General features: G+C 42.6%; 4 protein-coding genes and 1 non-coding gene across 5 annotated transcripts; all 5 read right to left on the bottom strand.

The window, feature by feature from the left end:
- Positions 1-3,363: 3,363 nt before the first annotated feature.
- On the bottom strand, positions 3,364-4,414 carry LOC120638000 (G-protein coupled receptor 35-like). The gene has a single exon (XM_039912700.1). The coding sequence runs from the start codon at positions 4,268-4,270 to the stop codon at positions 3,485-3,487; it is 786 nt and encodes a 261-aa protein (XP_039768634.1). The 5' UTR covers positions 4,271-4,414; the 3' UTR covers positions 3,364-3,484.
- Positions 4,415-10,102: 5,688 nt separating this feature from the next.
- On the bottom strand, positions 10,103-11,071 carry LOC100087707 (G-protein coupled receptor 35-like). Its single transcript, XM_029069466.2, has one exon. It carries the CDS (start codon positions 11,069-11,071, stop codon positions 10,103-10,105), a length of 969 nt encoding a protein of 322 aa, XP_028925299.2.
- A 15,993-nt stretch (positions 11,072-27,064) lies between these two features.
- Positions 27,065-27,202, bottom strand: LOC114817039. Its single transcript, XR_003764880.1, has one exon. It is a non-coding gene; the product is annotated as a small nucleolar RNA SNORA7 (small nucleolar RNA).
- An 18,626-nt stretch (positions 27,203-45,828) lies between these two features.
- LOC100074166 (G-protein coupled receptor 35-like) lies at positions 45,829-49,323 on the bottom strand. Its single transcript, XM_001505766.4, has 2 exons — positions 49,214-49,323; positions 45,829-47,641 (listed from the first exon to the last, which is right to left on the bottom strand). Exons 1-2 carry the CDS (start codon positions 49,226-49,228, stop codon positions 46,679-46,681), a joined length of 978 nt encoding a protein of 325 aa, XP_001505816.2. The 5' UTR covers positions 49,229-49,323; the 3' UTR covers positions 45,829-46,678.
- Positions 49,324-56,949: 7,626 nt separating this feature from the next.
- On the bottom strand, positions 56,950-58,672 carry LOC100074199 (G-protein coupled receptor 35-like). The gene has a single exon (XM_001505794.3). It carries the CDS (start codon positions 58,649-58,651, stop codon positions 57,689-57,691), a length of 963 nt encoding a protein of 320 aa, XP_001505844.1. The 5' UTR covers positions 58,652-58,672; the 3' UTR covers positions 56,950-57,688.
- Positions 58,673-69,706: the final 11,034 nt, after the last annotated feature.

A 69,706-nucleotide genomic window follows, 5' to 3' on the forward strand; every position in this document is an offset into this window, starting at 1 on the left:
ATTTCTGTCTCCAAAGGTGGAAGAATCTGGTCTTCCAATCCAGAGAAATGCAGCAGCAGTAGTGCCTGGGTTCCAGGCATCCTCCTTTAATCATTTTCACTCCCTGACATCCTCCACTATAAGCTTTCTCAGTCCAAGGCAATGCCAAGACTTCCAGTAGTTTTGGATCTTCTCCCTCCTGCTCTTCCCTACTCTAAATCAAGGTGCTAGTGGCTCCTGTTTTAGGCCCTTTCAGCAAACCAGAAGGGAATAATCATAATAATACTTGTGGTTATAATTGTATTAAGCAGTTATTTTGTGCCAAGCAATGGACTAAGCACTGGGGTAGATATAAGGTAATCAAGCTGGTTACAATCCCAGTCCCATATGGAACTCACAGTCTTAATTTCAATTTTACAGATGAGATAACTGAGGCACAGAGAAGTTAAGTGTTTTGCCCAAGGTCACACAGCAGACATGTGGTGAAGCCGGGATTAGAAGGGAAAGAGCATGCTCACTTAAAACACCCACACTCACACATATCTCGGCCCAACCTAAGCCATCACATCCACACTTTACAAATACCCATCTCTCACATATACATACTCATACATCCCAGACACAAGAACATCCATTTTCTTACACATAGGTTTTTAAGTATGAAGTCTCTCTAAGTATAGTTATCTAGCCTATAGTGAGTGTATAAATCAGTAAAAGATACATAATATAAAAATATGGTGATCAATGAAAATACATAGGGGGCAGTGATTGAGACACTGAATATGGTTAGATGAGAGCATTAATGAGCAGTTGACCAAGTAACCACAAGACACTAGTAAATTGAAAAAATATATATAAACCTCAAAGCAGAGTTCATGACAGTAGAGAAGTAGCATGGCTTAGAAAATAGAGCATGGCCCTGAGAGTCAGAAGAAATTAGGTTTTAATCCCAGCTCCACCACTTGTCTGCTGTGTGACCTTGGGCAAGTCACTTCACTTCTCTGTGCCCAGTTACCTCATCTGTAAAATGATCATAGAGATTATAAGTCCCACATGGGCCAGGTACTGTGTCCAACCCAATTTGTTTATATCCACCCCCAGAGCTTAGAAAAGTGCCTGTGACATAGTAAACACTTCACAAATACTGCAATTATTTATTTATTCATTTATTATGTTAGTTAATTGTAGCATTATCATAGAGTAAGCTTGCTGTGGAAGAAGGCTTAGGAGTCAATGAACAATTTGCGTAGTAATTTTATTCATATTAATGTCTACCTCCCCCTTCTAGACTGTAAACTTGTTCTGGGCAGGGAATGTATATTCTAATCCTGTTGGACTGTACTCTCCCAAGTGCTTAGTACAGTGCTCTGCACAAAATAAGTGCTCAATAAATATGATTAATTGATGGATTGATTGACCTAATGAAGCCCTCTTTCTCCTGCCATTCCCCTCTTTTGCTCCTCCATTTTGGGACTACATGATCTGAATTATGCCTAGTCCCTGGACCCAGCTCTCCACCCTGCATTCTGGCAAAGGAGTCTCTGCCGATGTGAAGGTTCCCCAAGCTACCAGATGTCTCTGTGCAACTCCAACAGTCTTCCACTACATTGTAAACTCCAACTAGATTGTAAAGGTCAATACCGTTTCTGCTACCTCTCTTGTACTCTCCCAAGCACTTAAAGTATAGCACAGAGCTCTGCACCTAGTAAGTGCTCAATGAATACCACTGATTGATTGATTGACTGAGTGGAGATTTAAGCTCCTATATTTTTTTTTATTCAGCCCCTTAGACCAAAGTAGGAAAGCTAGATAAAGGAAGAGAGAATGTTCAGAATCTGATGGTCACAATCTGAACTGTGGCAGCACAGTGAAAGACCCATTGTACTCTCCACCTTCCCCTCTTCCAAATCCCCTCTGCTAACCCACTACTAGACCCCTATGTGTATGACATCTATGAGAAGAGAGACTCTCAAGAGACACTCTACTCCTGTTCTACCTCACTCTCACTCACTTATGCCTAATGTACACTGTCTTACTACTTGTCCACCCATTTCCATCTCTTCTTCCTAGTTCATTCATTTAATCATATTTATTGAGCACTTATTGTGTTCAGAACACTTTACTAAGTGCTTAGGAGAGTACAATATAGCAGTAAACAGACACATTCCCTGCCCACAGTGAGTTTACATCTGTGAGGCAGTGACCCCAGCCCCACACCAGTATTTCATTCATTCATTCAGTCATATTTTTTGAGCACTTACTGTGTGCAGAGCACTGTATTAAGTACTTGGAAAGCAAAATTCAGCAACAGATAGAGACTATCCCTACCCAACAGTGGGCTCATAGTCTAGAAAGGGGAGACAGACAATAAAACAAAACAAGTAGACAGGCATCAATACCATCAAAATGGATAAATAGAATCATAGATATATACACATGTTTAATAAAATAGAGTAATGAATATGTACAAATATACACAAGTCCTGTGGGAAGGGGAAGGGGGGAGAGCAGAGGGAGGGAGTAGGGGCGATGGGGAGGGGTGAAGGAGCAGAGGGAAAGGGAGGGCTCAGTCTGGGAAGGCCTCCTGGAGGAGGTGAGCTCTCAGTAGGGCTTTGAAGAGGGAAAGAGAGTTAGTTTGGTGGATGTGAGGAGGGAGGGCATTCCAGGCCAGAGGTAGGACATGGGCCATGGGTTGACAGCTGGACAGGTGAGAACGAGACAATTGAGGAAGTTAGTGGCAGAGGGGTGGAGTGTGTGGGCTGGGCTAGGAGGAGAGAAGAGAGGTGAGGTAGGAGGGGGCAAGGTGATGGAAAGCTTTGAAGCCAAGAATGAGGAGTTTTTGATTCATGCGAAGGCTGATAAGCAATGAACCAATGGAGATTTTTGAGGAAGGGAGTGACATGCCCAGAGCATTTCTGTAGAAAGATAATACGGGCAGCAGAATGAAGTATAGACTGAAGCGGGGAGAGACAGGAGTATGGGATATCAGAGAGGAGGCTGATGCAATAATCCAGACGGGATATGATGAGAGACTGTACCAGCCAGGTAGCAGTTTGAATGGAGAGGAAAGGGCAGATCTTGGTGATGATATAACAAGCATATCACTCTCACTAGAACTCTGATTCTGGTATGGTCATTTTCAATATACAATAATTTTGAGATTTTTGCAATAGCAAGAAGCAGCAGGGTCTAGTGGGTGGAGCTCAGGCCTGGGAATCAGAAGAACTGAGGTTCTAATTCTGGCTCTGCCACTAGTCAGCTGTGTGAATGGGCAAGTCACTTCACTTCTCTGTGCCTCAGTTACCTTAGCTTTAAAATGGGGACTGAGAGCCCCATGTGGGACATGGACTGTGTCCAACCTGATTAGCTTGTATGTACCCCAATGCTTAGTTCAGTGCTCGACACACAGTTTGCGCTTAACGAATACAATTTTTAAAAATAAAAAAAATAGCTGTCTCTTCTCTTTCTGGTTTGGATTGAAAGTGGATTCTGAAGTTTCATAATTTCATACTTCTGAGTCTTGGATTTTATTTTTCTCCAAAAACTGAGGCTTGGTTAAGAAAGAAGGAATTGTCTGAAATTCCTTTGCCACAAAGTAATAACTAATGACATCCAGGCAGCAGTTAGCATTGGCTACGCAGACAGACAGTTGTAGAAACTTTCTAGGCATTAGTATTTCAATGTGACACAGGGCAGCCACACACTTAACTAGCAATATGGTATTGAAAGGAAGGAAACAGATAATAAAAATGCTCCAATTTACAGACACGATACAGATAGCTTTCTGGATTAATTTTTCTCCGTGGGCATCTGTTTTCCTTTTCTTCCTGAGACTTGTGATGATTTGAATAGAACAAAAGGTCAGAATAATTAGAGGTACCAAGAATCCAAGACAGACTCCAAATAGCAAAGTGTATGGATTCTCTCTTGGCTTGTCTTCAAAACAAATCTCTCCACTTTGAGAGTTGAGGACTGTATTCGAAGAAATGGAACTGATTATGGTGATCCAAAGAACTCCACAAATTCCCATTGCCTTCTGTGGTGACTTCCAGCCTCGGGCTTTCAGGGGATATTTGACCGAGATGTATCGATCAACAGCTATGCACGTGATTATCCATACACTCATAAGCATATTGATTAAATAAATGCTTTCAGAGATGAGGCAAATAGGATGCGTTTGTGCTATCTTCTGATTGCTTGAATATATCACAAAAGGCAAGATTAAGAGGAGACAGAAATCTGCCAGAGCAAGGTTGGTCATGTACACTCTCGTCTCAGTCCATTTCTCCATTTTGCAGCAGAAAATCCACAAGGCGAGAAAGTTGAAGGAGACGCCAAGAATGAAAATGGGGATATAGAAACCCAGGTACACGGGCTCAGTCGGTTCATTTGAAAGGTCAGGGGGAATACTGTAGTTTGTCTGGTTTGCCACGGGAGGCTGTAAAATAAAGGTGAAGAGATTCAGTTAAAAGGTAGGTATGCTTTAACAGATTCTTTTTATTTACAAGTATTGGTGCCATTCTGATGAGGAAAAGGAGACTTCCCAAGGGGAGTTGAGGGTCTGAAATCAGAGCCAGATTGGCTCTGAAATCATGACTGACTGGGAAAATCATAGGAGGAATGATTTATTTGTTGATCCATCAATAACATTACTGATGTGATGACAATATTTGACATACTAATTTTTATAATATAATGATTATAACATATAATTGCGGTATTATTGTTAAATAATAATAATTATTATTATGGGATTTATTAAGCTCTTACTATATGCCAAGCACTGTTCTGAGCACTGGGATAGATACAAGTTAATCAGGTTGTCCCACGTGGGGCTCACAATCTTAAACCCCAAGTTTTCAGATGAGGGAACTGAGGCCCAGAAAAGTTAAGTGACTTGCCTAAAGTCACCCAGCAGACAAGTAGTGATAGAGCCGGAATTAAAACCCAAGTCCTTCTGGCTCCCAGGCCTGTGCTCTATCCACTAGGCAATAATTTATTTACCATAATGTCTGTCTCCCCCTCTAGACAGTAAATTCATTGTGAACAGGGAATGTGCCTAACAACTATTTTATTTCTGCACTCCCTAGTACTGAGTACAGTGCTCTGCACACAGCAAGCTCAATCAATACCATTGATTGACTGATGAATGCTTAAGCCTGGTTGGTAGAGGAGGAGGTGGGGTGGGGGGAGGGTGGTTCCTGGACCAAAAGCCCTCGTTCTCCGACGGAGCTGCAAGCACCCCCTTGCTTTTTCCAAGTACAGTAAGTCCCATTTTATCCATTTTTTCTGGGGCGGGGGAAGGGGGTGGATTGTAGCAGGGGGACTGCTCAGGATTGTTACCAGGTAAGTCAGAAAGGAAGGCAACCCCTCCCCCCGGCTTATCCTCCTGTGGGCATAGCCCGATCTGATAGTTCTTTTCCTGCCCAGCAGAGCAATTTAGCCCCTCCTTAAGCCCTCAGCAAGACAATTCAGTTCCTCGCCTCAAAACTCTCAGAGAGATAATACAGCATCTCCTCTAAATCATTCTTTGGCACTGTTGGTTCCATAGTCAAATAATACAAGATGGAGTTGTCCTTTGGACTTGTTGCTCCCGAGATCAAATAATACAAGATGGAATCACTCTTGCTCACCCCAGAGTTGCTTGGGGCCACCCAGAATAAGCACAGAGTGGTCCACGTGGGCATCGGTCGACTGGTGTTTTCCTAGTATCTGACGGGCCAGTCTGGCTCTATGCATGGCCTAGTGGAAGGAGCAATTAACTTCTCTGTGCCTCAGTTAGCTCATCTGTAAAATAGGATTTAAGACTGTGAGCCCCATGCAGGAGGGACTGTATCCAACCTGATTAGCTTGTATCTACCCTGCTGCTTAAAGCAGAGCTTTGCACAGAGTAAATACTTAACAAATACCACTTTTATTTTTACTTCTAATAATAATTAATTATTACTACTAATAATATAATAATAATACAATGGGGAATGTGGATCTTTGGGGTTGGCTTTTTAGCCTGGCCCACAGCTTCTGTTGCTGGTGCAATTTGCTCCAGAAGGTGGTGCTTCCAACCGCAACTATTCCGAGTACGTAGACTTATTTGGAGCCAGGTCTCGGGCACACTGTTTGAATGATCAAATCCACAAAGCTCAAACTGATATACATCCCAAATCCTCAGTCCAATACCCTGCTTGACATATTTTCCTTGTTACTCTTTCCCCTATTATCCTTCCAAATAAGTACTTATACAGTAATTACAGTTAATGCCCATATCTACAAACACACATCATATTTGCATGCAGCACAGAGAAATGAATATTTAGAACCTCCCCAGCCCTGATCTCTCTTCCCCTCTGTAGTCTCGTGTTGTCTTCTGCCTTCAGGACACCTCTACTTGGATATCCTCCCGTCAACTCAAACTTGATATGGCTAAAACTTATCTCCTCACCCAAACTCTATCCCCCTGCTAATTTTCCTAACACTGTTGACAGTACCACCATTCTTCCTGTCTCACAAGCCTTGACATAATCTTGGCGTTATCCTTGATTCCTCTCTGTCATTCAACCTACCTATTCAACCCATCACTAAATCCTGGCAGTTATACCTTTACAGTATTGCTAAAATCTGCCCCTTCCTCTTCATCCAAACTGCTACCACATTAATACAACCACTTATCCTATCCTGCCTTGATTATTGTATCAGCCTCCTTGCTGACTTCCCTGCCTCCTGTCTCTCCCCATTCTTCCACTCTGCTGCCTGGATCATTTTCCTTCATAAATATTCAGACCATGTTTCCCCACTCCTCAAGAAACTCTAGTGATTGACCATCCACCTCTGCATCAAACAAAAACTCCTCACCATTGGCCTTTAAGCACTCAATCACCTTGCCCACTCCTACCTCACCTTGCTACTCTTCTACCACAACCCATATCACACACTTTGTTCCTCTAATGCTAACCTACTCACTGTACCATGATCTCATCTACCTCATCACTGACCTCTCCCCCACATCCTGCCTCTAGCCTGGAATGCCCTCCCTCCTCAAATCAGACAGATAATTGCTCTCCCCCACTTCAAAGCCTTATTGACTGCATATCACCTCCAAGAGGACTTTCCTGACTAAGCCCTCCTCTCCTCTTCTCCTACTCCCTTCTGCATCGTCCTGACTTGCTCCCTTCATTCATCTTCCCTCCAGCCCTACGACACATACATATATGTCTGTGATTCATTTATTTAATTATTTATATTAACGTCAGTCTCCACCTCTGGACTGTGAGCTTATTGTAGGCAGGTACTGTGTCTGTTTGTTGTTGTACTGTACTCTCCCTAGTCCTTAATACAGTGCTTTGCACATAATAAGTGCTCAATAAATACGATTGAATGAACAAATGAATGGCACATAATAAATGCTCAATAATAATGTTGGTATTTGTTAAGCGCTTACTATGTGCCAAGCACGGTTCTAAGTGCTGGGGTAGATATAGGGTAATCAGGCTGTCCCATGTGAGGCTCACAGTCTTAATCCCCATTTTATAGATGAGGTAACTGAGGCACAAGAAGTTAAGTGACTCATTCATGAGTGTGGAGCTGGGATTAGAACCCCTGACCTCTGACTCCTAAACCTTGCTCTTTCTAATGGGCCTCGCTGCTTAATGAATACCATAATAATCATTATTACATCCCCTGTGCACAACAAGCTTAGCCTAGAACCCTTATTTTTCCTACCCACCCTTCCATCCCTATCATCTATGTCTTCACATCTGTACCTCTTAAAACGCTTGATAGACATCCCACCCTCAGCCCAGCAGCATTTCTATACACATCTGTACACTCTTCTATTTCCCCTATATATATTTGTTTCTTCATACTTAATAATAATAATGTTGGTATTTGTTAAGCGCTTACTATGTGCCGAGCACTGTTCTAAGCGCTGGGGTAGACACAGGGGAATCAGGTTGTCCCACGTGGTTGTCCCACGTGGGGCTTAAAGTCTTAATCCCCATTTTACAGATGAGGTAACTGAGGCACAGAGAAGTTAAGTGACTTGCCCACAGTCACACAGCTGCCAAGTGGCAGAGCCAGGATTCAAACCCATGACCTCTGACTCCCAAGCCCGGGCTCTTTCCGCTGAGCCATACTTGTCTCTCCCCCTCTAGCTTGTAAGTTCCTTGTGGACACAGATCATATTTACCAACTTTATAGCATTATACTCTCCCAAACGCTTAATACAATGCTCTGCACACAGCAAGAGCTCAGTGAATGCCATTGATTGAGTCATTGATTTCACTCTCCCAAATACTTAGACATTACTCTGTACATGATAGGCTCTCAATTGATTGATTAAATGATTATTTCTAAATTCAGTTGATCTTTCTCCTTAACAGTCCATTTGTTGAGTCTCATGTATCAGGTGACATATTCTAAAACCACTAAAATCCACCCTTTCCTCTCCAACTAAGCTGCTCTCATGTTAATATAATCACTCATCGTATCCCAGCTGGATTTCTGCATCAACCTCCTTGCTGACCCTCTCAGCCTCCTGTCCCTACTCCAGTCCATACTTCACTCTGCTCCCTGGATCATTTTTCTACAAAATCACTCCTCAAAAAACTCCAGTGGTTGGCCATTCACCTCCTCATCAAACAAAAACTCCTCACCATTGGCTTTAAAGCACTCGATCACCTTATCCCATCCTACATCACCTCGCTACTCTTGTACTAATAATAATAATGTTGGTATTTGTTAAGCACTTACTATGTGCCAAGCACTGCTCTAAGCGCTGGGGTAGACATAGGGGAGTCAGGTTGTCCCACGTGGGGCTCACAGTCTCAATCCCCATTTTACAGACGAGGGAACTGAGGCACAGAGAAGCTAAGTGACTTGCCCACAGTCACACAGCCGACAAGTGGCAGAGCTGGGATTCGAACTCATGAGTCCTGATTCCAGGGCCCGTGCTCTTTCCACTGAGCCACGCTGCTTCTCAACAGCTTCTCATTTTACTACATCCCAGCCCATACACTTCACTCTTCTATACTAACCTTCTTACTGTGCCTCATTCTCGTCTATTTTGCTGCAGACCCCTCCCACATCCTGCCTCTGGCCTGGAACACCCTCCCTCCTCAAATCTGACAGTTACTCTCCCCTCCTTCAAAGCCTCATTGAAGGCAAATCTTCACGAGGCCTTCCCTGACTAAGCCCTTCTTTCATCTTCTTCCACTCCCCTCTGTGTTGCCCTTACTTGTTGCTTATTTTCTTCCCTCCTCCTGGTCCCACAGCACTTATGTACATATCTGTAACATTTCTTTATATTAATGTCTGGCTCCCCTCCTCTAGACTGTAAGCTCATCACGAGCAAGGAATTTGTCCATTTATTATATTCTACTCTAATAATAATAATAATAATAATGTTGGTATTTGTTAAGCGCTTACTGCGTGCCGAGCACTGTTCTAAGCGCTGGGGGAGATACAGGGTAATCAGGTTGTTCCACGTGAGGCTCACAGTTAATCCCCATTTTACAGATGAGGGAACTGAGGCACAGAGAAGTGAAGTGACTCGCCCACAGTCACACAGCTGACAAGTGGCAGAGCCGGGAATCGAACTCATGACCTCTGACTCCGAAGCCCAGAGTCTTTTCCACAAGCCACGACTCTGCACACAGTTAGTACTCAAAAAATACAACTGAATGAACATTCCTTTCAGCCCACTCATAATTAGTGCACAATATACCCTCCCCACAGAAGCAGTAACACACATATCTTCATCTTTGATCTCTTTGATCATTAAGAAATGATTGCACTCTTCATATATTACCAAAACATCCTACCAGATATTTAATTTTATTTCCTATTTACAAAATCTTCTGGTTCAAGGACTTCCAAGTCCTTTACAAACATTTGTGTTTGAGTCTTCACATTAGTCGTGGGAAATAACTATGACTTGGGGAAGAGAAAAGAATACAGGCAAAAATACCAAAGGAGATCTAAGTGGTTTCTTGCCCCAGAAAGGGCATTTCAGGATTCTTTCAGGATCAGCCTTCAAAATGGATGGTCAAACACAGGTTGAATGGTGGTAGGTGAGTGTCCACAGAAGCACAGCCCAAGTGTGTTTTCACAGTTACAGTCCTTCTTGGTTTTAATCAGTTAAAGTTAAATGAACAGTTCTGTGTACAGTACAGGATGACTTAATATCTGTCTCCAGCCTTCTTTGAGTAAACCTGATCAAGCCAGAAGCTTCCTGGAATTCCTTAGCTACAAAGTAATAACCGACAGCATCCAGGCAGCAATTGATATATGCCAACTGGTAAGATGTAGTTAATAAGATCCCAAGATTGCTTCTTTCAAGGAATACATTTTGTTTGTCCCAAAGCTGAACAAGCAATAGTATATGCTGTGGTAGAAAACAGATTAAAAATATGATCAGATTTGCAGAAACTATATAGACAGCTTTCTGGATTAAAGTTTCTTCACGTGCCTCCATTTTCTTTTTCTTGATTAGGCTGCTAATGACTTGTATTGAACAGAAGGTCAGAATTAAAAGTGGGATAAAAAATATTAGCAAGCTAAATACTCTTAGTCTTATATCTCTCATTCTCCGTTTTCCAAAACAAAAATTGCTCTTGTAAAGTTTTGAGGAGATGAGTAGAAGAATCACAGAAACAATCACTAGGATCCAAAAGACTCCACAGGTGATAGCAGCCTTGAGAGGCGACCTAAATATTTTGGCTTTTAGGGGATATTTGATGGCAAAGTAGCGGTCCACAGCGATCAAGGTGACGATATATATACTCATTTGCTTGTTGATGAGATATATGCTCTGAGAGGTTCTGCACCAGGCATTATCTTCTTGCTGATTACTTTCCTTCATGGAATATAGTAAAATAGGCCCGGAGAAGATGAGGCAGAGATCCGCGGCAGCCAGGTTAATCACAAATATTCTTGTTTCTGTCCATTTTTTCATTTTGTAGCAGAACACCCACAAAGCAAAAACATTGAATACTAGTCCAACAGAAAAGACTATGGTTATGCAAACGTATGTGGTTATGGAGGAAGATGTTTCATTCTCTCTACTCGGGGTGTTGCTCCAGTTGTTTGAGCCATTCATTCTGACAAGTTGATACTATATAAAAGAATAGTTTTAAGATGATGAATGGGTAACAATAACAAATGAAGCAAAATTCAACTTATTTATCCATTATATTTATGTGCATTTGGTTTCCCTAATTATTCATGCCAGACACCATATTTCCCACCTGGTTTAAGAACTGAATAGGACACAGAAGTTTGAGTATTTGAAGTATGAGAAGCAGCTTGACCTAGTAGATAAAGGGCCTGGGAGTCAGAAGGACCCAGGTTCTAATCCCAGCTCTGCCAGTTGTCTGCTGCATGATTCTGGGCAAGTTACTTAACTTCTGTGTGCCTCAGTTACCTCATCTGTAAAATGGAGATGAAAACTGTGAGTCCCATGTGGGACATGGACTACGTCCAACCTGATTACTTTGTAATTATCCCATCATTTAGAACAGTGCCTGGCACATAGTAAGCGCTTAACAAACACCAAAAAAAAAATGGCTCACCCAGAAAGGCCTAAATTAAGTATTTAAATGCAGTACTCTAATTAGGCTCCCATAATAATAATAATGATAATAATAATTCTGGTATTTGTTAAGAGCTTACTATATGCCAAGCACATAGTTCTAAGGGCTGGGGTGGATATAAGATAATCAGGTTGTCCCACATAGAGCTCACAGTCTTAATCCTCATTTTACAGATGAAGTAACTGAGGCACAGAGAAGTGAAGCGACTTGCCCAAGGTCACACTTGCCCAAGATCACACAATAGACAGTGGTGAGCAAGATCAGAACCCATGACCTCTGACTCCCAAGCCCATGCTCTTGCCACTAGGCCATGATGCTTCTATGTCCATTATAGCACTGAAAGTAACTAATAAAAATCTTTCATTTGCAGTTGGTTTAATTCCCTCAATTTTAAGGTGGGTTTGGGAGAAATTGTCACCTATGTTACAGAGCAATTAGTAGAATGTAGGTTTGGGGAGATTTTTCCTCAGAGTTTTCAGCTGTGAGGTAAAGTCTTTTTCTTCAGCTTTTTGGGCTCAACACTCAGTTTTGCTCATGGGAGGTCTCTGTCAAGACCTCAGAGTTCTCAAGGAGTACTGGAAAGGCCACAGATCAGGTCTTGCTAAAGCCTGAAAACCAGCCTGCTGGCAAATCCCAAATCTCATGATGATTGTCTCCACCTAAAAAAAGTCGTATTCCTTCTTCTCCTCAACAGTGATGGGTAAGTGATATCTTTGTCATCCGCTCTACTAACAAGAATCTCCATAGATTTTGGCAAAATGGCCCAGCTATTGCTCAATCAACTGTATTTATTGAGTGCTTACTGTGTGCAGAGCACTTGGAAGAATACAATACAACAGAGTTGGTAGACATTCTCTGCCCACGAGGAGCTTACAGTCTTGAGCAGGAGAATGGAGGATGGTCTTCATAGAGTCTACATTCTCTGTCAAGTTGCCTGAAATTCTTAGATTATTCCCTGTGCTTGGACCAACCCAGTCCACATGGAGAACCAAGCGACCCTGGCTGGGGTTGGACAGATACGCCAGGGAAGGGGTACTGTTCTCCACTAGATTTAGCACACTCAATGATTCAACATTTAAATGCTGCAAGTAACTGCTCCCATGTGAAACCTGTGATGCACTGCCTCTGGTATCTGGGGGGGGGAACAGAAATTAGAAGCAAACATGGTGATGAAAATAAAACTATCAAAAGCATGAAAAATCATTAATAATTTGATGAGTGATATTAAGTTCCTTTTGTGTGGATTAGGACATACTGATGAACACTTGGGAAAAGAAAATTAAAAGCTGAAGCCTTGCCATAGCAACAATTAAAATGAATTCAATCAATTAATCATATTTATTAAGCACTTAATATGTGCAGAGTGTCCAGGAACTTAGGAAGGTATGATATAAGAGAATAAGCAGACACAATCCCTGCCCATAATGAGCTTACAGTCTAGAGGAGGAGACAGACAGCCATTAATAGAATGTTTAGTAGAATGAATTCCTCAAAACCACACAGAAAGTAATGTCAGATAAAGTTCCAGATAGAGCAATTAAAAATTGGAAATCCAAACACCTTGTGAATTCTGGATCACAGAGGTTAGACAATTTCGAGGCAAAGACTCATATATTTGCAGACATTATTCTTTCCCCGTGAAGAGAAGAACATTGTAACAACTTACAACTGCTATTAGAAGAAATTTAAGGAAATGATTTAGGACAGATCTCAAGCATTTAGTTGAGTGCCATCTACTCTGGAGCATAACAGGATTCCATTGCTATCTGAAACAGAACTGGATTGCAGTGCATTCTAACCTTTGCCCAGAAAGCACTTCCTCTCCAAAGTTTAGTTTCCTGCCACTCTGATAAACGCAACCCCCTTTGGTTAACTAGCAAAAGGAAAGAAAGACTAAATATGAACATTCAGATAGATTAATTAATTACCTGCTGGATTGCCACGTACCAAACACTGAATGAGAAAACCTTCAATGACTCAGTTTGAAGTATCAAACGACAGAAACTTCTTTGGCTTCCTTTATCTTCCCCACAAGATGCTGTGGTTTGTAAAACTTCAGAACTACCCCAAAACTTCATGTTAACAAGTTAGCTACAGGCTGAAACCTTCACCAGTTATTTCTCTGGTGCCCTCACCTGATCACGTCCTGCTATTTCACCTTGCCTTTCCTCCCCAGTGACAGTTGCAGTTACTTTCCAATTTGCTGCAGTAGAAAAAGAGGAACCAGGAGAAGCAAATGAGATCGAGAGACGAGAAAAAGCAGGTGACCAGGTCTACATAGTGTATAAAATTTCTATAGGATGACTATTTGAGTGTGGGAGTCTTCCATTGCTTCCTGCATTGAGGCAGTTCCAAGTGCAACTTTGATTGAGGCAGAAATCTGGTTAAGAGCCAAAAGCGGTTGGAGGTGGGCATCAGTCACAGGAAAACGTAATTTATTTATTAATTAATTCATTCGTATTTATTGAGTGCTTAGAGTGTGCAGACAATCTCAGGATCACACCTGGAGAGTTGCCAGTACTCTACCAGTCTTGACTATGGGAGGGAGAGTCAAACAGAGGCCTTCCCACTCTATTCCTAGCTTGACCAGTGGCTAGCAAGTGGAAGGCAACCTGCTACAAGTCAACACCCCTTGTGCTGGGCAGCAGTGACATGAGAAAGAGTCGAGGGCAGAGACTCAATTTTACTGCACAGAAGGAGGCAATGGTAAATTACTTCCATATTTTTACCAAGAGAACTCTATGGATACACTATCAGAACAATGACAGATGGAGGTGGGGCGTTCTGGGAGAGATGTGTCCATGGAATTGCTATGGGTTGGAGATGACTCGACAGCATAAGACAAGACTGTGTGCAGATCACTGTACTAAGCACTTGGAAAGTACAATACAGCAGTAAAGAGAGACAATCCCTGCCCACAGTGGGCTTACATTCTTTTATGGAAGCAGACTAACAAGGCAGCCACAACTCATTGCTCCTTATAGTTCCTGTATTTCCTGTGTCCACCAACCTCAGACACTTACCACCTCCACACAAAATTGTCATGGCCAGGAATTATGGGCAATCTTCTGTTTTCTTCTGTTCTCTCATTACATTTATGTGAGCTCCTTGCTGAGGTCAACTGTGACTGGATGTGTGAGTGTGGGTTTTGTGGGACTCTGAAAGTGTGGGACTCTGGAAGCATTTGTCTGGGGGGATATTTATCTGTGAGAGTTATCAGTCTATGTAAGAACCTCTGTGGTTGCCATGGGTGTATGTTCCATGTCAGTTTGTCTTTTATATTTTGTTGTCTCTCTCTGTGAGGAATTCATCTATGGGTGTGAGAACCTTTGAGGTTGTCTGTATATGTCTTCATATGTACATTTGTCTATAACACCTACTTATCTCTCTCTGCCTTTATGTCAGTGTGAGAACCTCAGAGGCTGTCTGTGTGTGTGCCTTCATATGTCTTTCCCCATTCAGTCAGTCAATCGTACTTATTGAGTGCTTACTGTGTGCAGAGCACTGTATTTAGCACTTGGGACAGTACAATATAACAGACATTTTCTTTGTCCGCAATGAACTTACAGTCTAGAGGGGGAGACAGACATTAATATTAAATAAATTACAGATATATATATATATATATAGATATATATATATATCTATATATATATATATATATATAAGTGCTATGGGACTGGGACGATGTGAATAAAGGGAGCAAGTCAACATGACACAGAAAGGAGTTGAAGAAAAGGAAAAGAAGGCTTAGTCAGGGAAGGCCTCTTGGAGAAGATGTGCCTTCAGTAAGACTTTAAAAGAGGAGAGAGTAGTTGTCTGTCAGTTATGAGGAAGGAGGGTGTTTCAGGCCAGAGGCAGGACGTGGGCGACAGGTAGGTGGAGAGATAGACGAGATAGAGGAATATTGAGAAGGTTAGCATTAAAGGAGTGAAATGTGTAGGCTGGGTGCGGTAGGAGAGTAGCAAGGTTATTGAGTGCTTTAAATGTCAATGGTGAGGAGTTTTTGTTTGATGTGGAGGTGGATGGACAACCACTACAAGTTATCCAGTCCATACTTCACTCTTCTGCCTCGTTTTTAAAAAAAAAAAAAAATGTTTGGTCCATATTTCCCTACTCCTCAAGATCCTCCAGTGGTTGCCCATCCACCTCCACATCAAACAGAAACTCCTTACTCTCGACTTTAAATCACTCAATCACCTTGCTCCCTCCTAACTTAACTCACTGATTTCCTACTACAACCCAGCACAATCAGTTCACTCCTCTAATTCCAACCTACTCATCTTGATCTCATCCATTTCATCTCTGCCTGCTAGCCTACATCCTACTTCTGACCTGGAACTCCCTTACCTTTCATATCCTAGAGATAATCATCTCCCCACCTTTAAAGCTTATTATAAGTACATTGCTCCTCTAAAAGGCCTTCCCCAAATAACTGCTCATTTCCTCTTCTCCTTCTTCCTCTGCATTGCCCTTGCACTTGGATTTGTACCCTTTATTAACCCCACTCTCAAACCCACAGCACTTATGTACATATCTGTAAATTAGTGATATTAATGTCTGTTTCCCCCTCTAGATTGTAAACTCATAGTGTGCAGGGAAGGTGTCTACCAACTATGTTATATTGTACTCTCCCAAGCACATAGTACACAGTAAGTCCTCAATCAATGCAATTGATTGATTGATCTGTATATTTCTCTTACACCTACTTATGTCTCCATCTTTCTCTTTCTCTCTCTCTTTATTCTACCTCTTTCTCTCCTACTATTTCCATTCCTGCCTGTATCTCTGTACCTTCTTGACTCCTTCCTTCTCACTCTCACTTCCAGAAGCAGGATCCATTTTTTCTCTTTTTATGGTATTGGTTAAGCCCTTTGTGCCAGGCACTGTTCTAAGCAACGGGATAGATACAAAGTAATCAGGCTGGACACAGTCCATATCCCACATGGGGCAATTGTTACAATGTATTCTCCCAAATGCTTAGTACAGTGCTTTGCACACAGTAAGCCCTCAATAAATACGATTAAATGGATGAATGAATGAATGAATGAATATAGCAATACATAGATACATTCCCTGGCAACAGTGAGCTTCTTCTAAGGGGAAGAGAATTATGACCCAAGATAATGCTACATCCCCTATGATTGACATCTGCCAGTCATATGAAACAGCCTAAAAATGATCTGGTGACTCCGCCCCCCCACCCATCTGCTCCCTTGTCCACAGCAGAGAAACCATGCATGCGTCCTCCTCCCACCATACAGCTCTTTCCAGAGTGCACCTCTGACTCCTCTCTGTCCCCAGAGGGATGGCTACCCCACTGTTGGGGGATAATGATAATAATAACCGTGATATTTGTTAAGCTCTTACTCTGTTCCAGGTACTGTACTAAACACGGGGGTGGAAACAAGCAAATCAGCTTGGACACAGTCCCTGTCCACAATGGGCTAACAGTCTCAATCCCCATTTTACAGATGATGTAACTGAGGCCCGTAGAAGTGAATTGTCTTACCTAAAGTCACACATCAGACAAGTAGCGGAGCTGGGATTAGAACCCATGACCTTCTGACTTCCAAACCTATGCTCTCTAGCCCAGATGGGCACTATTCCTCCTGAGGAGCTGGTACAGAGCCATTTTGAGAGTTTTCCACATCCCACTCCTCCCACAGAAGCCCCTCCAACCTCTTCTGCTGGTCCATACCTCGAGGATCGAAGGCAGCTAGTGATTTGGTTTTTCATCCTGCTTCCATGTTCAGGCCATGTTTCCCCAGTCCTTAAGAACTCTATCCAAAACAGAGCTCTTTATATTCCCACCCAGCTCTTTCGTCCCCGTGATTTTCCTATCACTGTAGATGGCACCGCCATCTTTCCTGTCTCATAAGCCCGTAACCTTAGCATTGTCCTTGATTCCTCTTGGTCATTCAACCCACGTATTCAATCCGTCACTAAATCCTGTCAGTCCCACCTTCAAATCAGAGCTAAGATCCGCCCTTTCCTCTCTTTCCAAACTGCTTCCACGTTAATACAGTCACTCATCCTATTCCACCTAGATTACTGCATCAGCCTCCTTGTTGACCGCGCAGCTGCCTGTCACTCCCCACTCCAATCCATACTGCACTCTTCTGCCCGAATCATTTTTCTACAAAAACATTCATGACGCCACCCCACTTCTCAAAAAATTTCAGTGGCTGCCTACCCACATCCACTTCAAACAAAAACTTCTCACATTGGCTTTAAAGCATTCAATCACCTTGCCCCCTCCTACCTCATCTTGCTTCTCTATTACAACCCACCCCACACACTTCACTCCTGCACTATTACCTTTCTCACTGTTCCTCAGACTCGCCTATTTTACCACTGACCCCCTAGCCTGCATCCTGCCTCCAGCCTGGACTACCCTCCCTCCTCAAATCAACAGAAAATTACTCTGCCCCACTTCAAAGCCTTATTGAAGGCACATCTCCTCCAAGAGATCTTCCCAGACCTTTCCTCATCTCACATTCTCTTCTGCATTGTCCTAACTTGTTCCCTTTGCTCTTAGCCCGTCCCAGCCCCACTGCACTTGTATGCATATCTGTAATTTCATTTATTTGTATTAATGTCTGTCTCCCCAACTCTAGACCTAAGCTTGTTGTGGGAAGAGAATGTATCTGTTTATTGTTGTATTGTACTCTCTCACACGCTTAGTATAATACTTTGCACACAATAAGTACTCAATAAATTCTGTTGAAAGAATGAATGAACGAACCTCCAGTGGCTGCCCATCCAACTCAGCATCCAGCCAAAACCCCTACCATTGGCTTTAAAGCACTCAATCACCTTGCCCCATCTTACCTCACCTCACTGCTCTCCCACACAACCCAGCCCACACACTTCACTCCTTTAATGCTAACCTTCTCACTGTACCTCGATCTCATCTATCTTGTTGCCGACCTCTTCCCACATCCTGCCTCTGGCCTGAAGTGCCCTCCCTTCTTAAATCCTACAGGCATTGACTCTACCCCTCCTTCAAAGCCTTCTTGAAGACACATCTCCTCCAAGAGGCCTTTTCTGACTAAGCCCCCCTTTCCCTTCTCCCACTCTTCTTTGTGTTGCCCTGACTTACTCATCCCGCCTTCAAACTTCACAGCACTTATATACATATCTGTAATTTATTTATATTAATGTCTGTCTCCCCCTCTAGACTGTGAACTCATTGTGGGCAGGGAATGTGTTGGTTTATTGTTATGCTGTACTCTTCTAAGCTCACAGTGCAGTGCTCTGCAAACAATAAGTACTCAATAAGTACGGCTGAATGAATGGATGAATGAATGTCGGTGAGACATCCACAGTGTTGTCCATCACTCACAACTGGTCTGGCAACCAGGTAAGACCCTGCCCCCAACCCAGTGCCATCCTCCCCAGCCCTGGTCGTGACCCCGTTCTTTGAAAGCTTAACCTGTATGGCTGCCCTGCACAACTTCTACAGTGGTTGACACTATACTCCTATGCCCCACCTCTCAGGGAATCATTTTAGGAGGGAAGGGGAAAAAAAAGACCAGGGGATAATTTAATTGTCACATCTGTTAAGCGCTTACAATGTGCCAGGTGCTGTTCTAAGTGCTGGGGTGGATATAAGCAAATTGGATTGGACAGATTCTGTATCCTATATGGGGCTCACAGTCTTATTCCCCATTATATGGATAAGGTAACTAAGGCAGAGAGAAGTGAAGTGACTTGCCCAAGGTCACAGAGCAGATAAATGGAGGAGCCAATATTAGAACCCAGGTCTTCCTGACTCCCAGGCCACTGAGAGCTTTGGGCTTTTGGCTGTGGACATGATGAATCTCTGGAATGTTAGTTTAATGCAGGGGGAAAGTGGGAGAGAGCGAAGAAAATAAGAAGCCACATAGCCTAGAGGATAGAACATGGGTCTGGGTGTCAGAAGGACCTGGGCTCTAATCACAGTTCCAACACTTGTCCATTGCTATGTGACCTTGAATTCACTTAACTTCTCTGTGCCTCAGTCATCTCATCTATAAAATAGGGATAGACTGTGAGTCCTATGTGGGACACAGACTGTGTCCAACCTGATTAGCTTACATGTACTCCAGAGATTAGTACAGTACCAGGCTCTTAGTAAACACTTAACAAATACCACTCAAATAAAGAAAGGAAGGAAGAACTATCAAGGAGGATAGAAAGAGAGAAAGGCACAGGATATTGGAGAAGCCATCACTAATGGAAATCAAATTTTCCCTGAATATTTCAAGTTAACTCCCTAAAGCGAATCAGTCATTCTTCCTGTCCTCTCACCCTCACCAAGCTGCTTATTGACAGTCTGTGGTTTTAAGAATGCAGTAATAAAGGTAAGCTGTGCAGAGTTATAGAGTGCCATCTATAGTCACAGTACCTTACTATGTGAGCTCGTCCTCTAGACTGTGAGCTCATCGCGGACAGGGAATGTATCCGTTTGTTGTGGTACTCTTCCAAGTGCATAGCACAGTGTTTTGCACACAGTAAGTGCTCAATAAATACTAATGAATGAATGAATGACTTACATCACATTTTCCTTGCCCCTTTCTTTTTTTTCCTTCTATGATATTAGTTAAGCACTTACTATGTGCCAGACACAGTACTAAGCATTGGAGTAGGTACAAGCTAATCAGTTTGGATGCAGTCCCCATTCCACATAGGCTCAAAGTCTTTAATCCCCACTTTACAGATGAGGTAACTGACTTACAGAGAAGTTAAGTGACTTGTCCAAGGTCACATAGAAATGTAGCAGTGTCAGAATTAGAACCCAGGTCCTCTAGCTCTCAGGTCTGTGCTCTTGCCACTAGGCAAATCTGCTGCTCTACTGCTGCTTTTCTTTTTCTTCTTCTCACACAGAAGATGATTAGCAATCAGAAAACATGATGAAACACAACGAATAACTCAGGGTATTTTCTTGATATGGCCACTCTCAAGGAATCTGAAAGGAGGGAATAATAATGGTGATATTAGTTAAGCACTTATTATGTGCCAAGAATTGTAATAAATGTTAGGACATTGTACTGTTAGGATAGAGATAAAATAATCCAGTCAGACCCAGTACCCATCTTTAGTAGAGCTCAGAGGCTAAGAAGGAGGGAGAACTTTTTCATCAGTTTTTTCATCTGTAAATTAGGGATTTAATACTTGTTCTCCTTCTTTACTTAGACTGTGAGCTCTCTGTGGGACAAGGATCATGTCTAATCTGATTGTCTTGTATCTACCCCAGTGCTTTGTACAGTGCTTGGAACATAGTAAGTCCTTAATAAGTACCACTGTTATTAACTATTTTAGAGTTGAGGAAACTGAGGCACAGAGAAGATAAGCGTCTTGTCTAAGATCACCCAAATGGCCTAGTGGATAGAGCCCAGGCCTGCGAATCAGAAGGATATGGGTTTTAATCCCAGCTCTGCCACATGTCTGTTGTGTGACCTTGGGCAAGTCACTTAACTTCTCTGGACCTCAGCTTCCTCATCTGTAAAATGGGGAATAAGACGGTGAGGCCCATGTGGGACAAGGACTGTGTCCAATCTGACTACTGTATATATACTCGAGCGCTTATAACAGTGTTTGGAACATAGTAAGTGCTTAACAAGCACCATAATTATTATTTTTATACAAGCAAATAGGGTTGGACACAGTCCCCATCTGATATAGAGCTCACAATCTCAATCCCCATTTTACAGATGAGTTAACTGAGATCCAGAGAAGTGAAGTGACTTTTCCAAGGTCACACAGCCGACAAATGGTGGAACTGGGATTTGAACCCATGACCTTCTGATTCCCAAGCATGTGCTTTATTCTCTACACCATACTGCTTCCCATATATTTAAATAACTGCTGTGAAAGGTGGAAAAACAAGGTGGGGAGATGAGAGATCAGTCAGGGAACGCTTTCTGAATAAGTCCAGTCCATTTAAAGCTAACTGGGTGGGAGCTGCTGTCTCCTGTGACTAGTTAGAACATCTCCACTGCAGCCCGGTAACTGTTCCATCCTTAAAACCGATATCATTCATGACGACTTAGAGAACTTTCAACATATTTGACCAAAATAGCTTTCTGGATGCAACAATACGGTTTGGTGAGCAGTAGTGAAATTCTCCATGTGTGGCCTCTGGAGTAAATTTCCAAGTCAATAAAATACTTTCCCTTTCACATTTGCTGATGTTGGCATATATGTCAGGATTGAGTGTAATTCTCCATGTGTGGCCTCTGGAGTAAATTTCCAAGTCAAGAAAATACTTTCCCTTTCACATTTGCTGATGTTGGCATATATGTCAGGATTGAGGAGGGAGTATTTAGGTTCTGGGTATTTGAGGGGGACTCGTAGTCATGGGTAGAGTGTGAACACTGGGAACGGATTCAAGTCCCAAAGCGCCTTCTCCACTACCTGAACCAGTGGGGTGCCCCTAGAACCAACTTGTTTTTATTCTTCATGATAGGGGTTCATCCACAGTAATAATGTTAATAATAATAATGTTGGTATTTGTTAAGCGCTTACTATGTGCCGAGCACTGTTCTAAGTGCTGGGATAGACACAGGGGGAATCAGGTTGTCCCACGTGGGGCTCACAGTCTTAATCCCCATTTTACAGATGAGGGAACTGAGGCACAAAGAAGTTAAGTGACTTGCCCAAAGTCACACAGCTGACAAGTGGCCGAGCCGGATTTGAACCCATGACCTCTGACTCCAAAGCCCATGCTTTTTCCACTGAGCCACGCTACTTCTCAGTGATACTGTGTCCAGTGTCACATGGACCCTCAATTAATCAGTCAATCCATATTTATTGAGGACTCATTATGTGCAGAGCATTGTACTAAGATTTTGGGAGAATATACTACAACAGAATTAGCAAGCTCCTTCCCTGGCTAAACAAGTGGGTTTCTAAGATGAAGAATTGGGCTTCAAATCTCCAGGATTCTGAAATGGTCTCTTCTATTGCCCTGATGGAGGTTCTTACCGTCACTCGCAAGACAGAGCCACATGCACTAACTGCTCAGAAAGATACAGTCTGAGTGTGATCATGATCACCTTCCTGTTTTCTTCCCCTTCTCCTATTACCTCCCCCAAGGCTTTCAGATTTTATATATGGATTAAGAATCCTACCTAATGCAGGCATTCTCCACAATTCAGTAAGTTGAGGTTCCTTTACAAATGAGATGGTATCATAAATGGCTATATTTTGAGTTGTACTCCATAGACTGACAAGCTCTAAATTACGATCCATTCCAACATCTCTGGAAAAATAATTTGAAATTCATTTCTGGGCTACATATCACGATTTTGTAGAATTGCCTGTAATCTGAAGATGATTCTGATTACGATGAAATGCCACCCATAAATGGATCATGTCTCTGAGAGCTAATCTCTTTAATATGCACATGCCAAGTCCTTAAGAAACACAGTAGGACTCTTTTTCTCCCTCTCAGGATCACACCTGAAGAGTTTCCAGTGCTCTACTAGTCTTGGCTACAGGAGGGAGAGTCCATTCCATTCATAGCTTGGGCATTGGCTAGAAAGTGGAAGGCAATCTGCTCTAAGTCAAAACTCAACTGTGCTGGGCCACAGTGGCATGGGAGAGAGTTGAGGGTAGAGACTCAGGTTTACTGCATGGAAGGAGGCAGTGGTAAACCACTTCCCTACTGGACAAAGAAAACTATATGGATATACTACCAGAACAATTGCGGATGGAGGTGGGGTGTTCTGGGAGAGATGTGCCCATTGAATGGCTATGGATCGGAGACAACTCAACAGCATAAGACAAGCAAAGGGCTCCTTTTCCAACTTCTTGCTATCCAGACTTGTATTGCCCAGACAGTAATGGTTGTGAGGGAGTAGGGATGTCTTACTGGCAACTGGACATGCACATAAGTAATAATAATAATAATTGGGCTATTTGTTAAGTGCTTATTATCTGTCAGGCCCTGTTCTAATAGCTGAGGCAGATGCAAGATAACTGGGTTACACAGTCCCTGTCCACATGGGGCTCACAGTCTTAATCCCCATTTCATAGATGAGATGAGGTAATTGAAGCACAGATAAGTTAAGTGACTTGCCCAGGGTCACACAGCAGACAAGCGACAGAGTCAGGATTAGAACCCATGGCCTTCAGACTCCCAGGTCCCTGCTCTGTCCAATAGGCCGCGCTGCTTCTTGCTAACTGTGGTAGTGATGGCTATTTGCCCTGAGTACAGCACAGGTAGCAAGGAGCAGCTAGCTACAGGAGGGAATGGGTATGGTGTGTGGTCAAATAGCAGACAAGACAAATGTCCCATTTGGTAAGTTGTTGTTTGGTGTGAGTTTCTAAAGAGCTTAGTAAGGGTTGAGAGGGAGGTTCTTTTCCTTATTTTCCACTTTCTTGCAAAAACTAGGAGAGAAAGCAAAAAAAAAAAAATAACAACAAAAAAGCAAGTCTTCCTGACTTCCTCACTGCCTGGACCCTCACCCTAGCCAGAAAATTTAAAAAACTAAACCAAAAAAAAAAAATAGAACAAGAAAGAAAAAACCCACACAATATTACCTGCACAGAAATACCTTTAATATTGTTAAAACACTTCAAAGCAAGGATGGCCTAGTGGATAAAGCACAGACCTGGGAATCAGAGGGACCTGGGTTCTAATTCCGTCTCTGCCACTTGTTTGCTGTGTGACCTTTGGCAGGTCACTTGGCTTCTCGGTGCCTCAGTTACCTCAATTATAAAATGGGAATTAAGATTGTGAAAGACATGGGGACATGGACTGTGTCCAAACTGATTAGCTTGTATCTATCCCAGTGCTTAGCACAGGGCCTGGAACATAGGAAGTGCTGAACAAATACAATTAAAAAAAATTCACAATATCTCAGGGAAAGCTTTAAAATATTTATGAATCTTTATAGGAGGCTGAAGAAGAAGATGCTTTTTCTGGCAACTGGGTTCCTTATACCAGGCTAATTTCTTCTGATACCCGCTTTGAAATCTTTGCAAACATGTTGTTCAGAACCTTATAGCTTAGTTCACCCAAGCCTGGATGCCAGGAGTTCTAGATTTTATTTCCAGTGCCACCAATGCATCTGAACCTTCATTTAGCATTTTTCACTCTGCCCCTGAATTGTTTTCTAAAAAAAAATTCAGTTAAGGTTTTCCCACTCCTCAACAACCTCCAGTGGTTGCCCAACCACCTCTGCATCAAACAGAAACTCTGCACCATTGTCTTTAAAACACTCAATCAGCTCGACCCCTCCTGCCTAACCCTCACCCCAAATTTTCTTCTCCAGCCCAGCCTGCACAATTTGCTCTTTTAATGCCAACCCACTCACTTGATCTCATCCATCTTGTTGCCAATCCCTCACCCACATCCTGCCTCTGGCGTGGAACCCCATCTCTCTTCATAACCAACAGATGTTCACACTCCCCTCCTTCAAAGCCTTATTGTTTGAAGCAGTCATTCAGTCAGTCAGTCGTATTTATTGAGAGCTTACTGGGTGCAGAGCACTGTACTAAGCACTTGGAAGAGTACAGTCTAACAATGTATCAGACACATTTCTTGTTCACAATGAGCTTACAGTATAGAGGGGAAGATAGCTCTTATTATAAACAAATAAAATTATAGATAAGTATATAAGTGCTGTGGGGCTGGTGTAAGGGTGTGTGAATAAAGAAAGTCAGGGCTATGCAGAAGGGAGTGGAAGAAAAAGAAATGATAGCTTGGTCAGGGAAGCCTCTTGGTGGAGATATGCCTTCAATAACACTTTGAAGGAGGGTAGAGTAATTGTCAGATACGAAGAGGGAGGGTGGTCCAGGCCTGAGGCAGGACGTGGGTGAGAGATAGGTGGTGAGATTGACAAGATTGAGGTACAGTGAGAAAATAAGCATTAGAGAGCCAAGTGTGTAGGCTGCGTTGTGCAGGAGAGTAGCAAAGTGAGGTAGAAGGGGGCAAGGTGATTGAGTGCTTTAAAGCCAATGGTAAGGAGTTTCTGTTTGATAAGGAGGTGAATGGGCAACCACTGGAGATTCTTGAAGAGTGGGAAACCATGGCCTGAACGTTTCTGTAGAAACGTGATCTAGGTTGAGGAGTGAAGTGTGGACTGGAGTGGGGAGAGACAGGAGGTTGGGAGGTCACCAGGGAACCTGATATGGTAATCAAGGCAGAATAAGATAAGTAAAAGCACATTGCCTGCCCTAACTAACCCTCATTTCCCCTACTCCCTCTCACTTCTGTGTTGTCCATATGTATGAATCTGAACCCTCTATTTACTCTATTCTCAACCCTACTGAACGTATGTACACATATTTTAATGATTGTCTCCCCCTCTAGATTGCAAGCTCCTTGTGGGCAGAGAACATCTGACAACTATGATAATTATACTCTCCCAAATGCTTAGTGTAATGATCTACACACAGTAAAGCACTCAATAAATATGACTTACTGAAACCTCTAACCTTCCTTGATTTATAATCAACTAATCAATTAATGGTATTTATTGAATGCCTATTGAATGCTAGAGATTTACTGAACACATGAGAGAGGACAACAGTAGCAAGCCCGTCAAATGGCAGGGACTGTCTCTATCTGTTGCCTACTTGTTCATTCCAAGCACTTAGTACAGTGCTCTGCACATAGTAAGCGCTCAATAAATACTATTGAAGCTGGTCCCTCTCTGCCTTCAAGATCCTCACAGTATGTTGTGAGGGAAAGACAAAAATCATATACAGGTGGTGAAATCCAAAGGAGAAAAAAATATTAAGCAGAAGGCAGTACACACATACCAGTGGGAAATGGATTAACAAATACAACTGGATGTTCAGATAAATATGGCAATTAAATAAGTAAATATTATTTATTTGTTATGCATTTATTTTGCTAATATGTTTATCAATACATTAAATGTAATCTTTCGCTCCACTGAGACCTCACTTTCCAAAATCACTAATGACCTGATCTCACGGATTCCACCCTAATCCTCCTCCATCGCTTTCCTGCCTATGACACTGTGGATCACACCCTTCTCCTGGACACATATGCCAACCCTCATTTGTCTGACATAGACTTCCCCTAATTTTCCACCTAACCCTCTAGCCAAATATTCTCAATCTCACCAGCTGTTCCTATGTCTCCCACTCCCTGATTGAGGATATTCTTTAAGGCTCAATTATGGGGCTCCTTCTCTTCTCATATTATGCTGACTCTCTGAGAAAGCTCATTCACAGCCTTGTGTTAAATTACAACCTCTCTGCAGACCACTTCCAAATTCACCTCCCTAGTTCCAATCTCTCGGCTTCTCTTATCTTGTCTTATGCTGTCCAGTCGTCTCTGACCCATAGCGACACCATGGACACATCTCTTCCAGAACACCCCACCACCATCTGCAATTGTTCTGGTAGTATATTCACGGAGGTTTCTTGGTAAAAATATGGAAATGGTTTAACTTTGCCTCCTTCCATGCAGTAAACTTGAGTCTCCACCCACGAATCTCTCCTATGTTACTGCTGCCTGGCACAGGTGAGTTTTGACTTGTAGCAGATTGCCTTCCACTTGCTAGCCACTGGCCAAACTAGGAACGGAATGGGTATGCCTCTGCTTGTCTCTCCCTCCCATAGTCGAGACTGGTAGAGTACTGGAAACTCTCCAGGCGCAACCCTGAAAGGGGCTCTGCTTCTCTGCCATTTGGTATTTTCTACTTCCCCAACGTCATCTCTACGTAGATATGCTGCAGGCACCTCAAGTTCAACATGTCCTTAACTGGATTCCTTATTTTCCCTACCAACTCATCTCATCCATTAATTTTCCCATCCCAGTCAACAGCTCCACCACCTTCTCATTTCTCAGGCCCTTAACCTTGGTTTATTCTATTTTCCCTCTCTTTCAACAAATATAGTCAATCATTTGCCAAATCCTGTCACTTCTTTTTCCCAAGTATTTACAGAATCTGCTCTTTCCTCTCCATCCAAACTATCACCTCAGTGGTCCCAGCATTTACCTTAATTGGCTCTCCTCATCCTACCTCACCTTGCTAATCACCTACTACACCTGAACCCACACACTTCATTCCTCCAAATCCAACCTATTCACTGTATTTCAATCTCACCTGACCAACCAAGAACCATCTGATCACATCCTCTCTCTGGCCTGGAACATCATGCCCCATGATATCCACTCTTCCCACATTCAAAGCCCATACAAAATCTTGTCTCCTCCATGACACCTCCTCTGAAGAGCCCCTCATTTCCCCTCTGGGCTCTCCCTTCTGTTTCACTTATGTACTTTAGTATGTGGTCCTAAAGCACTTGATATAGACTCCATCTCCAGCCCCTAAACACTTATGTACCTATTTCTATACTCTGCCATTTCTCCTATTCTATAATTCATTTTAGTGTCTGCCTCCTCCTCTTGTTGTAAGCTCCTTGTGGGGAGGGATCATGTCTCTCAATGCTATTGAAGTGTACTCTCCCAACTGCTTACAGAGCTTACAAAGAATGAATTAACAGGTCCTTTTTGTTCTCCATGGTCATAAGGGAAGGGAGGCCTATGAAAACTTCTCCCTTGCACCTCACCACTCCCACCCGCCTCCTTCCTCCTCTGCACCTTTCTTATCCTGCTCAGTAGTTTTGTAAGAGGAGATTTCCTTCCTCCTATTAAAATCTACATTCTGCTTTTTCTTTTTCACCTCCATCCCCATCTTCTGGCACCTTATTAAAAACCATCCCCTCACTTCTTCCCTTCTTGACTGTCATCTTTACCCTGTCACTTTCCAATGACTTCTTCCCCACTGCCTTCAAATATGCCCAGTGTATTCCCTATCCTTAAAAAAAGCCTCCTTGATTCCTCAGCACCCTTCAGGTGTAGTGGCATTTCCCTCCTATTATTATATTTTAAACTACGTGTGTAAGTTCTTTAAAATTCAGCCTTCACTTCCTCTCCTTTAATACTCTCCTGGATCTCCTCCAACCTGGCTTCCATTCTCACACTCCATGGAGGCTGCCCTCTCTAAAGGCACCAATGACCTTGCCAAATTTTGTTACCCCTACTCCAACTTAATCCTCCTCAAGTCAGCTGCCTTGGACACTGTGGATCATCATCTTCTTCTGGAAACATTATCCAGTCTTGGCTTCATTGACACTGTGCTCTCCTGGTTCTCTTTCTATCTTTCTGGCTGCTCATTCTCAGTGTCTTTCACGGGCCTCGCATCCCTTAACTGTGGGAGTCCCTCAAGGCTCAATTCTGGGTCCCTTTTCCCCATTTCCTTGGAGAACTCATTTCATTCATTCATTTAATAGTGTTTATGGAGAGCTTACTCTGTACTAAGCACTTGGAATGTACAATTCAGCGACAGATTTGCTGAATTGCTCCTGTGTCTTCAATTTCCATCTCTGTGTGGATGATTCACATATCAAAAATCATATAAGAACTTATCAATCAATCAACGGTATTTATTAAGCACTTACTATGTGCAGACCCCTGTTCTAAGTGCTTAGGAAATACAATACAAAAGAATTATCAGACAACATTCCATGCACATAATGAAGTTACGGTCTAGAAGGAGAGATAGACATTAACATGATTACTACATCATTCTTCTTGTTGTCCTTCCTCCCTCCCGTCTCTCCCCATTCAAGTCCATACTTCACTCTCCTGTCCAAATCATTTCTCTAAAAAAATGTTCAGTGCACCTTTCCTCTCTCCTGAAAAACCTCCAGTTGTTGTCCATCCACCTACACATCAAACAGAAACTCCTTATCATTTCCTTTAATCTTTCAATCAGCTCACCGCCCTGCCCCCCTAAATCAATCAATCACTGATACTTATTTATTGAGAGCTTACTATGATCAGAGGACTGTACTAAGCGACCTTGCCTGGCTGAACTCCTACTACAACCTAACCTTCACACTCCATTTCTCTACTACCAACCTGCTCTCTCTACCCCTGTCTCATCTATCACACCAACAACTCCTAGCCCACTTCGAGCCTGGAACTCCCTCCCTTTTCATATTTGACAGACCACCAATCCCCCTATTTTCAGAACCCTATCACAATTACTTCTCCAAGCAGCCTACCCTGACTAAGCCTTCACTTCCTCTCTTTGCCTTCCTTTCGCCATCACCTGTGTGCTTGGGTCTGTAGGCCTTAAGCTTTTTGATTTTCACCTTGTCCCCACAGCACTTATGAACATATCCATCTGTAATTTATTGTACTGTCTGTCTCCTCCTCTGTTCTGTAAATTCCTTGTGTGCAGGGATCAGGTCTACCTACTCTATTGTACTGTACTCTCTCAAGTGCTTTTAGCAGCCTTCCTGCCACAGTAAGGGCTCAGTAAGTAACTCTGATTGACTGACTGACAGGACTAGACAGGGCTGGGATTCCAAAGCTGCAATGACTTACAAATTTTCTATCTTCTAAGGGCTTTTCATTCATTCATTCATTCAATAGTATTTATTGAGCGCTTACTATGTGCAGAGCACTGTACTAAGCGCTTGGGATGAACAAGTCGGCAACAGATAGAGACGGTCCCTGCCGTTTGACGGGCTTACAGTCTAATCGGGGGAGACGGACAGACAAGAACAATGTCACTAAACAGCGTCAAGGGGAAGAACATCTCGTAAAAACAATGGCAACTAAATAGAATCCAGGCGATGTACAATTCATTAACAAAATAAATAGGGTAACGAAAATATATACAGTTGAGCGGACAAGTACAGTGCTGTGGGGATGGGAAGGGAGAGGTGGAGGAGCAGAGGGAAAAGGGGAAAATGAGGCTTTTACCCATCACTAAAGAAACCTTCTGGCCCCTCACCCTCTCTCTATAACATTATCCTCTCAGAAAGGCACTCAAATGATCAGGTCTTTTTTACAGTGTTTATTAAGCACTTACTATGTGTCAAGCACTGTTCTATGTGCTGGGTTAGATACAAATTAATCAGGCCAGACACAGACCCTGTCCCACATGGAGTTCAAAGACAAGTAGGAAGGAGAGCAGGTACTGAATCCCTATTTTTCAATTAAGAAATTGAGGCACAGAGAAGTTAGGCAGTTTGCCCAGGGTCACACAGCAGACAACTGGTGGAGATGGGATTAGAACCCAGGTCCTGTCCCACATGGGACTCACAGTCAAGTAGGAGGAAGAACAGATATTGAATCCCCTTTTTGCAGTTGAGGAAACTGAAGCACAGAGAAGCTAAGTGGCTTTCCCAAGATCACACAGCAGAAGACTGGCAGAACTGGGATCAGAACACAGATCATCTGGCTCACTAGGCCATGCTTCTTCCCATTGAGGAGGAGGCCCTTTGTGGCATTGAAAAAACAGCCATCATTTGAAGATACAACTTTCCAACTTTGGAGAAAGAAACCTTGGAAACCAAAGCCTTAAGAAATGAAAAAGCTCCAGACCTGCTGGCATCTATGAGAACTGAGTGGCCTAATTCTCAGACATCTGCATGATCTTTGCAGTACAGTGGGCACAGGAAGGGTTCAGAGAGAAATGCCAAGACCTCTAAGCTCCATTCATTACTCTTACAATGGTATATGACACCATCAACAAACAAGGGTTCTGACATTGCTTAGTCCAGGACTGGGAGTCAAGAGATCTGGGTTCTATTCCTGGCTCTACCACCTATCTTCTGTGTGTTTCAATCAATCAATCAATCAATCAATCAATCAATCAATCAATTTTTACTAAGCACTGTACTAAGTGCTTGGGAGAGTATTATATAACAATATAAAGTTGGACAAGTCACTTAACATCTTTGTGTTTCAGTTTCTTAACCTGTAAACTAAGGGATGAATACCTGTTTTCCCTCCCCCTTAGACTGTGATCACCACATGGGACAGGGACTGTATCTAACCTGATTGCATTATGTCTAATGATAATAATAATAATAATGGTATTTGTTAAGCGCTTACTATAAGCCAAGCACTGTTGTAAGCACTGAGGTAGATCCAAGATAATGAGGTTGTCCCATGTGAGGCCCTCAGTCTTAATCCCCATTCTACACATGAGGTAACTGAGGTAACTAGGGTCACACAGCTGATAGGTGGCAGAGCTGGGATTAGAACCTGTGACCTCTGACTCCCAAGCTTGTGCTCTTTCCACTAAGGCACGCTGTGATTGACATTCACCAGTGATTGACATTCTCTGTGGCTCAATCTTGTCTATCTCGCCACTGACCCTTTTCCCACATAATAATAATAATGTTGGTATTTGTTAAGCATTTACTATATGCAGAGCACTGTTCTTAGCGCTGGAGTAGATACAGGGTGATCAGGTTGTCCCACGTGGGGTTCACAGTTTTAATCCCCATTTTCCAGATGAGGTAACTGAGGCATAGAGAAGTTAAGTGACTTGCCCAAAGCCACACAGCTGCCCAGTGGCAGAGCTGGTATTCAAACCCATGACCTCTGACTCCCAAGCCTGTGCTCTTTCCACTGAGCCATGCTGCTTCTCACTTTCCGCTGGCCTAGACCGCCATAACTAATTGTGAGCGGCAATTGTGTCTGTTAATTGTTATACTGTACTCTCCCAAGTGCTTAGTACAGTGCTTTTCATATAATAAGAGCTCAATAAATTTGATTAAATGAATGAATGCATATTCTCCAGACCTCCACGTTTCCCACCATCTTAGATAGTCAGCCCCATGAAGGACAAGAATCGTGACTTAGTGGAAAGAACCCAGACTTGGGAGTCAGAGGATGTGGGTTCTAATCCCGGCTCCTCTATTTATCTGCTGTGTGAATTTGGGCAAGTCACTTCATTTCTGTGGGTCTCAGTTATCTCATCTGTAAAATGGGGATTGAGACTGTGAACCTCATATGGGACAACCTGATTACCTTGCATCTACCCCAGCAATTAGAACAGTGCTTGGCACACAGTAAGTGCTTAACAAATACCATAATTATTATTCACACCTGTGTATTCCCTTACAGTGCTTAGAACAGTGCTCTGCACACAGTTAGCGCTTAATAAATGCTATTATTACTACTTCAAAATCTTATTAAGGTCATATATCCTCTAAGAGCCCTCTTTTCCACTACTGTCTCTCCCTTCCACATCATGTCTGTACTTTCATTCATTCAGTCGTATTTATTGAGTGCTTACTGTGTGCAGAGCACTGTACTAAGCACTTGGAATGTACAATTCGGCAACAGATAGAGACAATTCCTGCCCAACAACAGGCTCACAGTCTAAAAGGGGGAGACAGACAGCAAAACAAAACAAGTAGTCAGTCAACTTAATGTTCACCCCACCCTCAGTCCCACAACACTTTTGTACATATCTGCAATTTATTTATATTAATGGGTCTCTCCCTATAGACTGTAAGCTCCTTGTGGGCAGGGAACATGTCTACTAATACTGTTATATAGTACTCTCCCTAACAGTACAGTGTTCTGCACACAGTAAGCACTCTATAAATACAAGTGATTGATTGAATGATGTGAATGTTTAACAAATACTACAATTGTTATTGTTTTTATTACTGTCAGACCCTTCTTGGTCTTGCATGGAATGAAATAGGACTAGCTAATTGGTAGGCCACTTCTGTTAAATTTGCCATTTTATGCTGGCCCGCTTGAGGCTCCAATGAGAGATCTGGGAGCCAGTGTCAGAATGACTTTCTGAGCTAATGGGAAGCACTTGGAGATCAGCAGACTATGAGTATCATGGAAAGACTTTACGATAGAGGTTCAGAAACTGCTACATGCAGGTGATTGTGTTCCTGAGGCACATATAGGAGGAGATGTGGAAATCAATGAATATGAACTACTTTTCAGATTCAATGCAACACTATGGATTAACAGTAGCAGTAATATAACAGTAATTATTATTATTAAATTGATTAAGCACTTACTATGTGCAAAGCACTGTGCTAAGCACTGGGACCGACATAAAGTAATCAGTCCAGAACAGTCCTCCCATGGGACTCACATAAGTGACCTGCCTAAGGACACACAGCAGGCATGGGTCAGAACAAAGATTAAAACCAATGTTTCCTGACTCCCCACACTGTACTCTTTTCACTAGGCTGATAAAAAATTAGAACTCCTCATATTCTCACTCAAACCCTGTCCTCCCTTTGATTTTCCCATCACTGTAGAACACACCATCTTCCCTGTCTCTTAAGCCCATACCTTGGTGGTATCCTCAACTCATCTTTATCATTCAGTCCACATATTCAATCTGTCACCAAATCTCATCGGTTCTACCTTCTCAACATCAGTATAATCTACCCTTTCCTTTCAATCCAAACAGCTATCGTGCTGATCCAAGCATTTATCCTAACCCACATTGACTAGTGCATCAGGCTCCTTGCTGACCCTCCCTGCCTCCTGTTTCTCCCCACTTCAGGCCATACTTCACTCTGCTGCTTAGATCATATTTTTATAAAAAATGTTCAGTTCATGATTCCCCATTCCTCAAGAACCTCCAGTGGTTGTCCATTCAGCTCCGCATCAAACAGAAACTCCTCGACATCAGCTTTAAAGCACTCAATCACCTTGCCCCTTATACCTTACCTCTCTGATTTCCTATCACAACTCAGCCCACACACTTCATTCCTCTACTGCCAACTTACTCACTGCACCTCAATCTTGTCTACCTCAGCCCTGATCTATATCAACCATGACCACTCGCCCACATCCTGCCTCTGGCCTGGATTCCCTCCCCATTCATAACCAAAAGAGGATCACTCTCCCCACTTTCAAAGCCTGATTGAAGCCACATCTCCTATAAGAGGCCTTCCCTGACCAATAACCCTCATTTCCTCTTTTCCCACTCCCTTCTGTGTTATCTTGCACTTGGATTTGCACCCTTTATTTATCCTTCCCTCATCCCCATAGCACTTAGGTACATGTTCATAATTTATTTCAATTTGATAATGTCTGTCTCCCCCTCTAGAATTTTAGCTCACTGTGGGCTGGGAACATGTCAACCAACTCTGTTTATTGTACTAACCCATGTGCTTAGTAAAATGCTCTGCACGCAATAAATGCTCAGTGAATGCAATTGATTAATGCTATCATTGATCTTTGGGGACTTCAACATCCATATGGATGTTCTCAACAACCCTTCCGCTGCCCACTTTCTATCACTTTTCAACTCCCCTGACCTGCTCCAACCCACTTCACTCACTCACCAACTTGGACACACACCAAGTTCATCTCATCATCTCTAGTCACTGTACTCTTTTTCTTTCTTTCTTTCTTTCTTTCTTTCTTTCTTTCTTTCTTTCTTTCTTTCTTTCTTTCTTTCTTTCTTTCTTTCTTTCTTTCTTTCTTTCTTTCTTTCTTCTTTCTTTTCTTTCTTTTCTTTCTTTCTTTCTTTCTTTCTTTCTTTCTTTCTTTCTTTCTTTCTTTCTTTCTTTCTTTCTTTCTTTCTTTCTTTCTTTCTTTCTTTTTCTTTCTTTCTTTTCTTTCTTTCTTTCTTTCTTTCTTTCTTTCTTTCTTTCTTTCTTTCTTTCTTTCTTTCTTCTTTCTTTCTTTCTTTCTTTCTTTCTTTCTTTCTTTCTTTCTTTCTCTCTTTCTCTCTTTCTCTCTTCTCTCTTTCTCTCTTTCTCTCTCTCTCTCTCTCTCTCTCTCTCTCTCTCCTTCTCTCTCTCCTTCTCTCTCTCCTTCTCTCTCTCCTTCTCTCTCTCCTTCTCTCTCTCCTTCTCTCTATCTTTCTCTCTCTCTCTCTCTCTTTCTCTCTCCTCTCTTTCTCCTCTCTCTTTCTTTCTTTCTTTCTTTCTTTCTTTCTTTCTTTCTTTCTTTCTTTCTTTCTTTCTTTCTTTCTTTCTTCTTTCTTTCTTTCTTTCTTTCTTTCTTTCTTTCTTTCTTTCTTTCCGTATTTATTGAGTCTGTGCAGAGCACTGTAGTAAGCACTTGTAGAGAAGTAGCGTGGCTCAGTGGAAAGCGCACAGGCTTTGGAGTCAGAGGTCATGAGTTCGAATCCCAGCTCTGCCACTTATCAGCTGTGTGACTGTGGGTAAGTCACTTAACTTCTCTGTGCCTCAGTTACCTCATCTGTAAAATGGGGATTAAGACTGTTAGCCCCACGTGGGACAACCTGATTCCCCTGTGACTACCCCAGTGCTTAGAACAGTGGTCTGCACTTAGTAAGGGCTTAACAAATACCAATATTACAATACAACAATAAACGGACACATTCCCTACCCACAATGAGCTTGTAGCCTAGAGGGAGGGAGACAATCCTGTACAGTCCCTACCTTCACCAACTCTGAAATCCCTCATCTGACCACAACTTTCTTATCTACCTTCTTTCCCACACACCTCCTCCCTTGATTCTATTTACTGCCATTTTTCTTGTCTGTCTCCCCCGATTAGACTGTAAGTCCATCAAAGGGCAGGGACTGTCTCTGTTACCGATTTGTACATTCCAAGCGCTTAGTACAGTGCTCTGCACATAGTAAGTGCTCAATAGATACTATTGAATGAATGAAATCTGTCTTTTTCTGCTACAAGAGACCTCCACTCTTTTGACCTTATCCAATTTTGTCAAGTCATCATGCCCTATTTAGTCTCCAAACCCAAATTACCTTCTCTTGATGTCCAAATTGACCCTCTTAACACCACCCTCTCTACTGAACTCAACTCACTTGCTCCTCTTTGTCGATATCATACCACTAACTCACAACCCTGGGTCATTTCCACAGTTCTCTTCCTTTGCTTTTGTGCACGAGCTGTAGAGCACTCCCTGGAGCAAATCCTGATATAAGGCTGAACTCATTCACCTTAAGTTCACTGTTACATGCTTTGACTCTACACTCTCCTCTGCCCATCAACATTATTTCTCCCTCCTTATTGACTTCCATGCCCATTGCCCTCTCCACTTGTTTCAGACATTATAACTCCCTCCTCAAATTTCCTGTCCCCCTGACTCCCCAGTCTCTTGTCCCTAAAGACTTGGTCATGCATTTTATTGAGATAATTGAAAATTTCAGGCATGATCTCCCTGAACTCTTCTCAGCTCCTCTCCAGTCCCTCCCTCTTCCTGCCCCTTCCTCAACTCTGCCATCTTTCCCAGCTGTATCTCAAGAGGAGATCTCCTACCTTCTCTCAAAACCCACCCCCTCCACCTGCACATCTGATCCCATCCCTTCTTATATCACTTGCCCCCTCTTTTCTTCCATCCTTGACCACCATCTTCGACTGTTCACTCTTCAGGGCTTTTTTCCCCATGGCTTTCAAACATGCTCATGTCTCCCCTATCCTAAACCTCACCCCCTCCCTCTTGACCCCATAGCTCTTTTCAGTTATCACCCCATCTCCCTTGTACAGTTTCTCTCCAAACTTCTTGAGTAAGTTTTCAACACCTGCTGTCTTCAGTTCCTCTCCTCCAATTCTTTCCTTGACCCCCTCCAATCTGGGTTTCACCCCCTTTATTCCACAGAAACTGCCCTTTCAAAAGTAACCAATGATCTTCTTCTTGCCAAATCCAATGGCCTCTACTCCGTCCTAATCCTCCTTGACCTATCAGCTGTCTTTGAACCTTTGGACCACTCCCTTTCTCCTGGAAACATATCCAACCTTGTCTTCACTGACAATGTCTTCTCCTGGTTCTCCTCTTTCCTCTCTGGCCACTCATTCCCTGTCTCTTTATCAGGCTCTTCCTCTGCTTCCCACCCTCTTGCCTCAAGGCTCAGTTCTGGGTCCCCTTCTATTCTCCATCTACACCCACTCCCTTGGAGGACTCATTCACTTCCATAACTTCAACTAACACCTCTATGAAGAAGGTACCCAAATCTATATCTCCATCTCTGACCTCTTTCCCTCTCTGTATTATCACATTTCCACGTGCTCTCAGGACATCTTTACTTGGATCCACTCACACCTCTCACCTTCCCATCCCCTCAAACTTAACATTCCAAAACAGAACTCCTTATCTTCCCACTCAAACCCTGTCCTCTCTCTGACTTTTCTGTCACTGTAGACAGCACCACCATCCTCCCTGACTCACAAGACCATATCCTTGGTGTTATCCTTGACTTATCTCTTTCATTCAGCCCACGTATTTAATCTGTCACCAAATGCTGTTGGTTCAATCTTTGCAACATCGCTAAAAGCTGCCCTTACCTCTCCATCCAAAATGCTGCAACATTAATCCAAGGATTTATCCTTTCCCACCTTGATTAATGCATCAGCTTCCTTGCTTACCTCCCTTCTTCTTGTCTCCCTGCACTTCAGTCCATACTTCACTCTTCTGCCTGGATCATTTTTCTATAGAACTATTCAATCCATGATTTCCCATTCCTCAAGAACCTCCACATCAACCAGAAACCCTTTATGTTGACTTTAAAGCTTTCAATCACAAGGACTCCTCCTACCTTAGCTCACTGCTTTCACACTACAACCCAGTCCATATACTCACTCCTCTAACGCCAACCTACTTACTGCACCTCAATCTCTACCTCACCACCAACCTCATCCACATCTTGCCTCTGCCCTGAAATATCCTCTATATTCGTTTTGAACAGATTCTTCCTCTCCCCTGTTTCAAAGCCTTAAGGCACATCTCCTCCAAGAGGCCTTCCCCTACTAGGCCCTCATTTCCTCTTCTCCCATTCTCTTCTTTCATTCATTCATTCATTCAATAGTATTTATTGAGTGCTTACTATGTTCAGAGCACTGTACTAAAGGCTTGAAATATACAATTGGGCAACAGATAGAGACAATCCCTGCCCAACAACGGGCTCACAGACTAAACAGGGGAGACAGATAACAAAGCGAAACAGAACAAAACAAAACAAGTAGTCTGGCATAAATGTCATCAAGATAAATAGAATCATAGATATATACACATCATTAACAAAATAGAGTAATTCAATAGTATTTATTGAGTGCTTACTATGTGCAGAGCACTGAACTAAGCGCTTGATAAATAATATATACAAATATGCAGTGTTATGAGGAGGGGAAGGGTAGAGGGTGGGAGAAGAGGGAATGGGGAGGAGAGGAGGAGCAGAGGGAAAGGGAGGGCTCAGTCTGGGGAGGCCTCCTGGAGGAGGTGAGCTCTCAGTAGGGCTTACTGTATAGCCCTTTTATTTGGATTTGCACTCTTTATTCACCCTTCCCTCAGCCCCACAGCACTTATGTATCTTTAGGTAATCTGCTTATTTACATTAATGTCTGTCTCCTCTATAAGGAGGGTAAGCTCATTTTGATGGGGGAACATGTCTACTAACTCTGTTTTATTGTACTCTCCCAAGCACTTAGTATAGTGTTCTGCACACAGAGTGAGCTCAGAAAGTATGGTTGATTGGTTGACTGATGCACGGTGGACTGCATGCATGGATGTAAACTACAGTGATCGTGCCCTGAAAGACCCCTCCATCATCTTCCCGGTGCCTGCCTCTTCTCTACTGTGCGTTTGTTGCTCTGCTCCCAGCATGCACCATGGGCCACCTGTGTGGACTTTCTCAGCCCTTAGTAGAGTGTTTTGCACACAGAAAGCATCAAATAAATAGTATTACTCATATTATTACAACTATTATTTCCATGTGCCGACTACTCAGCATATGATCAAATATTCCTGCTATTTTTTTTTTATTTTTTGTTAATGGTATATGTTAAGCACTTATTATATCCCAGACATTGTACTAAGCACTGGGCTAGATACAAAATAATCAAGTTGGACACAGTCCCCGAACATGGGGGTAAGTAGGATTTATCCCCATTTCAAGGTGAGGTAATTGAGGCACAGATAAATTAATAATAATGATGGCATTTGTTAAGTGCTTACTATGTGCCAAGCACTGTTCTAAACTCTGGGGTATATACAAGGTAATCAGGTTGTCTCACATGGGGTTCACAGTCTAAATCCCTATGTTACAGATAGGTAACAGGCACAGAGAAGTGAAGTGACTTGCTCAAGGTTAAACAGCAGGCATGGGGTGGAGTCATATTAGAACCCAGGTCCTCTGACTCCCAAACCAGTGTTTTTTCCATTAGGTCAGGCTGTTTCCGTTTGCAGCTTGTATTTTCAAACTGTGAAGCTTTTGCTTATTCCCCTGAAGATGATAATAGAGAGAACATTTCACCTACCTAAACTGTAGCTAGATTGGCTTCCTGTGAATTCACACCCAGTTTACATCTTGTAGTAGATTTTCCTGCTGCCACTAGCACCTTCAGGCAACTTCATTTTCAATAGACTTAGCATGCCTAGAACACTATGCCAAGGGCTAACAAAGAAAGCTAAACTCGATTCGACTTTTCTGAGTCTTGTTTTCTAGAAATAGATTATGTGTCAGTTTCCTCACCTGCAAAATGGAGTTATCAAAATGGAATCTATTTTCCTTATTGCCTCTGATCTGATTAACTTGTAGCACAATCCCCGGCAAAAGAATATGAATAATGACAACCACGATAACACTGAAAGTAATGGATCTTGGGTTGTTGGAGGCTGTGAGAATAGGGGAGAGGAAGAGCAGGAAGCTGTGGAAGCAGCAACCAGCTTCTCAGACACTGCCCATCACAGGTTGGCTACCTGGAAGAAAATTAGCTCTCAACCTTTTTTTCCCTTTGCTACTTTACATTTTAAAGCTACAGCAATATCAATAATACCATTAATCTGTAAGTACTATTATGTGTGTCCATCATAACATTTGATTGTTGTAGTGGGTCTATTTCACTCAGTGGGTACTCACCACTACCACTATAACAACTATTAATGTTACTGCTATTGCTAATACTATTTCCACTGCTCCTGGAGAAATAGTGTGGCCTGGTGGAAAAAGCATGGACCTGTAAGTCAGATAACGTGGTTCTACTCCTGGCTTTGCCACTTGGCTGCTGTGTGACTTTGGGTAAGTCTCTTAACTTCTCTAGGCCTCTATTCCTTCATCTACAAAATCATGATTCAATACCTGTTTTCCTCCTTCTTAGACTGTGAGCCCCATGTGGGACCTGATGATCTATCCCAGCACTTAGGGCAAGTCACTTAACTTCTCTGTGCCTCAGTTCCCTCTTCTGTAAAATGGGGATTAAGACTGTGAGTCCCTCTGCTCCCCCTCCCACCCTCTGCTCTTCCCCCTCCCCTCCCCTCAGCACTGTGCTCATTTGTATATATTATTACCCTATTTATTTTGTTAACGAGGTGTATATCTCCTTGATTTTATTCATCTTGATGATGCTGTCTGGTTTTGTTTTGTTCAGTTTTATTTTTCTCTCTGTCTCCCCCGTTTAGGCTGTGAGCCCGTCACTGGACAGGGATTGTCTCTATCTGTTGCCAAATTGTACATTCCAAGCGCTTAGTACAGTGCGCTGTACATAGTAAGCGCTCAATAAATATAATTGAATGAATGAATGAACAAATACCATCATTATTATTATTATTACAGTGCTTGACACACTGTAATTGCTTAACAAATATCAGAGTCAATTTTATCATTATTATTTAAAAAGTCATTCAGTCAATGGTATTTATTGAGTAGTTAGCTCTATACTAAGCACTTGGGTGAGTACAGTATAGAGAGTTGGTAGACACATTCCCTGACCATAACTAGCTTACAGTCTTGAGGGAGAAACAGAGACTAATATAAATAAATAATTTATAAATATGTGCACTGGTGTTTTGGGACTAAGGTGAATATCAAATGTCTTTAGGGCACAGATCCATTACTACAACTACTGTTACTAGAGAAGCAGAATGGTATAATGGATAGAGCATGGTCCTGGGAATTAGAAAATCTTGGATTTTAGTCCTGGCTCTGCCACTTGTCTGCTGTGTGACCTCAGGCAAGTCACTTCACTTCTCTGAGCCTCATTTACCTCATCTGTAAAATGGGGATTAAGAATGTGAGCCCCAAGTGGGACAGGGATTGTGTCCAATCCTATTTGCTTGTATCCACCCCAGCTGTTAGTAAAGGGCTTGGCATTTAGTTAGCACTTAAGAAATACCATAATTATTAGTACTTCAGTAAAATGTCTATGACACTTTTTGCCTTTTCTACTTACCCATTCAAAAATTCCCTTTCTGATCATTTGACAACACGTCCTGGTATTCCTTCTTCCAAGTCTTTGCCTTCTCCCCTTTCTGTCCAAGCCTCACCTTTTGGAAATTGGATGTGGAGTGTCAGTACCTCTGGGATAAGGAGGAGGCCTTGGAGCTGGAGAGGAAGGGCTGGGACCTGTTCCCAAAGGCCAGGAAGTATGTGATTGAGATGGTTCCCAGGTTCCCAATCCAACCTGCACATATTCCAAGGAGGTTCCACGGAACTTTGCACCCAGTAAGTGCTCAGTCAATACAATTAATTGATTGATTGACCAAGCATGATACTGCCTGAGTGTGGGGTGGGTCAGGGAGACATAGCTCTGGGGGCAGCAGCAGCATCAGTGGGAGGGAAGTAGAAGAGAGGCTTAGAGTCCCCAACCCCCTGCTCTTGCAGAAGCTTGCAGTGCTCAACACTCTTCTCTCAGCAATGCAAATGTTTTTCCCTTTCCTCCTTCCCTCAATAGTTATCCTCCTTCTGTGTTATTGACTTGTATTTTAGCCATATTTACAGCCCCGCTTCTTTCTTCCAAGCATCACCACCTCCTGCTCTCTTCCCCACCCACAGTCTCCTTTTATTCCTGCTTCTCCTGTTTCCCACATCTGGGCCTGGGAATCAGAAAGATAATGCCGGCTCGACCACATATCTGCTGTGTGACCTGGGGCAAGTCACTTCATTTCTCTGTGCTTCAGTTGCCTCATCTGTAAAATAGGGATTGTTGTTATTGTTATTAATAATAACAATAATAATGATATTTGTTAAGCACTTACTATGGGTCAGGCACTGTTCTAAGCACTGGGGTGGATACAAGCTAATCAGGTTGGACACAGTCCCTGTCCCACATGGGTCTCACAGTCTTACTGCCCATTTTACAGATGAGGGAACTGCCCCATGTGAGACAGGGGCTGTTTCCAACCTGATTGACTTGTACTTATCCCAGCACTTAGAACAGTGCTTGGCACATAGTAAGTACTTAAGTGCCATTATTATTATTATTTTATTACTATTATCCCTCCCATCTGATGCCCACCTCTCCCACCCGACTCCTCTTCCCTCAAAGCTGCGGTCTGGATATGGGTGGGTTAGCCCAGCCTTAAATAACAGTGGGAGTGGAGGAGAGTCCAGTTGACGCTGAAGGAGGTTTAGAGAGTGGAATAATGGGGAAGAACTGAGTGGGAGATGGTGGCCTGGATTTGAATTGCCAGGGTTCCAGTGACCTAGTGGAAAGAGCTGGGGCCTGAAAGTCGGGGACTTAGAATCTCTATCACTTGCTGTGTGATCCTGGCCTTAATTTCTTTGTGCCCCAGTTTCCTCAACTATAAAATGGGGGGTTCAATACCTGTTCAACTTCCCCCTTAGTCTGTGAGCCTTATACAGGACAGGGACTGTGACTAAGGCACATAGTAAGTACTTAGCAAATGTTAGAGTTATTATTTTTATCTGACAGGGGGAATATTGGTCTCGACTCAGGGCAAGGGGGTGCAAAGAGAGAGAATTACCACAGATGTAGGTGGGTGGTTTGAAGACATTTTGAGAGCCTGGGGCAGTGTCTGAGCTCCTTCCTGTATGAAATGGAAGAGTAATTTTTATTTAGCATTTAATCAATCTTATTTATGGAGCACCTACTGTGTGCAGGGCACTAAACTAAGTACTTGGGAGATCACAATAGAGCAGAGTTGGTAAGCAAGTCCCCTGCACAGAATGAGTTTATAGTCTAGAGAGGAGGAGTAAAAGGGAAAGGAGGGGAGAAGTGGGAAGAGAGAAGCAGTGAGAGAAGGAAAGGGAAAAGCTATTGCCAAAAGAGTTCATTTCTGAGCCTACAAATTGACCCCCCCCAGAGATAATTGGGCTTTTTAATAACAATAATAATGATGGTATTTGTTAAACACATACTAAGTGCTAGGCAGTGGATACAAGCAAATTGGGTTGGACACAATCCCGGTCCCACATGGGGCTCAGAGTCTCAGTCCCCATTTTACAGATGAGATAACTGAGGCCCAGAGAACTTGTCACAGCAGACAAGCGGCAGAGTCAAGATTAGAACACATAACCTTCTGATTCCTGGGCCTGTGCTCTATCCCCTGCTCCACATTGCTTCTCTGCAAATACAATGGCATTTGTTAAATGCTTTCTATGTGCCAAGCACTGTTCTAAGGAATGGGGTCAATATACGTTTATTGGGTTGGACACAGTCGCTGTCCCACATGGAGTTCACAGTTTAAGCAGGAAGGAGTAGGATTTAATACCCATTTTACAATTGAGGAATCTGAGGCACAGAGAAATGAAGTGACTTGTCCAAGGTCACAGAGCAAGCAAATGGCAGATCCAGGACTAGAACTCAGGTCCTCTGACTCCCAGGCCTGTGCTCTTTCCACTAGACAACACTGCTTTACCCATTTTCTGTGCCTAGGAATAGGTGAGATTTGTGTCACTTAAAAATGGGGCATTTATGTGTTGCCTCTAAACAGCAAAGCTTTCCAGGGAAATAGGAGAAGATAATGGAATATGAAATGTCTGTCAATCTCACCCATAATGAACTAAAAGATAAGGACCTGGATGCTGTAAAATCTGCCTCTCCCATCCCTGTTGAAGGGGACTCCACCCGCAGGAAGTCCTCTTCCCACTTCGGTTCTCACAGGGTTTATAGATTTACCTTACTTGAAAACTACTTGGGATGAGGATATTCACAATATTGGCAAGTACACCGTAACCTAGACCAAGCACGGGAGCTCTCTGACGGTGATTTCAGAGGCCAAGGATAATAATCATGATGGCATTTGTTAAGCACTTACTATGTGCCAGGCACTGTGCCAAGCCCTAGGCTGGGTACAATCAAATCAAGTTGAATCCAGTCCTTGCTCCACATGGGGCTCACAGTCTCAATCCCTATTTTACAGATGAGGTAAATGAGGACCAGAGAAATGAAGTGACTTGCGCAAGGTCGCACAGCAGACAAGTGGTGAAACTGGGATTAGAACACATGACCTTCTCACCATGACCATGAGAAGCAAGGAGCACCCACGCTTGGCAGTTAGAAGACCCAGGTTCTAATCCTAGCTCTGCCACTTGTTTGAGGTTCATTCATTCATTCATTCAATCATATTTATTGAGCACTTACTGTGTGCACAGCACTGTATTAAGTGCTTGGAATGTACAAATTGGCAACAGATAGAGATAATCTCTGCCGAACAATGGGCTCACAGTCTAAAAGGGGGAGACAGACAACAAAGCAAAACAAGTAGTCAGGCATCAATACCACCAAGATAAATAGAATCATAGATATATGCACATCATTAATAAAATAAATAGAATAATAAATAATAATAATGTTGGTATTTGTTAAGCGCTTAGTATGTGCTGAGCATTGTTCTAAGCGCTAGGGTAGACACAGGGGAATCAGGTTGTCCCACGTGGGGCTCACATTCTTAATCCCCATTTTACAGATGAAGTAACTGAGGCACCGAGAAGTTAAATGACTTGCCCAAAGTCACACAGCTGAGAAGTGGCCGAGCCGGGATTCGAACCCATGACCTCTGACTCCAAAGCCCGTGCTCTTTCCACTGAGCCACGTTATGTACAAGTGCTGTGGGAAGGAGAAGGGGGAAGAGCAGAGGGAGGGAGGGAGTAGGGGGGATGGGGGCAGGAGGAGGGCAGAGGGAAAGGGAGGGCTCAGTCTGGGAAGGCCTCCTGGAGGAGGGGAGCTCTTAGTAAGGCTTTGAAGAGGGGAAGAGAGTAGCTACCTAGGGCAAGCCATTTAGCTTCTCTGTTGCCTCTGTTTTCTCATTTCTATAATGGGGATGCAGAAGGGAAAGGGAATAAGGGAAATGAGGCTTTTGTAGACAGGATTTCAAACTGGCACCTGCTTCCACCAAGCCGGGCCACAGAACGATACCTCTGTCAGTTTCTGGAGGCTGATGCCAGATGGAGATCAAATGGCTACTAGGCTCCAACTTCATCCTCAGGTAAATGGAGTAATTGGATCAGGTCTTCCGTACTCCTCGTACTAATTCTATTGCTTGCTGATCTGACTTTGATTCCTTTTTTCACTTCCGCTGGGCTTACCTAGCTGGCCCCACTCTAACCTTTCAGCAAGGCACTGGCACTCGAACAAATGGCTACTAAAGCTGAAACCAAGCAACAGCCTCCCCACTGTTCCAAATATCATAGGATAAGTAGCCCATCTATCTTTTCATCCCACCTAGCACCTGGAACAATTTGATTATTAAAGAAAAGCATATATAGGGTCGGTACATGTATATTACATATATGCATACATATATGCATGATTGCATATCAACACAACTACACACACACAGAAATCCACAGTTTCAAAGGAGGGGAGGGAGAACCCATTTTAAACAGTGAAAAAAAATCTAAATTAAGTGGGTATTTTTCAATGCATTTGCTTAACAATCTGTGTGTGGCTTGCTTGCTCACCTTACCTTGCTATTTTCAACTAATCTGCTTCTTTGACAGTCTCTGTAAAGAATTCACAGGGAAGCTCTTAGGACCTGTATATTCAGTAGAGGTTGGTGGAGATCAAATACTTTCTGCCCCATATATTGTGAGCTCGATGAGGGACAAGGATTGAGAAGATTATGAATGGGTTATACAGACCTCAGCTCTTAGTACAGTGTTAAATACAATTAATATCACAATTATTATTATTACTTGGACTCAAAATGTGCTTTACTTTAGGAGTGATGGAAAAAAGAAAGGGAAGAAGCATGAATTCCAGTTAGTGAAGTCCATATTAATGAGGTTTTACTGTCTATGTGCCTTAATTTGGCACATCAAATCTCCTGTTTCTCCTGTTTTTTTTCTTTCCATATAACTTAGAAAGCAAGTGTTATACATTCCAGTTAACTTATAATAGAGTTACAACCTATTTATATATACATACAACCTCTTTACAACCTATTTCAACATTATTTTTACCATTTATATTCCATTTTATCTCAGAGTCTGGAGTATTTCCAAAATTTGCATTTTAACTCTGTTAATATTACTGACAAACCTAGGAATCATAGTATGACAAACAAGAATCAACAAGCAAAAAATGGGCATTATGTTCACATTGAACTGAAATGTCCGTCTTCACTGGTGAAATAAAGCTTGAGGGTCTTGTCCTAGCAGGGGGTATTATATTTCCATTAGTGACTGATGGTTGTATATTGTGTATCTTTGTCTGTATTTGCCTTAGTCTTTGAAAATTTAAACAGGGGCCAGATGCCGGACATTTCTTGAAATTCCTTGACGACAAAATAGTAACAAACAGCATCCAAACAGCAGTTGGCATTTGCTATACATGAGGCAAGAGGTAAAAATTTTTTAATTCTTAGTACATTTGGCATTCTTTTTTCGTTTAACACAAACTGAATGAGCAGTGCAACATGTAGTGGCAGAAAGCAGATTATAAATACAATCAGATTTGCAGAAACTATATAAATTGCTTTCTGGATTATTTTTTCTTCATGTGTATCTGTTTTCTTCTTCATCCTAAGGCTTCGGATGGTTTCTATTGAACAGAAAGTCAAAATGACTAATGGGATGAAAAACATAAGTAAGGAAAAAAACACCGTCTTTGAGTTATCTTCTTTTTGGGTTTGAAAACAAAATCCTCCCTCGTAGATTTGCAAATTCACCCGAATTGACACAATAATGATCACCATGGTCCAAAGAAGTGCACAGGATACAGCTGCTTTTTGGGGTGACCTTAGACTCCTTGCTTTCAGGGGATATCTGATGCCTATGTAGCGATCGACAGAGATCAGGGTGACGAGGCACATGCTCATGTATTTGTTTATGAGATATATGCTTTGAGTTACTTGGCAAAATAAGTCATCTGTTAAGGGGTGGAGGATCCTCATTCTTGACACAACCAGAGGAAAGGTGAAGAGGAGAAAGACATCTGCCACTGCCAGGTTGATCATGTACACTCTAGTTTCAGTCAGCGTTTTCATCTTGTAGCCGAAGACCCATAAGGCGAAACCGTTGAATAAGAGTCCCAGAATGAAAAACATGCCATACATACAGTTGAAAATGATCCTTGACTGTTCGCTCAAAGAGTCATTGCCCTGGGTGCTGTTGTTGAAAGTCATGTTGACAGTCCTTTGCTACATGAAAGAATAGTACCACGATATGAAATTGAGCAAGATAGCAGGAAACGTTAAAACCAATCAGTCCTCCAGATCCGTTTTCTTATTTCCAGCAGCGTTCTTTGACACAGCCAGAGGCAGCCTAAGCACAAAACGCAACCCCAAATGTGACAGAGATAGAAAAGACTAGATTTGCCCAGGGACAGTTTGGTTCCTGAAGTGTACTGCAACCTTTCTATCTGGGCTGGTTTCAATACGGTCCTGCCTGAAGGTGGGCAGGGAGACGGTTAGTGAAGTGAGATAAACTCAGTATTAACTAAGAGGACCCTTCCAGCCACAGAAGTCAAAGATTGGAAATATCTTAACTTTCATCCGCTTCAGTCTCGAGGATGGGGGAGATACTAACAAGGTATACTACAGGCACATTCTTGGAGATAGGCCGGGGAAATTGAAATTCTAATTAAAAGCAATTGCAACTCCCACAGGAGCCTCCATAGGTGGTGGGAAAAGAGAAATGTCTTCTCAAAGCTCATTCATTCTAGGAAATATTTCTTAGGTATGGAAGCATTCCTAAAGGTTTCTGGGGTGGGAATTGATGATGATGGACATACAAGCCTCCCCTCCCTGGATTTTTAACTTGTCTTTTGTCCTGACCTTCTAAGACCACCTTTGGACCTCATCCATCTAATTCATAATATTCAACTTCTGGCAATAACTAAGCCCAACACTGCTCTTAAAGGTATTCTGAGCAATGTTAGTACCTAGTAAGTGATGAAGAATGAAACTAGAGAGACATGGCTGAAGATCAGAAGCAATTACAGTTATAAAAAGAATTAAGTTAGTGCTTTAGGTTATAAGTTAAAATCTTGGAGGAGTCATGAATGGTCGAGTACCAGTAGTGGTTATTTTAGTTAGCTGTAAATATTTGGGGGGAACATATATGAATATCATAGATTGGCATGAAGAAACAACAAGGTACCCAGTGCTTAGCAGAATGCTTGGCACATAGTAAAAACTTTATAAACTTCATCATCATTATTACTAAAGTTCAGAGCCTTAATTCACTGTCTAATTTGGAAGACAAGGTACTGATGAGGCTAGTGATACACTGAACACTCTCACAAGTGCATAGTACAGTGCTTTGCACACAGTAAGCACTCAATAAATATGATTGAATGAATGAATGAAGACAAGTAGCACAGACTCAAGTAACACATTTGCTTTACAAAAGATCTACAACCATCTTACCCATTTGGGTAAAAATAAAAATCGCAAAAAGACATTGTGATCTGATACATAAAATTCTAATGAAATTCACAAATTTTGAAAAACACCTGACAAGTACATAAAGAAAGAGAGAGAGAGAGACGAAACCTCAAAAAGGAAAACCAAGTCACCTACATTGCAGCACTAAAAGAAAAGATTGTTTCCACACGGCCAGCTGACTAATTCAATTACATTTTCTCTAAGCCAACCAAGAAGCTTCCTCTTTCAAGTCAATCTCCTTTATTTTTTCTAACAAAAGTGACACAAAAGTTAAAAGCAAAAGGACAGAGAGAACGGTGATGAGAAATCTGATAGAAAAAATACCTGCTGTCTTGTCATCCACAAAACAGTAGTCAGTTTGTTGCTCCTTTAGGAAGAGATGCTTCAGGGCCACCGTGTCTAGTTTCTGGTTTTGTTCCGAATGAAGTCACAGCACACAGATTCTGGTACTTCTTCTTTCATCTGCCCCGCCTAGTGGCAAATTTTCCAACGGGCAGTAAAATAGGAGAAACTTAGTGCCCCCTACTGTTTTTCTCCTAATACTCTGCTTCTTGTGTGCTCTGGAGTTAGGAATTTCATCAGATTTTCTGCTCTACAGATTCCCCCTAAGATTCAAGGGCCTCAGTCACCGCATCTGTAAAATGAGAATTGAGACTGTGAGCCCTATGTGGGTCAGGGATTGTGTCCAGCCTGGTTAGCTTATGTCTACCCCAGCTCTTAGAACAGTGCTTGACACATACAGGCACTTAAATGACATCATCATCATCATCATCATCATCATCCCCATGCAGTCTATCAGCCTTCTCAGATCTTATGGGGACCAGCTGCTCAGTCCTCAGGGGGACATTGCTGAGCCTCAGGAGCCTGGGAGAAGATGACTGGGGAAGCAGTGTGGCTCAGTGGAAAGAGCCTGGGCTTCGGAGTCAGAGGTCATGGGTTCCACTCCCGGCTCTGCCGCTTGTCAGCTGTGTGACTTTGGGCAAGTCACTTAACTTCTCTGTGCCTCAGTTCCCTCATCTGTAAAATGGGGATTAACTGTGAGCCTCACGTGGGGCGACCTGATTACCCTGTATCTCCCCCAGCGCTTAGAACAGTGCTCTGCACATAGTAAGCGCTTAACAATAACAACATTATTATTATTATTATTATGACTGATAACAGACCTGTGGCAATTATCTTGTTGTTCTGGCCAGTTCCTCAGGGGAGGAAATAGGAGGCATGTTTCAAATGCATATGCCTATTTGCTTCCTCCCCTCACCACTTCTTCCACCCAGGAGAGGGGAAACCCACTTAATAATAATATTGATGCTATTTGTTAAGTGCTTACTATGCATTAAGCACTATTCTAAGTACTGGGATAGATACAAGATCATCATGTTGGTTACAGTTCTACATAGGGTTCACAGCCTTAATCCCCATTTTACAGATGAATTAATGGAGGCACAGAGAAGTGAAGTAACTTGCCCACAAGATTAGAACACAGGTCCTCCAACTTCCAGGCCTGTGCTCTTTCTTCTGGGCCACATTGTTTCCTAAAGTGGTAGGGGCATTCTAAATGGTAGGAGCAACAGGTGCTGTATCCCAATTTTACATACGAGGAAACTGAGACACAGAGAGGTTAAGCATTTATCCAAGACCAAACAGCAGTTCAGGAGAAAGGTTCATAAGTTACCTTGTAATTGTAGTGCAGTTCAGTGTGCTTAATGAGGTTCAGAGGTGGTGGTGGAGCCGACAAGCAGGGGAGCCGGCATTAGAACCCACTTCCTTCTGACTCCCAGGCCCATGTTCTTATCCACTAGGCCATAGTGCTTCCACTTCTCTCTGCTCCAGTTCTTATTCTTCACTTCAAGTAGGCAAATGCCTGCATCAAGCAGCGAATCCCTCCCCAGGGGGCTAAGATTTTCAGAAACCTTCTCTGAACCAACAATCATTGTTATTTATTGAACCTTTTTGAATGTAGAGCACCATACTAAGCACTTGGGAGAGTACAGTAGAGTAAGTAGACACATCCCTGGCCTCAGTAGCTTTCAATCTCATGGGGAAGATAGACATTAAAATATGATACAGGTAGTATAACAATGCGGACATCAGTGCTGTGTGTGTATGTGGCGGGTTGTGTGGATGGGGTGGCAACGGGTGGGGGAGGGTGCAGGTTCTGATTTTTCCTCAACCCCATAGGCTCACAGAGATGTTGTAAAGAGAATCAATGGTGTGACAGCTATACTGACAACTCACAGGTATCACTGTTCCATTTTCAAGTTTGCTTCTAGCAGGCTCCTGCACTGCCTCTGGAAGGTCGCCTTAGAGTTATTGTAGTGTGTGCCCTGAGTAATCTTAGCCAATCATATTGCCTCCTCCCCCACCCCAGTACCCATGGCAGAATCAGCTCAGCCTCCACAAGTGCTCAGTACAGTGCTCTGCACATAATAAATGTTCAATAAATACCATCGATTGATACATGCTATTATTAGATGTGGAGCACCATGCTAAGATACCCTGAGTGAGGAACAATATCCCTCCTTCAAACCAGGCACTGGAGAGAAATAAAGGAATCTGGGTGGAATCTGAAAGAACTGCTTCAATACTTGGAAGAATTATGAAACTCAGCTTCACCATGTGTGCCATCAGTATTTTAAGCAGAGGCACAATTGAAAACGATGCAAAACAGGACATTCCAACGAGATTTAAAGCCATAAATTATGAATTAAACCATAGAACTTCCAAGAGGGTCATCAACTTCCTCTGCTCTGGCTTCCTTTCCCATCAACTTCATCAAAGGAGTAGGGCTCACCCATGTGTAGCCCACTCTGAAAGAGTTTTTCATTCATCCAGCAACAACAGGGAAAAAAGGGAGAGAGAATGGAACTCCTTCCACCTTTATCAAAACCAGTCAAATGCTTGGCTCCGCCCAGGATCACACTTTAAAAAACAGTTGTGACCTAGCAGAAATAGCACAGGTCTGGGGATTAGAGGGTTCTACTCCCAGCTATGCCACTTGTCTGCTGCATTACCTTGGGAAGGCCCTTAACTTCTCTGGGCCTCAGTTTCCTCATCTGTAATATAGGGATTGAATATCTGATCTCCCTCCTACTTAAGACTGTATACACTGCATGGAACAGGAACTGTGCCTCACCTGATTAATCATACTTGAATAATCATATGAGAAGCAGCGTGGCTCAGTGGAAAGAGCCCAGGCTTGGGAGTCAGGGGTCATGGGTTCGAATCCCTGCTCCACCACTTGCCAGCTGTGTGACTTTGGACAAGTCACTTAACTTCTCTGGGCCTCAGTTCCCTCATCTGTAAAATGGGGATTAAAAACTGTGACCCCCATGTGGGACAACCTGATCGCCTTGTATCCCCCCAGTGCTTAGAACAGTGCTTTGCACAAAGGAAGAGCTTAACAAATATCACCATTATTATATCATCCCCTTCCCACAGAACAGCACGTGACATATTGTAAATGCTTAAAAATATATTGATAAAACAATAATTATATTTATTATGTATTATTAAATTTTAAGCAATATCAATATAATTCAATATAATATCAATATAACTTTAATAAGAATATGTAAATAGAATACAATGTAAAATAAAACATAAGCACTTATAATAATTATTATGGTTATTATATTTTAAGCACTTAGAATGTGTCAAGCACTGTTCTAAGGCTGAGGTAAATAAAATTATTATCATAAATAATGATAATATGATAATAATAATAACAATACTTGTGAGATCTAATGTTAAATCCCTTTACTTCCTAGGAAATGTAATTTCCTTGCCCGACCTTTACCATTCAATGTCTTTTGGGTAACCAAAGACTGACTATATCATAGTCCAGGGGTTAGAACAGTGCTTGGCACAGAGTAAGCATTGAACAAATACCATCATCATCATCATCATCATCATCACTGCAAACACCTACACTGAGTCAATTATTCTGGATTGATCACAAACACTGAACCCTAAGGACATCCTGATGAGTTGACAGTCCACCACCACCTCTGAAAACCTCAAGAACCACACTGTACTGCACTTCCATTACAGGGTAATTTATGAGTCTTGTTCCTGAACTCTGTTTGATCTTGGCTAAATTTCTTAACCTCTCTGTGTCTTGGTTTCCTCATATGTAAAATTGGGATATGGCACCTGTTGCTGCTACCACTTAGAATGCCCCTATCACTTTGGGAAGCAGTGTTGCCTAGTGGAAAGAGCACAGGCCTGGGAGATGGAGGACCTGGATTATAATCCCCCAGCTCCACCACTTAACTGCTGTGTGATTTGGTCAAGTCACTTAACTTCTCTGTACCTCAGTTACCTCATCTGCAAAATGGGGACTAATACTTTGAGCCCCATGTGGGACAGAGACAGTGTCCAACCTGATTAGCTGGCATCTATCCCAGTGCTTAGTACAGTGCCTGACAAATAGTAAGCACTTAAAACATACCATAATAGATAAATATAAAAATGTGAGCCTTTTATGAAACAGGGTTGGGTTCCAATCTGATTTTTAAAAAAATCTACTTAATGCTTAAAGGCTCAATGTTTAACACCTAATAAAAGTTTAGCAATTAGCAATGTGATTTCTTGGAAAGAGTATGGGCCTGGGAGTCATGAAAGCCAGGTTCTAATTCCAGACCCATCTCTGGCCTGCTGTGTGACTTTGGGCAAGTCACTGTCTATGTCTCAGTTTCCTCCTCTGAAAATGGGGATACAATTCCTCTTTGGTTGCAAGCCCCATGTGGAACAGGAACTGAGTCTGCTGTGATAATTTTCTATTTACCCCAGTCCTTTTTCAATGCTTTGACCCAGAGTAAGTACTTAATAAATGCCACAATTAGCTAATGCATTCTGGAGAACAGCATGCTCTAAGACACTGGAGCAAGAAAGACTTAAATATATTATTCTTATAACAACAAAGTGTAATCAAGGATATAGCCAAACATAAAAGTTATCTTTAAAAGGAAAGTGAAAAATGAAAACTATACGTGCATGAGACAGGAGTGGCAAATGGTAATAATGCATTTAGTACTGATTGATGTTAAGGAGCCTCTTTTTTTTATTTCTTCCCCTCCCTATCCATCTCCCAGGATCTCTTTTATACCTCACAAGCTTTATTCTTCACAAAATCTCTTCTGCTCGTCTTTTTCCTGTTCCTCTTTTCCTTTAATCTACCTTCTTATCTTCAACTTTGTCTCTTTTTTCTTCAGTCCCTTGCCTAGTTTCTTTTTTCCCTTTCCAATCTCCAAGTTCTCCTCTTTATGGATATCTTCTCTTATCTTCTTGCCCTTTCTCCTCCTCTGTCTAATTTCTCTCCAACTCCTCCACCACTAATATTTGTTTCTACTTGACATTCTCTAAATCTAACAATCTGACTGTCCCTTTCCTGTCTTCTCATCCTCCCACACTTAGCATAGTTCTCAAATCTCTCCTAAGACAAATCCTCTTTGTTCTCAATCCTTTTTCCCCCACCACTCTTTCTCTTCCTACCTTCTCCCTTACTAATTTCTTAGAATGTATGTACAAAAGAACATAAGCAATGGCATTACAGGGTCAGATCCATCTAGCCAGTACCATTTTTCCTATCATGGATACGGTAATAGCCATGATTCCAATAATGAATGGTGGAGCTATTTGATGTTAGTACTCCTCGACATCAATCCTAATGGCTATGGCTTGACGAACTAATCTCCCTAACTTTCCCTCTAGTAATCTATACTGGACTTGTAGTCTAAGAATTCATCCAAACCCCTCTTGAACCTCTTGAGATTTTCTTTCTGTAAAATTTTCTTGGTACAAAATTCCACTTACTTGCCATTCCCTGACCTCATGATAATAATAACGTATTTGTTAAGCGCTTACCATGTGCAGAGCACTGTTCTAAGTGCTGGGGTAGATACAGGGTAGTCAGGTTGTCCCGCGTGAGGCTCACCATCTTAATCCCCGTTTTACAGATGAAGTAACTGAGGCACAGAGAAGTGAAGTGACTTGCCCACAGTCACACAGCTGACAAGTGGCAGAGCCAGGATTCGAACCCATAACCTCTGACTCCCAAACCCATGCTCTTTCCATTGAGCCATGCTGCTTCTCCCTTTTCTCCCTTATCCACTTGGTACCTTGAGCTTTTCTTTTTAATTTTAGGTTAGGTACTACTTCTTTGGCAGCTTTGGGTGCCCCCGGTCTCTGGCTACAGATTAAATACCATAATTATTATTACTATCATCTTTGGTTCCCTATTCAACAAGGCCCTATGCTAGTCTGCCCTCTTCTGGTCCATTTCCAACTTGAAAACATTGGAACCATGGTATAGTACACTACTTCTTTCTGATCAGATCTTGGAATTACTAACATTAATTGTAAGATTTGTTAATCTTTTACTGTGTGCTAAAGACTGTGATAGATACAAGATAGGTTGGGATATAGTCCCTATCCCAAATGGGGCTCATAGTTCAAGTAGGAGGGAAAAAGTATACTTCACCCCCAGTTCACAGACAAAGAAGCTTAGGTGCACAGAGAAGTGAAGTGACTTACCCAAGGTCACACACTTTTATAGATCAACAAAGTCATCTGGCACAATTCATTTTACATAGATTGATATTGGCATTCATTTTGGTATTTGTTAAGTGCTTACTGTGTGCCAGGCACTGTACTAAGTGCCGGGATGAGTATAAGTAAATCAGTTTGGACACAGTCCCTGTCTCCCATGTGGTGCTCACAGTCTCAATCCCCATTTTACAGATGAGATAAATGAGAAGTTAAGTGACTTTCCCTAGGTCACCCAACAGACAAGTGGCAGAGCCATGATTAGAACCCATGACCTTCTGACTGCCTGGGCTCTACCCACTACCCCATGCTGCTGCTCTGCATTTACCCCACACCTAGAATTTCTGAAGTTGAGCTGATAATTGTAAATTCCATCTCTTTTCTATCTATATTTTTGAAGTACTCCATTTGCCCTCACAGCTGGCACAGTAGTAGCTGAGGTAATTATAGCAGAGAAGCAGTGGGGCTCAGTGGAGAGAGCACGGGCTAAGGAATCAGAGGTCACAGGTTCTAATTCCGGCTCTGCCACTTGTCAGCTGTGTACTTTGGGCAAATCAATTAACTCCTTGGTGCCTAAATTACCTCATCTGTAAAATGGAGATTAAGACTGGGAGCCTCATTAAGACTGCTTACCCTGTATCTACCCCAGAACTTAGAACAGTGCTCGGCACATAGTAAGCACTTAACAAATACCAACATTAGTAGCAGCAAGATCAATGAATCATATTTATTGAGCACTTACTGTGTACAGAACACTGAACTATGTGCTTGGGAAAATACAACAGAGTTGGTAGGCACATTCCCTGCTCATAATGAGCTTACACTCTACAGGGGAGTATTTACTAAGCACTTTTTTATGATATTTGTTAAGTGCTTACAATATGTTAAACACTATTCTAAGTGCTGGGATAGGTACAAGTTAATTAGGTTGGACACAGTCCCTGTCTCACATGGAATTCACAGTATAAGTAGGAGGGTAAAGCTTTGTACAAAGCACTGGGAAGTACAAGGGTGGGAATGAGGCAAGGCCTCACATGAGACAGGGACTGTATCTAATCCGAACTGCTTGTATCCACCCCAGAGCTTAGTGCAGTGCCTGGCACATAGTTAAGGATTTAACAAATACCATAATAATAGTTATTATAATTATGTTCCAATTATACTGTGAGCACCATATGGGACAGAGGCTGTGTCCAACCTTATTATCTTGTATCTATCCCAGTGCTTAGGACAGTGCTTGCTTAGGACAGTGCTTGACACATAGTAAGCACTTAACAAATACCAAAATACTTTAAAAGGAGAGAGAGAGAGAGAGGACTATTGATAGATGCATATGGAAGGGATTCCCCCTTTTACACTGTGAGCCCATTGTTGGGCAGGGATTGTCTCTATCTGTTGCCAAATTGTACATTCCAAGCACTTAGTACAGTTCTCTGCACACAGTAAGTGCTCAATAAATATGATTAAATGAATGAAACAATAAAAAAAATTAAAAGAACATAAACCATGGGCAAATATCTACAAAATAAAAACAAACAAAACAAGACAACAACAACAAAAGCAGTTGGATACAGGGTGCAGGTACATCACAGCTCAGAATTCACAATCCACAGCCTCAACCACAATGACTTCCACCGCAGCAGTGGTGGACGTGGATTTCCATTGCTTCTGACCTTCCTGCCGTGATGGTGCAAGGTAGGTTGGGATAACCAGTCCAAGATGACCATGCCATGATGATGAAACCGCCGGTGGGAAGGGAGGGAGAAGTGGCACTGCCCTATTTGTTGAGATGATGCCAGGCAGAGTGGGGTGTAGTTGTCCTCTTGAGGACCAGCGGAGGCCAAAAGAGGAGAAAAGTTTGAAGAGCGGACTCGTCAAAGTTCAGTGAGTCTTTCCCTTAAACAGTCCTTCCAAAAATCAACCCCAGGAGACTTTGGTTCCAAAATTCCACAATTACCTGGGTTCACTCCTCAAAGGCTTGGCCAGTCACAGGAAGGGATAGGTCCCAGAAACATTAGCCATTCAAATCAGCAGTCTTGAGGCACCACTCTCCTTGGTTGCTTTGTTCACCCCTCTTCCTGGCTCTGTTTGATCTACCCAATCTTCCTCCAGACGTCCTTGAAAATAATGGCATTCTTGAGATTCAAAAATATACCCCAACCTCCATGATTAGGACATGCACTCAGGTACCCTTCAGATTTTAATCCATTCAGCTTTCCCTTTGAAACCTTAAATTTTTTTCTAGTTTAAATGTTAGTATGCGTGTAGACTCTGGGACTGTCTCTCAAGCACATCTATTTCTGTCTCAAGTGAAGGTTGGCATAATTTGTGTCTTGGTTTTCCCTTGGTCTGTAGGAATTTGGGAATGACCGCGGCAGAAGCTTCCTGAAATTCCTTGGCAACAAAATAATAGCCAACTGCATCAAAGCAACAGTTGGAATTAGCGATGCGTGAAGCCACTCTTATAAATGCTGTAACACCTTCCTGGACAGGACAAGAGGCGTCTACTGAATCTACAACAAGTTTAAGGAGCAGTGCAACATGTAGTGGCAGGAAACAGACAATAAATACAATGAGATTGGCCAAAACTATTCCAAGAGCTTTCTGGACTCCTTTTTCTTCAGAGATAGCCATTTTCTTTTTCTTGATAAGGCTGATGATTACTTGTATTGAACAAAAACTCAGGATTATCAATAGGATGAAAAATTCTAGCAAGGAAAATAATGTTGATTCAAAATTCCTTGTGCTGCTTTTTCCAAAACAAAAGTTGTCCCCTGTCACTGCAGATACAGATATAGAACCAATTACGATGATCCAAAGGATTCCACAGATGAGAACCGCCTTCTTTGGAGACCTCCAGCTTTTGGCTTTCAAAGGATACTTGATTGCAATATAGCGATCAACTGCGATCACTGTGATTGAACATATGCTCATGTGGGTGTTTATTAGGTATATGCTCTGAATGATTTTGCAGAAAATAGTACCATCATCTTCCTGGTGAAAGGTGGGGAGGATAAAAGGAAAACTTACAAGAAGGCTATAGTCTGCCACAATTAAATTAATCATGTACACCCTTGTTTCAGTCCACTTTTTCATCTTGTAGCAGAAGACCCACACGGCGAGACTATTGAATATTATTCCTAGAAATAAAATTGTGCCCATGGAAACTACTGTGGCAATTCTACTTGAATTTGTGGTCTCGAAGTTGCAGTTCATTGAGAAATTCACTGTAGTGGAGTTTTTCTGTATAAAAGAACAGTTACAATAAGGAAAGAGAAAAAATTTTAGTCAGCTTGTCCTCCAAAGCTATTCACACAACTATATTTGGTTTTGATATGAATCAGTGGTTTATACTAAGTGCTTACTAAGTGCAAATTACTGTATTTAGCACTTGGGAGAAGGAAATACAGTAGAGTGTTAGGCATGATCCTTATCGTCAAGGAGCTTTTGGTCTACTGGGAGGGGCAGAGACTAAAATAAATTACAGATGGGGGAACAACAGAATATAACGATAATAATAATAATAATGGTATTTGCTAATCACTTACTATGTGTCAAGAACTGTTCAAAGCACTGGGATAGATACAAGGTTACCATGTTGTCCTACATGGGGCTCACAGTATTAATCCCTATTTTACAGATGAGGTAACTGAGGCACAGATAAATTAAGTGATTTACCCAAGGTCACACAGTTGACAAGTAGCAGAGATGGGATTAGAACCCATGGAGCCAGGATTAGAACCCACGACCTCTGACTCCCAAGCCCATGCTCTTTCCACTAAGACATGCTGCTTCTAAGGATATATGCATAAGTGATGTGAGGATGGGGATGGAATGAGTATTTTAGTGTTTGGGGTACAGACCTAAGTGCATAGACAATGGAGAAGGGAGGGAAAACAGGGTAGGGAAATTGGAGGTTAATCAGAAAACGTTCTCTGTATTATCTATGCACCCGGTTTTGTACCCTTTAAGCACTTTACTACTCACTCCAGTCATGCAGCACTTAGGTACACATCTTTACTCTCTACTATTTCTTTTGTCTATAATTTATTTCAATGTCTATTTCCCCATGAAAATCCTAGACTCCCTGTGGACAGGGCTGATGTCTACCAACACCATGGTATTATGCTATCCCAAGAGCTTGAATGCTCTGCACATGGTAAGTTCTCAATGAATTGATTGATTGATATGATTGTAGTAGGGTTTTGAAGATGGGAAATGATCCTACTCTCTTTTGTCTTCTGACTTACAGTTGCACTGGGCAGAATGTGTCCATAAATATTGCCACTTCTTTGTACAGACCAGTTTCCAAATTCTTCTTTCATATTCACTGTGTTCCTCTTACCAAGGGTTTGGTGGACTCTGGCCGACTCCCCTCTGGCCCCCTCCAGTCATCTTATTTGCACTGAATTCATAGCCTCTAGCAGCCCAGCCCTGAGAGTCTAATTTCACACAGAATTCAGATGGTCTATGCTACTCATTGCCTCTCCTGGAGTGGTGCACGGAAGCTAAGCACGTTGCTAATCTATGACTACTACAGTAAATAAGAACTTTTGGGAAACCCAAGTTATTATGGTTCCCTAATTAAAACCCTGCTTTATGAGCAGCTTTCCTCTGACTGGTTCCTATGGACAGGATCTGTTTGGTGGGCAAACCTTTTGGTTGAGAGTTTAGCACCATTTAATTGGTGGGAAAATCTGCCAGGTGAGTGCTCTGTGTCTTTGAAATTGGAGGTGGAGGTGTGAGCAATTTGAAAGCGTTGGGGTAATATCTACCCCTTACGGCTGTGGTGGCACAGTCTCTGGGGAGCCTATGGCAAAATCAGAAACCATGGAGGTGGGTTGGGGACGATTATAAATTTTGGATGCAACTGGAAGGGTGTCTGAGCCAAGTCACGTTCACTGATGTTTGTCTCAGACTGGAGCCTGGCTCTGTCTCCAGTCATGTACGTGTAGGAAATGTAGGAGTGGGTCCAGATTTTGGTGGGGAGTTGCCCTGTGGAGGAGCAGAGAAGTGAATCTTCCAGGAGATGCTGAACACTAGATTGCCTGCCTCTGAAATGGCAGTCATAGGAGTCCCACTCTGCCTCTTCCCCCTTCTCTGGCCCCTCTCTACTAGCAGTGCCAAAACCGAGACAGTGCACTTGAGAAAGGGTATTGTCATTTTGATAAACCAACTTGAATATGGTGTTATTTGAGGAATTCTCCAAACCGGAGATTCACTGTCCCTAAAGTCATATTGGCTTTGTGGCACTTTCTAGGATAATCTCTAGCATGTCAGACTTTTTCAGTGGCTTCTGACTGCTCCACAGATCTGATCCAAAATCAGCTCAGAGCTCTTTATCACAGGTGCTCTGGGTCTCTTAGGCTGTGTTGACTCTAGCCAGCTATTCTATTTTTTCCTATTTTGGGGGATTCGCCCAACTCTTGACACCTGCACCGCTCAGTCTGAACCATCTCTCTCACCCAATTTTACAAACTACTCATCTTCCTTTCTTCATTCAAATGGTGTTTCTATTTTTGGTTGGTAGCTATAACTCTTACTAAGTAGCTGCCTGCAAGAACATGTGAAAACCTAGGAGTCCAAGGAATCTGGGCCCTTGGGCAGCCCTGGGTTACCCCAAAGCTGGACCCCAGACTCAGATGACAACCACCTGAGACCGTGTGTTGTTGGATAAGGGCATCACTGAAGTAGGTTATCAAAAGCCCTACTTAAGAGAGATTACTCACCCTCACTCCTCTCTAATCTCCACTGTAGCTGAAATGGATCCTTGAGCTCAAGAGGTGAGAGTTTGGGGAATGGCTATCAATATACCTGCCAATCAATCACTCAGTGGCATTTATTGAGCTTTTACTGCATGCAGAACACTGTATTAAGCAATGAGGGAGGACAGACCAATAGAGCTGGTAAGCATGATTCTTGCTCTAAGGAGCATACAGTCTAGTAGAGGAGAAGGTCACTAACGTAAATCGCAGATAGGGCAAGCAGCAGAGTATAAAAATGTCCACTTAAGTTATGTGGGGCCAAGGGTGGAATGAGCATCAACAGGCTTAAGGGGGTCTGTACCCAAGAACATAGGCAACACAGAGGGGAAGGAAAATAGTTGGGGAACTGAGGGGATAGTTATAGGAGACCTCTGAAATATGACACAATTTAAGTAAGGCTTTGAAGGTGGGAAGAGTGGTGGTCTATCAGAAATATTGGGGGTTCCAGGACAGAGGGAGGACATTAGTAAGATGGATGAGGTATAGTGAGCAGGTTGGGGCTGGAGGAGCAGAGTGCAGGCTGGTTTATAGTGGCAGATTAATAAAATAAGATAGGAAGAGCTGATTCAGTGAGGAGAGCTGATTTAAATTCCCGGTCCAGAAAGACCTATCTAGACTTGGCAGTGTTTGTCACTGGTCCCTGTTGCCCACTGCTTGCCCCTGCCTCCTGGCATGAGTGGCAGCAATCCTGGGAACCGCTGACTGCCAAGCCCTCCATCTTCAGCAGAGCAGCTTGGGCCAGGCAGCAATGGCACTGGAGACAGCTCAACTCTGTCCAAAGAGGTGGGACTGAAGGGGGACATTGGTGGTTGGACACAGCTACCATGGCATCTACAGCCTCCCATCTCTCCCCCATCCCTCTCTCTCCTTTGTTCTTTCTCTTTTCCACTTGCTCTCTTATTCCCCTTTCCCCATCTCCTTCTTTACCCTATCATTTTCCCTTTAGTCTTTTCTATTCTCCTTTTTCTCTTCCTCCTTTGATCTTTCTTCTTTCTTCCTATTTCTCTCTTCTCCTTTCTCCCACTTCCTGAGTCACTTTGGCCATTAGCGCCTCAGCCCCAGCAGACCTGCCAACCCAAACAGGCAGCAGGATGCAGGGTAGAGCTGATTCAGGAGTGTTCCACCTCTCCTTTTCCACCCCTGTAGCCATCTCCATCACCCAGACCAATCCTCTTTGCATTCTTCTGATCTCTCCCCTCTGTGCTCCCCTAATCTTACCATCCCACTCACTCCTCCTCACCCCGCTCTCTCTTCTCTGAGCTTCCCAGTGATCCCCCGTCTATATTTAACTAGTTCAATTAGTCAATCAATGGCATGTATTGATCTCTCACTTAGTTCGGAGCACTGTACTAAATGCTTGAGAGAGTACAATTCCACAATAGATGTGAACCCTGCCCTCAAGGAACTTACAGTCTAAAGGGGAAAAGAGACAAACTACAGATAAAGGAAGCAAGACGATATGTATATCAATGCAACGGAGGCTGGGGAAGCGTGAGTACTTAAGTGCATAGTGGGTGATACTAAGTTTACCAGTGAGGCGGTAGGGAGAGAAAAGAGGGTGGAGGGTTGAGAGGTTAGTCAGGGAATTATTCTTGGAGAAGATAAGCTCATCATGGGCAGGGAATGTGTTTACCAACTCTGTCATTGTTATATTGTTCTCTCCCAAGTGCTTAGTAAGTGCTCCTCACGCAAGAAGAGCTCAAAAAAAGATGACTGATTGATGAATGAATATGATTTTAGCAGGGCGAGGGACAATGAGCAGGTTGGTATTAGAGAAGCAAATTAGATGAGTGAGGAAAGTCAGGAGGGAAATGGCTATTTGAGTGTCTTAAGGCTGATGCTGAGAGATGCAAGAGATGGTTAGGCAACCATCCAGGAGTTAGAACCCAGGTATCCTGATTTCCTGACCAAGCTCTTACCATTATGCCATGCTGCCTAGATCCATGCATTTTGTGTCTCTCTATTGCTGTGTCTTATGTGACTATGTCTAAGTGCTATCTATTCAGAGTACCCCTGTTTGAGGTGTTTGTATCCTAAGTATTATCTGTGACCGTCTAAGTCTGCACATGTATCTGTGATTCTGAATCCGTGCATGTCAGTGTACTTACTCTGACTTCCATGTTCTGAGCATGCCCGTGCCTCTTCATGTCTGAACATGTCTGTGAGGTGTATGTGTGTGTGTGTGCATGTATGTGAATGAATGTCAGTGTCTTTCCACTCCTGTGTGTCTGTGCCCGTATCTATCATAATAATGTGAAATGGGGGACTTTTGCTACTTTAGATCTAAGCATTAAAAGAACCATGACCTTTTCATGACTAAACCACATATTTTTCAGTGATAAGTTGTTATGTAAATATTGCGGAGAAAGAAAATTATATTCAAATCTGGTTCATGGTTAAGAGAATAATGAGGTTAGGACACCCGATTTTGAGAACAATGACATTTCAAGACCGTAAAGTCTGAATAATTGAGTTGCAAAATCACAGAAGAGAACAATGCCCAGTATTTCTGCAATACTTAATAAATGGAGATCCAAATGTCCACTGGACATTAAACAATAGGAATATTTTTTTCCATTTTGCTAAAGGAAACACTGTGATTCAGTCCTGAATCATGAAAGAGATTTCCAGAAAGGAGGTAAGACAGAGGGCAAGCAAAAAGGACCCAAACCCCCATGGGAAGTGAGGTGCGGAAGACCAGGGCATTGGATGAAATGGACTGGAACTGGATCTGCGGCTGATGACTACTTTTCGAAATCAGAACAAAAATCTCCCAGAATGAGCCTCTGGATTCCTTTCAGGTTTCGTGACCTTCTCTCATCCTTGGAAAAGGCCCCTCCTTTCAGAGAAGATCAGATAAAGTAAGCAAAAAGCGCACAGAGTTAGCATGCAAGTTCTAGCATTGTAATTACCTGTTGGCTCTCCATGGTTGGGACAATTCCTTGAGAGAGTAATTCCTTGAGGAATATGCTGCAGGACCAGTCTCTAGGCAGGCTTTACATCCACTGATACAACCCCAGCTAGACGCTGCCACTAATATCCCTGCTGGGCCCCACCCTAAAAAAATGGTTTTTTGAAAGGCCGAATTTTTCATCACCACTTTATTGCTGTGATGACAAGGTAAGCAGTGGCTGCTATCTGTGATGTGTCTCTGGTGCCCTCTTCAGGCTCAGCTCTAATTTATCTAGCCAAAATTTGTCTCTGCATTTTTTAAATGGTATTTGTTAAGCGCTGAGCACTGTTCTAAGTGCTGGGGAAGTCAGATTGGACACAGTCCATGTCCCACATAGCCTTAATCCCTATTTTTTTACAGATGAGGGAACTGAGGCACAGAGAAGCTAAGTGACTTGCCTAAGGTTGCACAGCAGACAGGTGGCAAGGCTGGGACTAGAATCCAGGTCCTTCTGACTCCCGAGCCCGTGCTCTATCCACTAGGTCATGCTTCAGTCTCCTCTGGAAGACAGTGGTGCCCTGCAAGTTCCCTTTTCCAAGTGCCTCTGCAGTGTTTAACCAGGCTTCTGAGGAAGTGAGAATAGTCTTAGCTCTGCAGCTGGGCCTCCCTTATATGATACCATTTCCCTTGCTCCAGTTCACATCCTCTTTCCAAGACCAGCTGCCCTGAAATCTTAGCCTGCTCTCAGGCTAAGAGGCTAAGGTTACTGTGTCAACCCTTTGAATCATAGATCAGGCTCAGGGCTAGTTTTCCGGTAGCATGATGCAGACTTCATTCCATGATGCCTTTCTGATTTCCTTGGGCAACATCTCTAAATCTGGGGCAGCTGTGTGCCGGGAGAAGGCAGTGAGAGCACTACTTATTCACTGTTCCCTGCTCTTTCAATGGGGCTTGGAGAAGCTGGCTTGACAATGAAGACTGGCGATTTCAATTTCGGTTTAAGCTGGAAAGTTCATGCCGCGCATGTACTCAGCTTGCTTTATACCCAACCATCCCCCACAATTAGCAAACACCATTAGAGGTATCAACTTTAAAGATAAATATCTTCCGTGAGAGGAGCAAACAGATAGTGACTGTCTGAAAATTGCACTCCACTTCCTGCTCATAGAACCTTCTAACTTACTTCCCAGTTCAGAATTTACTCACTAGAAGCAATCCACAAATTGCATTTTTGTGAGCCCTGTTTCCATGTAATAAACAATAATGTAATAATAATTGTGGAATTTGTTAAATGCTTACTGCATGTCAAGCCCTCTACTAGATGCTGGGATAGATACAAGATAATAATAATGTTGGTATTTGTTAAGTGCTTACTATGTGCAGAGCACTGTTCTAAGCGCTGGGGTAGACACAGGGGAATCCGGTTGTCCCACGTGGGGCTCACAGTCTTAATCCCCATTTTACAGATAAGGTAACTCAAGACTGGCAGCCCCTTCTCACTTGGGGCTTACAGTCTAAGTAGAAGGAAGAACAGACATTGAATCTCCATTTTACAAATGAGGAAACCTGAAGCACAGGTAAGTTAAGTGACTTGCCCAGAGTCACACAGGAGGCAAGTGCCTGAGTAGGGATTTTAGCAATAATGATAATATTAATAATGATAATGATAATAACCAAGATGAGAACCCAGTTCCTTTGACTCACAGGCGTGTGCTCTTTCCAAAAGATCAGACCGATTCCCAAAATCTTACCAAAAGGTGCATGTTTCAGTGAGGTCTTTAAGCATGTAGTCAACTGACATTATGAAGAGATAACTGTGATACAATTTTTCACTCCAGAGGAGAAGTAACGTGGCTCAGTGGAAAGAGCATGGGCTCGGGAGTCAGAGGTCTTGGGTTCAAATCCTGCCTCAGCAGCTTGTCAGCTGTGTGACTTTGGGCAAGTCATTTAACTTCTCTGTGCCTCAGTTACCTCATCTATAAAATGGGGATTAAGACTGTGAACCCCATGTGGGACAATCTGATCACCTTGTATCCTCCCCAGGGCTTAGAACCATGCTTTGCACATAGTAAGTGCTTAACAAATGCCATTATTATTATTATTATTAGCTCTGTTTATTTGTCTCTCCTCCTCAGTGAGGAAACAACTATCTTTTCCCATTCTGAACAGAATCTAAATTAGCCCATTGCACATCAAATGGCCTGTGGGTTGGAAATAATAAACTCTAAACTAGGGGCTAATGATGAATTATAATAAACAATAAGTAAATGCCAAGAGGAATTGAAGAAAACATGTTTCCCCACTCCCCAAGAAACTCCAGTGGCTGCCCATCCACCTCTGCATCAAACAAAAACTCCTCACTCTTGGCTTTAAAGAACTGAATCATCTTGCCCCCTCCTACATTACTTTGCCTCCTCTTACCTCACCTTTCTACAATACCTCCTACTAAAGCCCATCCCATACACTTCGCTCCTTTAAAGCTAACCTTCTCACTGTACCTCAATTTTGTCTAAATAGCCGATGAGCCCTCGCCCACATCCTCCCTCTGGCCTAGAATGCCCTCCTTCCTAAATTCCCACAGACAAGTACTCTTTCCTCATTCAAAGCCTTACTGAAGTCACAACGCTTACAAAAGGCCTTCCCTGACTAAGTCCCCATTTCCTCTTCTCCCACTCCCTTCTGCATCACCTTGACTTGCTCCCATTTTCATCCCCCCATCTGATCCCCACAGCACTTATGTACACATCTGTAATTCATTTACTTATTTATATCAATGTCTGTCCCTGCTCAAGACTATCAGCTGGCTGTGGAAAGAGAATATGTCTGTTTATTGTGTATTGTGCTCACTCAGGTGCTTAGTACAGTACTCTGTACACAGTAAGCGCTCAGTGAGTACAATCAAATGAATGAATGAGAACAACATTTGTTTTCCACTGAAATAAAGCTGTGTTAAAGTTCCGACATCTGAGAAGACAAGAGTTAAGACAAATGTGTGAAGGGCTATGGGCAATATTAGGAAAGGAAGAAAAAGAAGTGGGAATTAAAAGTGTGAGGAGTGAATTGCAAAACAGAAAGAGAATATATTTTCAATACCTTGAGAGTTAAAAATGAAACATTTTTCTGTAATGATAATAAAAGTAGTGGTATTTGCTAAGAACTTACTATATGTCAAGCACTCTATTAAGTGCTAAGGTAGATACAAGATCATCAGATTGTACATACTCCTTGTCCTTCATGGAGGCCACAGTTTAAGAGAGAGGGAGAATAGCTATTTAATCCCTATTTTACAGAGGGAGAAACTGAAGCACAGAGAAGGTAAGTGACTGCCCCAAGGTCACACAGCGGGAAAAATGGCAGAAATAGGATTAGAACCCACTTCCCCTGACTTCCAGGCCCATGCTCTTTCCACTAGACCAGGCTGAAAGCAAAGTTCACAGTCATCCTATGCATAATGCAATCAGTGAGCAACAATTTAAATGGACAAAAATCACCAGTGGGAACAGATTCATCATGCAGATGACTGAAGAATAATGACTAGGTTGTATGCTGGAGCAGGGAGTTTGGGAGAAATGAGAGAGAAGATATGACCTCAGCCTTAGCTGTTACCAGCTTATCCCCGCAGTTCAACTGAGGGGATAGTCTTTCTGTTTCCAGGGCCTTTGGTCAGCATGATCTTGTCTGTGTCTGTGGAAGGGGCAGTATCTCCAATTCAAAGTTTAGTTCCTGGAGGCTCCTGAAATCGCTGGCTACCTCAGTATTTAAAAGGACATTTTAATTAATTCAATCATATTTATTGAGTGCTTACTGTATGCCCAGCACTTTACTAAGCACTTGGGAGTGTACAGTGCAACAATAAACAGTCAGATTCCCTGCCCATGATGAGCTTACAGTCTAGAGGCAAGGAGACAGACATCAATACAAACAAACAAATTACAGATATATATATATATATATATATATATATATATATATATATATATATATATACTGTAGCGCTTGGGGTGGGGAAGAGCAAAGGAAGCAAGTCAGGACAATGCAGAAGGGAGATGAAGAAAGGGGGGACTTAGTCTGTGAAGACTTCTTGGAGGAGCTATGCCTTCAATAAGGCTTTGAAAAGGGGGAGAGTAATTATCTGTCAGATTTGAGGAGAGAGGGCATTCCAGGCCAGAGGCAGGACATGGGCTAGGGGTCATGGGTGAGGTAGGTGAGATTGAGGCACAGTGACAAGGTTAGTATTAAAGGAGCAGAGTTTCCAGGCTGAATTGTTGAAGGAGAGTAGTGAGGTGAGGTATAAGGGGGAAAGATGGTGGACTGCTATAAAGCCAAAGATGAGGAATTTTTGTTTGATGCCTAAGTGGATGGGCAACCTCTGAAGTTTTTTTGAGGAGTGGAGTGACATGTCCTCAACATTTTTCTAGAAAAATGATCCGGGCAGCAGAGTGAAGTATGAACTGGAGTGGAGAGAGAGACAGGAAGCTGGGAGGTCAGTAAGGAGCCTGATGCCATAATCCAGGAGGGCCAGGATGAGTGATTGTATTAATGTGGTAGCAGTTTGGACAGAGAAGAATGCATGGATTTTAGTGATTTTGTGAAGATGGGACTGACAGGATTTAGAGAAAGACTGAATATGTGGGTTGAATGAGAAAGAGGAATCAAGGATATTGCCAAGGTTACAGTTTTGTGAGACAGAAAGGATGGTGGTGCCTACACAGTGATGGGAAAGTCAGGAGGAGGACAGGGTTTAGATGGGAAGATGAGTTCTGTTCAAGGCATGTTAGGTTTGAGGTAATAATAATAATTATGGTATTTGTTAAGCACTTATTATGTGCAAAGCACTGTTCTAAGCACTGAGCACTGTTCTAAGCACTGCCTGGAAGACATCCAAGTAGAGATGTCCTGAAGGAAGGAGAACATGTGAGACTGAAGAGAGGGAGAGAGATCAGGGCTGGAGTTGCAGAGTAGGTATCATCCACAGAGAGGCTGTAGTTGAAGCTGTGGGAGTGAATGAGTTCTCCAAGGGAGTGGGTGTAGAAGGAGAATAAAATGAAACCCAGAAATAAACCTTGAGCAACCCCCACAGTTAGGGGGTGGGCATCAGAGGAGAAGTCTATGAAAGAGACTGAGAATGAACAGGCAGAGGGATGGGGAGAGTCAGGAGAGGACAGAGTCAGTGAAGCCAAGGTGGGTTGGATGATATTTCCAGAAGGGGGTGGTCCACAGTGTCAAAAGCAGCTGAGAGGTAGAGGGGGTTTAGGATAGAATAAAGGCCACTGGATTTGGCAAGAAGGAGATCACTGATGACCTTTGAGAAGGCAGTTTCTGTGGAGTGAAGGAGACGGAAGCCAGATTGGAGGGTGTCAAGGAGAGAATTCTAGAAGAGGAATTTGAGACTAATGGGTGTAGACCACTCACTCAAAGAGTATGGAGAGGAATAGTAGGAGGGAGATGGGGCAATTAGTGGAGGGAACTGTGTGGTCAACAGAGGTTTTTTTAGGATAGAGGAGATGCGCATGTTTGAAAGCAGTGGGGAAGAAATGATTGGTGAGAGAACGGTTGAAGATGGCTGTTAGAAAGGGAAGAAGGGTGAGGGCAAGAGTTTTGGTAAGGTGCGAA

This window comes from Ornithorhynchus anatinus, chromosome 1 (genome assembly GCF_004115215.2).
Source record: "Ornithorhynchus anatinus isolate Pmale09 chromosome 1, mOrnAna1.pri.v4, whole genome shotgun sequence".
In the NCBI taxonomy this organism is placed as follows: Eukaryota; Metazoa; Chordata; class Mammalia; order Monotremata; family Ornithorhynchidae; genus Ornithorhynchus; species Ornithorhynchus anatinus.

Coding starts and splice junctions, on each gene's coding strand:
- LOC100074199 (XM_001505794.3), bottom strand. CDS start 58,651: ATGAACTGCAACTTCGAGACCACAAATTCAAGTAGAATTGCCACAGTA.
- LOC120638000 (XM_039912700.1), bottom strand. CDS start 4,270: ATGGAGAAATGGACTGAGACGAGAGTGTACATGACCAACCTTGCTCTG.
- LOC100087707 (XM_029069466.2), bottom strand. CDS start 11,071: ATGAATGGCTCAAACAACTGGAGCAACACCCCGAGTAGAGAGAATGAA.